Source organism: Triticum aestivum, chromosome 4B, assembly GCF_018294505.1.
Source record: "Triticum aestivum cultivar Chinese Spring chromosome 4B, IWGSC CS RefSeq v2.1, whole genome shotgun sequence".
Classification (NCBI taxonomy): domain Eukaryota; kingdom Viridiplantae; phylum Streptophyta; class Magnoliopsida; order Poales; family Poaceae; genus Triticum; species Triticum aestivum.
This window is the reverse complement of record NC_057804.1, coordinates 552,337,222-552,409,310: the sequence shown is the minus strand read 5'-3', so window position 1 is coordinate 552,409,310 and position 72,089 is coordinate 552,337,222. Positions and strand designations below refer to the sequence as shown.

At 45.1% G+C, this 72,089-nt stretch overlaps 2 protein-coding genes across 2 annotated transcripts; both read right to left on the bottom strand.

Annotated features, from left to right (window-relative positions):
- Positions 1-36,229: 36,229 nt before the first annotated feature.
- Positions 36,230-40,536, bottom strand: LOC123093215 (disease resistance protein PIK6-NP-like). The gene has a single exon (XM_044515128.1). The coding sequence runs from the start codon at positions 39,289-39,291 to the stop codon at positions 36,739-36,741; it is 2,553 nt and encodes an 850-aa protein (XP_044371063.1). The 5' UTR covers positions 39,292-40,536; the 3' UTR covers positions 36,230-36,738.
- Positions 40,537-40,767: 231 nt separating this feature from the next.
- Positions 40,768-48,745, bottom strand: LOC123093216 (fibrous sheath CABYR-binding protein). Its single transcript, XM_044515129.1, has 3 exons — positions 47,941-48,745; positions 42,776-43,083; positions 40,768-41,396 (listed from the first exon to the last, which is right to left on the bottom strand). Exons 1-3 carry the CDS (start codon positions 48,672-48,674, stop codon positions 41,047-41,049), a joined length of 1,392 nt encoding a protein of 463 aa, XP_044371064.1. The 5' UTR covers positions 48,675-48,745; the 3' UTR covers positions 40,768-41,046.
- Between the last annotated feature and the right edge of the window lie 23,344 nt (positions 48,746-72,089).

Below are 72,089 nucleotides of genomic sequence, written 5' to 3'. Positions count from 1 at the left end.
CATCAAGATCATGGAAACCTAGAATATCACATAAAGTTTTTGGAATCGTGGAAACACTAGCACCCAAATCACACAAAGCAAAACACTCATGATCTTTAATTTTAATCTTTATAGTAGGTTCCGACTCATCATTAAGTTTTCTAGATATAGAAACTTCCAAATTAAGTTTTTCATCAAAATAATGCATCAAGGCATCAACGATATGTTTGGTAAAAGCTTTATTTTGACTATAAGCATGTGGAGAATTAACAACGGATTGCAACAAGGAAATACAACTTTCTAAAGAACAATTATCATAATCAAAATCCTAGAAATCCGAGATAGTGGGTTCAATACTATTTAAAGTCATGACCTCTCCAATCCCACTTTTACCAAATTTAGCATCAAGATCTAAAAACTCCGAATTCTTGGGACGCCTTCTAAATAAAGTTGACTCATCTCTAGTCCCATTATTTTCAAGATTCATATTACAAAACAAATATCTAATAGGGGACACATCAATAACTTTAAGATCTTCATCATTATTTTCATCTAACTTTTCTGGTTTGGCAGCCATCTTATTGACTAAGGTGGCTTGCTTATCAGAAATTTAAGCTATAGCCTTCTCAAGCCGGATTATTTGAGAGTTCACACCATAAAATTCTTTATTCATATCATCAAGCTCCTTATTCATAAGACCCAAAAAATCTCTTTGTTCTTTAAACTTTTTTCTGAAGAAATTATTATGCTCAAATTGCATATTCATAAAGTTTCTAATATTTGACTCAATCTCTTCGAACCTCCTAAGAAGGAGGTCGGTACTCTTAGGCAAAGCCATGAGGACAAACAAGCACACAAGCAAACAGAAAATGGCAAACGGAAAAGAGAGGGGATTGGGAAAGAGAGGGCGAATAAAATGGCAAAGGTGAAGTGGGGGAGAGGAAAACGAGAGACAAATGGCAAATAATGTAAATGCGAGGGAGATGAGTTTGTGATGGGTACTTGATATGTCTTGACTTGAGCGAAGACCTCCCCGGCAACGGCGCCAGAAATCCTTCTTGCTACGTCTTGAGCTTGCGTTGGTTTTCCTTGAAGAGGAAAGAGTGATGCAGCACAGTAGCGTAAGTATTTCCTTCAGTTTTTGAGAACCAAGGTATCAATCCAGTAGGAGGCTTCTCAACAAGTCCACGAACCTACACAAACAAACAAAGAACTCACAACCAACGCGACAAAGGGGTTGTCAATCCCTTCACGGCCACTTGCGAAAGTGAGATCTGATAGAGATAATATGATAAGATAAATATATTTTTGGTATTTTATAATATAGATGCAGAAAATAAAGATGCAAATAAAAGTAGATTGAAAGCAAATATGATAAGAGATAGACCCGGGGGCCATAGGTTTCACTAGTGGCTTCTCTCAAGAGCATAAGTATTATGGTGGGTGAACAAATTACTGTCGAGCAATTGATAGAAAAGCGAATAATTATGACGTTATCTAGGCATGATCATGTATATAGGGATCACGTCCGCAACAAATAGACCGACTCCTGCCTGCATCTACTACTATTACTCCACACATCGACCGCTATCCAGCATGCATCTAGAGTATTAAGTTCATAAGAACAGAGTAACGCACTAAGCAAGATGACATGATGTAGAGGGATAAACTCAAGCAATATGATATAAACCCCATCTTTTTATCCTCGATGGAAACAATACAGTACGTGTCTTGCAACCCTTTCTGTCACTGGGTAAGAACACCGCAAGATCGAACCCAAAGCTAAGCACTTCTCCCATGGCAAGAAATATCAATCTAGTAGGCCAAACCAAACCGATAGTTCGAAGAGACTTGCAAAGATAACTCAATCATATAAAAGAATTCAGAGAAGATTCAATTATTATCCATAGATAAACTTGATCATAAACCCACAATTCATCGGATCTCGACAAACACACCGAAAAAAGAGATTACATCGAATAGATTTCCATAAGAGAGGGGGAGAACGTTGTATTGAGATCCAAAAAGAGAAAAGAAGCCAACTAGCTAATAACTAGGGACCTGAAGGTCTGTGGTAAACTACTCACAACTCATCAGAAGGGCTATGGTGTTGATGTAGAAGCCCTCTGTGGTGGATTCCCCCTCCGGCAGAACGCCGGCGACGGCTCCAAGATGGGATCTCGCGGATACATAAGGTTACGATGGTGGAAATTTTGTTTCGGTTGCTCCCTGGATGTTTTCGGGGTATGTAGGCTTATATAGGAGGAAGAAGTACGTCGGTGGCCGCCCGAGGGGCCCACGAGACAAGGGGGCACACCCTATAGGGGGGGCGCGCCCTACCCTCCTGTGGCCGCCTCGGCTGCTTCTTGACTTGCACTCTAAGTCCTATGGATCACGTTCATTCCAAAAATCACGCTTCCGAAGGTTTTATTCCGTTTGGACTCCGTTTGATATTCCTTTCCCTCGAAATACTGAAATAGACAAAAAAAACAGCAATACGGGTTGGGCCTCCGGTTAGTAGGTTTGTCCCAAAAATGATAATAATGTATAAAATAAAGCCCATAAACATCCAAAACAGGTAATATAATAGCATGGAACAATCAAAAATTATAGATACGTTGGAGATGTATCAACTTCATTGCGTGCGAAGATGTAGCTGGTGGTCCCAGCAGTTAGGAGGGCAAATCTTTTTTTTGCCCGGACACACTTCCTTGCGTGCGAAGATGTAGCTGGTGGGTCCCAGTAGTCAGGGGGAAATGTTTTTTTCGTGAAATACGGTGGCCTGTCCGGTGGGTCCCTGCTGTCAGGTGGAGGTATCATTATTTTCCGCGTAATACGGAGGCACTTCCTTGCTACGGCCGTGGACCCAGCTGTCAGCCTCTCCACGTACAGTCCACGTCCGATGGAAGTCATTCCTTGACCACGTTGACCACGCTGTGCCGAGAGCACCAGGGCGGTGGACGATGGCGAGGCCTAGGAAGGGGACGACCCAGAGCCGGGGAAGACGCGGCAGTGGAAGCCCGCGCGGAGAGGAGTACGAGGGTTCACTGGTTCGGCTGCGGTGTGAGGCTGCCGTCGCCGCAGAATAACAGGGGGTGTGGGTGAGTAGAGGGATGCCCTGGCCAGCGGTGGGAGTAGTAGGGGGCACTGAGGCCTGCGCGGCAGCACAGCCGGCCACGGGAGGCGGGAGCAGGCGGTCCCGCCGGTGCTGCTTTGGCGGCTGGAGCAAGAAGATCAGAGATTGAAGAAACACGACGGCCGTTGGATTGACATCCAACGGTTACGTCTGCTAGAATCATTTGTTGACGTATATAATAACTAAAAAAATCTTGCATACGCGTCAACTAAACAGGCCCACAAGTCAGACCACTCCTTCTTTTTTTTAATAATTTAGATATAGCTCATGGCAACTTCTTATGCAATTTATTGCAATCGTTTTTTTTGGTTGGCCAGGGCCAATTTCGTATATTTCTATGGGTTCCAAACTATTTTTAATACCGAAATGTCGAGCCAGATTTAAAGTACTTTGAAGATATATTTAAATTAGCTTAATGCCCAGTGAAATAGGAATCTGAAAATGTGAAAAAATTTATAAAGTAATTGCCAATTGATCATCTGTTTTTATATTTACAACCCATTTCATATTACTTTCAAGATTTGAAGGCGTCTTGAAAGAGTTGCAGTCCATCAGGGTGTAGAAAAATAAGTAGGCCTGGATTGGGTATTCTTCAGAAAAAATAAACTGGGCTCATTTTCACAAAGAAAAAATAGCTGGGCTGGTCACATGGTGAACATAAAATATAAGCCTGGGCTAGACCGGCCACAGCCCAGTTCAAACCCTGCTCTGTCTCAACAAGAACAAAAAAATACTGCTCGAGCAGCTACGTCCCAGGTGTCAGCCGATCTTGTGTTGTTCTCTTGTCTATTGACTATATACGCTCACAATGTCGTGGGTCCCAGATGTTAGGAAAACACTAGGAGGAAGCATTTTATTTTTCCATACGCTGATGTGCTGGGCCCCTACTATCATCCTATCCGCGTACTTCTGCCGATTCCTGTTGTTTGTTGACCATGTTGACAATGCGAGAGGGCGGCGCCGCGGCGAGCGCACCAAACCGCACGGAGTACGTCGGTGTTAACGAGTTAGGAGACGGTGGGCGGCGATGCGTGCGCTGAGGCGCAGCCAGCCGTGGGAGGTGGAAGCAGGCGGCCCCGCCGGCGCTGGTTTAGTTTTGGCGGCTAGAGGAAGACAGGACTGAAGAAACACGACAGACTGTAAAAGCAGCAGGAGTACTTAACAACCTTAACTGAAACCAGCAGGGGCACTTAACAACCAAAGCTGAAAGTAGTATGAGTACTTCTACAGGTTCAACTGTACAAAGCACGCCTCGAACAGTGCTACTTTGCCTACAGTTAACCAAGGGTGAGGCCGCCAAGCCCCAGGACCGCCACCCCGCGCATCCACAACCTTATGAAAGCGGCTTCATCTCGCAATGTGGTCAATAAATAGGATATTTGCTTTAGAGCCATGGAAAAGCATGAACATAATCTTGTGTCCTATTCTCCAAGATGGATGGGCCTTCATTATTTGAGACCACCCATGAATAAGTATCTTTTCACCTCCAAGGAGAATTGAGTAGGTCGACATAAACATCATGTTGTGACCAAGCGCAAGTCTGACCCGACCATGATCAGGCATCTGTATAGGAACAATAGATCTGGGCAGTTCCTGTTTCAAGAATATCACAGCTATAAAACAGTGTACAAGCAATAGTTTATGAACAACATATATAACAGAAAACAGCTTATACCATAATTTTCTCGACACAGTTGGACCTGTTCAACGAGTGCAGCAGTGGCACACATATCCCACGTGGCCTTCCACCATTGAAACACCCCACAAGGACCTCAAGACGATCAATAAAGTGTAGGAACTTGTGGATGTCGATCCAGTCAACTTCAGTGCCATCAGTAACAGCCTAGTTATTATAGAGTAACAAACGAGCAGACTGCTTAACTCTGAAAAACCTACACGTGCCACCAATTATAAGAAAATATTAGTTAGAAGTAGCATCTTCATGAGAGATTCGTTGCTACTTCTAAAGTTAAATTGTGATTAGTTAGACAGAATAGGTGGATTGAGAAGTAATCGAGGCAACAAGCAAGAACCAGATACAAAACTAACATTGATGAACAATTGGAATGACGTCATGGTGGAAGATCATAGTGAAGATGAGACCAGGTTCTGCTATTTCCATCAACATTCGTGCGCCAACTTTCAGTTTGTAACACTTGAGAAAGTTTATCCAAGTTCAGCCATAAAAAAAAGCAACGATCTTCTTGGTTCATGAACCCAACTCGAAACTTATATCCATGGCTTGTCTTCACTGTGACCATTAAACTAGTGTATTCCGTTATGGCAAGGCCAAGCATCTTGAGTACGTGAGTTCTGGCAGAGCAAATAATACACTGCGGGAAAAATAATATGAGAACACAGCATGTTCAAAAAAACCACCCTCCCGGATAGAAAGGAGGATTCTAGGAACATATTGTGTGCGTTTCAAAATCCTGTGTTAGGATGAGAAGGAACAAGTGTGGCGTCTCGCCGAGGGCGCATAAACCTATAGGGTGCTCGCACTTTGGGCACTCCAAATGAAACACACTAGATTCAGTAGGAAGAAAAATGCATCAACGGCGGCGGCTGCCATCCTAGGATTACCTGCGACCAAGGGACTTGGATTTATCGAGGATGGATGAAGAATTCGTACCTGGTACTCCATGATTAAACCCTATGCAATCACCGAGAGGGGTTTTTCTCTGAACAAGCAGACGAGGGAGAAGGGGATTCAGGCCTAGTGAAATATTGTCGCTTCGTCCGTCCAGCTTACTGCTAAAGCCGGAAAGGGGGGGTTGTGATTTGACGGATCATTGGGCATTACTGCGGTGCTACGACCGGGGTGTGTCTACCGTGCAGTTGTGCACTCTAATTTGTGCATATGGCACGTGGACCCCGTTGCCAGTTGCCCCACATATCAGCGAAAGGAAGTAGAAAGATAGGAGTAACCAATTACACATAAATATGTTTTTTGACAGAGAGATACTCCCTGTGTAAAGAAATATACAAATCTTTTATATCACAACTTTATACATAAGAAAAATCAAGGGGAATATATATAACATATATAATTATAAAAAATAGAGTTGTTTTTAACACAGTATAGACGAGTTGGTGATGATGGTGTGCCTGCCATCCTGCAATATAGGTTGTCCGATCTATATCTGACGGATAGGAAGGAAACTATGGCAATTTTGCAAAAAGGTACCCACACACCTCTCCACATTTGCAAATAAGGCCTTCCCTCGTTCATCCTTTTCTCTCACAAGATAAAATACTCATACAAATGCATCTTGATGTTACGTGCAATGCATGGGCATTATGGGAGTTCGACTTTTTCTGTGGGGGTTCAGCTGAGAATATAATACTCAGACAGGCTCACGGTTCTGGATTTTGGGCCGCAGGCCCACCCTGCATGTTTGGGGGCCATGTGTTCTACCTCAACGCTTTTCATATTGCAAGTGATCAGTACGGCGCTGGTTTTAGATGCTGTCGCAAGGCGAATACACAAAATTGAATAACGCACGGCAGCTGTTGGAATGAAATCGAACGACAGTTCCTAACCAGCAATCAGAGTTGCAATTCTATCAATGATATACCATGTGATAAATAATACTGTCGTACTACTTATGCACACTGGACACTTGTTTCACCATGCCATATTATTACATCAAAATCTCTCGGAGGATAGATCAGTTCGGCAGTTGCATGCTGCTACTGAAGAATTTCAAAGTTGATTTGGACCAGCTCTCCTTGCCGAGAAAGTTCGATTTTGACATCATCCCCTACCGCAAGATATGATTTAGATTTGAACCTTGACCATCCTTTAGCATCAATCATCATGCGACCATCCTTTGTACGTACGGTATATTGAGAAGGTTCATTCACACCAAGGTTGCGCATGGTAAGAGAAACTTGGCCGTGATCGCCCAGATTTTTGAACGACTCCCTCGTTGCTCTAGGAATTCTCTGTTTGCAAACAAGAAGACATACCCAAACAGTTAGATCAACACAGTGAATCATGTTAAACAACATGAAAAGAAAAAAGTATGAAGCACTTGGGCGTCCAATGCTTACCAAGAAGGTGGACATGTCGGTTTTTGTAAGGACTTTGGTATATGAAGTGCGAACTACAGCCTAGTCTGTTGCCGGTGCAACTGCACGGGCCGGAGCAGATGCAAGTGCAAGTGTTGGTGCAGGTGCCGAAGCCGCTACTGCTGCCGGAGATGGTGCTCCTTGTAGAGCTGGTGCCGGTGTCGGAGCAGGTGCCGGTGTCGATGCCCGATCCTTCGGTAGATCAGACTGATCCGCTGACGCGGTCGGTGCCCAATCCTCAGCTGGATCAGACTGAGCTATTGCCGCTATCAATGCTAGAGCAACTGCCGGTGCTGATCCATTGCTGAAGGTGGTACCGATGTGCGAGACAGTGGCGATCATGTCTGGTCTGCTATGATCAGCTTTCTAACTTGACTAGGATCCGTGACCGTGATCCAGTTTTTTTCTTCAGTTCTTCTAAACGCGAGAAGGACTAATTGTGGTGTTTTGCTAAACCAAACTGCAGTTCATCATAGGGATTCAGCTTGTACTCAGACAACAGACTGATCCATTTTTTCCAGTAATATAAGTGATGCACAGTGCCTTCGTTACTGACACGACATAAGAAGTCAAACCTACAAAAATAGCCATCGTGGAGCAAACCAAATGGTTTATTCTGTGATGAATGTCACATGGCAAAACCTGCATCGTAAAATTGCAGGAAAAGAAAGAAAACATGACATTAAATCAATAAGATTTATTTGATGTGACATGAGTGAATCCTTACCAGGAAATCACTATGTTGAAGTACTAAACAGAAGATTGATCGTCCAACTACGAGTGGCATGCAGGGGCCCCTCCTACTCCCACAAGCAGGACGGTCCAAAGGTCATGACAAATCGTATGGACCAAACATCCATGGGACTGGAAATCCTGGTGGGTGCGATAAACCCTGCAATGCATACAGATATTGGAGTGTAACCATAATTGATAAACCGTCCTCACAAAAAAGTTGATCTGGATACTTCAAAATATATAGACTGAATTGAGTGGACAGACATTAACATAGACCGTTCTCAAGACTGACCACACACCAAAAGCAGCAGTACTAATAAACAATACAGGGTTCACAAACACAAAACAACTACTGAACAATAGTACTTACTACATACAAGCAAAGTTGCACTAATTAAACTCTGCAGACTATTTCTTGCCATCGACCTATGGGATGAACCCCGCATAACTGACTAGGCCATGGACTTCGTGAGAGATGTCTACATGCACCATCACCATCTTGTCAACCTTGGAGAACCAACAGAGTGGTCTTTCCACTCATAAACATGATGATGAAGACATGCCGCATCATACTTGTTAGGAAGCTTTACAAGAACCACACCCTTCGTAATCGAAGGCACAGCCAGGAAATTGTTGTGGTCAAGTACAGCCTCGAGAACACGCCTGACAACAATGCTACAGGAAAACACTAGTTCACGACATGTGGTGACAAGGACACAATAGCTGGATAATTTAGCAGTAGAACTCATCCCCAGGTCTTCCAGTTCACACGGCATGATTTTGAGAACTTCATCTCCACCGCGGACCTGGTTCTAATTCAAACAGAAACCATATTTTATTACTACCTCCGTTCAGAACTATAAGATGATTTTCGATATTATACTCCATATATGACTACATATACGCATAGAAATGAGTGAATAAAGACACTAGAACATGTCTTCAAAGGCATGAGAGTAGAGAGATTACTTGCAATATCCATAACACAAGTTACTGAGGCAAATATACCCTCTTCAAAGGTAGCATTGATGTTCATAAAGTACTCCCTCCATCCCAAAATTCTTGTCTTAGATTTGTCTAGATACGGATACGGATGTATTAGATACATCCGTATCTAGACAAATCTAAGACAAGAAATTTGGGACAGAGGGAGTAGTTGAAAGTAATCTATAAGAGATAGTGTCAACCTCTCGCATGTTTTGGTCAAAAGAGGAATTTAGAACCGTCATTTGGCACACTAAAATCACATGCAAGATCACCCAGAAAGTTGTACTATCAGTACTAGTACTACATGTTAGATGAAAAAACGCGATCAAGATCGACAAAAAGATCGTCAACAAGAGACATTGCCTGGACTTGCTTAATGAGGGATCCCGGAGAGGGGGGCTTGGACAGGGCGATGGCTTTGAGCTTGTTTGCGGTAGTCTCGGCGGGGTGCTTGCGCTTCTTCGTACTATGAGCCTCGACGATTTTGTCCAGAGCCATAGACATCACGTCGGCCGGTGCTCCGGCGTCCATCCAAGAGAGGAAGCTGAGAGAGAAGAGTGAAAGGAGGAACGATATGAGGGAGAAGCGAAGCGAGTGGGGGTTTCTTTAAGAGAGGAAGCTGAGAGAGAAGAGTGAAATGATGGTTGCTTCGTCCGTCCAACTTACTGCTGGAAAGGAGGGGGTTTTGTGATTTGACGGCTCATTGGGCATTAGTGCGGCGCTTTGATCAGGGTATTCTACCATCACTCTACTATGGAGTAATTTAGTGCATGGCTGGTGGACCCAGGTGCTGGCTGTCCCACACGTCGGCGAAAGTGAGTAATTTAGTGCATGGCTGGAGGAGGATCCGCACTGTAGATCGTGTCCATTGTTTTTCTAAAGAAAAAAATGATTATAGCAAGCGTTTCCACTCTTACGACGGAGGAGTGCGAAACACGGCAGCCACTTGAACATACACAGTGCTCCTACTACTAGGCATGTGCAGTGGTTCATACGTCAGTACTAGACAATCTTGTTGCTAGTGTAGTAAGATATGACGATAACAAATGATGTTGTGCGCATGCCAACTACTCCTATATGTAACATAGTACCGCTTTTTCGACTATCCGGTCGAGAATGAACGGTGAGATCAATGTTAACAGAAGTAGTTCTATAGTGCACGGAGAGTACGGTGCTACAGTACTCCATGAAACATGAACCATATGAAGCACGAATAGTGTTAGACAGGGTGTATGAAGGGTGCACGGGATGGGAGCAAAAGTTCCCTTCTCGACCCATGTTTGGGTGTTTGGAAGAGTACATGAAGCGTGCATGAGTCCACACTAGTAGGTTAACAAAAATACACGAAGAGGAAACAACTATATTGAGATGAGAATGCAACCAAACACACCCTCACGCTTTGTGCTACAGTGACTGATCTGCACTGTCTGAGTTTGATCCAATGGTCATGTAGCGCCGAGACATGGACATGCCCATGCAGAGGGCGCCTAAACACCACCGAAGTCCCTCTGCTTCTCGAGGCGCACGACGCTGGTGATGCAGGGTGCAACCGCCTGCAGAGCCCGCTCCCGGTCGACGAGAGCCAGCTCATCAAAGACGGCGTCCAATGGCATGAATGGATTCTGGTGATGGAGCCCTGAAAGGATTCGCCCGGCAACGGTGACGGCAGCCCGCAACCCCTCCTTGTCCAACTCAGCCCCCACCATCGCACGTAGACGGCTCAGCTCCTCGGAGATATAGGTGAAGAAGGAGACTAGGTCAGGAAGCCGCAGCTCATTGAAGTCGACCGGGTGGTCGAACGGGTTTAGCCCGATGGCCGGCATTGTTGCGCTGGCACAAAGGTAGGCATTGCGTAGCCGCAACACGTGCTTGGAAACTTGGTTCACCAAGTGGCTGAGGCGATCCTGGACCTCGTCACCATCGGCCCGCTCGCGCTCCAGCCGGCTCCCCTGACAGCCTATCATATCTCCCGCTTTCTACAGCAACCCCGCCAACGCCTCGAGCATCTTTGTGGTGGATGCCTGCCACTTTTGAAGATCCGTGAACTCCCGCACATAACGGAGGAGCATGGCAGTCCTCTCCTCCTTGAGCTCACGGAGCTCCACGTCCTTGGCCCTGAGCTCCGGATCCTTGGCATGGAGCTCCTGTGTCAGGCGCCTTACCTCGGACTTCGTGATCTGCTGCGCCGCCATGGCACCAGGTAGAAGCAATGGGGAGAGGAAGCAAAGGGGGTGAAACGGCTGAAAGGCAATGCAATCTACGGGAAGGCGGAGGGAGCTAGCCGAGGAGAGGGGAATCTTTTGGTTTTCACCACGGTAAAACACCAGTCGACGACTTCTCACATTAGGGAGCAGTGGGTTTTACAGGCGGAGTCATCATGACTAATTGCTGCCGCGCTTGCTCTCGTCAATCAAAAAATTAAAAATTCCGTCGTGCCTGCTCTCGTCAGTCAAAAAATTAAAAATTCCGTCGTGCCTGCTCCAAATCAATCAAAAAATTAAAAATCATGCCACACCCAAACACTAGAGCAACACTGCGGTAGATATTTAAATTTACCTGCCGGCAAGTAGATAAAAAAAGGGGTGAAAAAACAAATGTGGCGGCGGCCTAGCTAATCGGTCGAACTAGCCCAACTAGCTAGCCACTGTGCTTCACTGATGTACTCGGCGGGAAAGGTGGTCTTTCATGATTTGACGAATCATTTACTTGCTTCGGTGCTACGACCGAGGAGGACCCAGAAAACGCGCGGTAGGGCGTCCCACGTCAGGAAGAATATATGCGTGTACCACCCGGGAGGACCCCGAAACCGCGCAGTAGGGTTTGCCACGTCTCGGCACGGAGGAAAAATGTGCGTGTAAAAATATACTCCCTCCGTCTAGGTGTGTAAGTCATCTTACGAAAATCAAATAATCCAAAAACACTTAGGCGCGATGCATTAACTTCTATCTCGTTTCTTGTTTCTTGACATATCAACCATAAGAGATGAGGGGCATGCATGCTTTTAATGATTTGAGACTACCAAACACGACATGAAGTGGTTAGTTCATTGCATGCAATGCTATTAATTAGCAAATAAACATTAAGGTCTCTCGTTTTCCCCTCCTCCTTGGTCATGGTGACTTACTCACCTAGACGGAGGGAGTACTGTATCAGACGTCGGCAGTAACTCTAGGAGCTATGGTTCGACCTCGGGACCCAGCCAGTTGGTCGAAAACACCCCACTAGCCACACATCTTCATCATGCAAACGTGGCACGGAGGATATATGTGGTTAGCTTCGTCTCGACCAGCCACAACGTCTCTTGTTCTAGGCGATTCTTCTATTTTCCAAGCTTTTTTTTAGTTTTAATAACACCACGGCAAGCTAGCACCGCTCTTTGTGTGTGCCCGTGCAAAGGTTAGACGATGGAGAGAAGAGAGATTGAGATCGCGGACCTGGGACCCACCAGTAAGTGAGACAACGGTCATGCACGTGTTGACGAGCACTCCCTCTACTCTACTCTACTCAATGTAATACTGTATAAAATCAAGTTATTGGACAAAGCCAATAATTGTTGTTGTTTCAGGCTATCGACTTACGCTTTGTAGTCCAGGTTGCCAGTTCGAATCTCCTCTTTCAGATTTGTTAGTTTTAGGTCCAAATTTGATTAATGACAAGTGGGACCCCCGTGTGTTGTTCCGATATTTCAGTGTAGGATGGTTTTTTTGAACAAACACTTTGCGCGGTTAGACAAGTAACGGCACGAGTTACATGTATTTTGCAAGTTTACAAACAAAAATGACAGTGGCATAGAATATCACATCCACCCTGCAGCTTAGATACTATGGCGATACGAGTTTTTACACCGTTGGAAGTGAGATCCAATGGCTTGGGAGTAGTCTTTGTAATTATGCGCAATTTCCAAACTCTCCAAAGGTTTTTTTTGCAAATAAAACATTCAGGCCTTGTGTGTGCCGCTGCATCTTCGATCCAATGGCTCCCCGTTGCTCATATTAGGTGCTCCCCGTAGCTTAATTACCCGCTACGGTGATATGAGCATCTAGGTCGTCTGATCAGTGATTAGATGGCACATGTGTAGTACTTGTACTTTTTGTGCATTTCCCAAACTCTATCAGCCGTATATTGCAAAAACATGCAAACCTCCTACTGTGGGCCGTTAGATCTCAGTGAACTCGTATCACCATAGAATCTACGGTGCGGGAGCACCTCATATACTCCTGTGCGAGAAAACATAAGGTGCTATCACAGCTTGGATGCTACGGTGATACGAGCTTCGAGGTCGTTTGATCCGAGATCCAATGGCATCTGAGCAGTCTTTGTGCTTGTAAGCAGTGGCCGAACTCTTTTGGGGCTTTTTTGCAAAAAAAACATTCGAACCACCGAGGAGGTGTTGGGTCACAAATCCAATGGCTCCGAAGAGATTGTATCACCAAAGCATCTAAGGTGTGGTAGCACATGATATTCTTACATATAGGAGAATATGATGTCCTCCTTCATCTTAGATGCTACGGTGATACGAGCTTCGAGGTCGTTGGATATGGGATCCAAGGGCATCTGAGTAGTTTTTGTAACAATTGTGTGCAATTCTCAAACTCATCAAGGTTTCTTGTAAAAATATTAAGACATATCATGTGAGCTGCTATATCTCAGATCTACAAGCTCCAAGCAACTCGTATCAGCATATAGCATCTAAGGTATGGGGGCACATGATATTCTCCCGGGGAGGAGGGGTGGGGGGTGCACAACCAATCGGTGGTTGGGAGGGTGGGGACAAATATAATCTAAACAACCCTAAACAGAGTTCCACAATTTTATCTAAGGTCGAGGGGTTGACCCCCGACAATCATAGCTCCGCCTAAACACAACATTTGCATGTATTGTAGTACTAGACTTAATATTCATGTTTCATTCTCATGTTCATTTTAAATATTAAACTGAGGACCATGCATGTCTTACACTTTACTCCCTTCGTTCCTATAAATATTAGTTTTTTTAGAGATTTCAAATGGACTGGCACATACGAATGTATATATACATATTTTAGAGTCTAGATTCACTCATTTTGCTCCGTATGTAGTCACTTGTTGAACTCTCTAAAAGACTAATATTTAGGAATAGGAGTGCTTTTGAATTCGTGTCATACATGCATGGTTTGGAAAAATAGATGCACTATACTTATTGGATTGTTGTTGTGTTCATGCGTGTGTGTGTCTTTGTCTGTGTGTGTGTGGTCATATGCTTGATACATACAAAGTTTTCTCACCTCCATATTGTTCATCTTTTAAATTTGAATTTGCATTGGAAAACTTACTAGGGATACCATGAAATGTGAAATCCACGTTGAGATCACTATATCACAAACTCACTCTAATTCAACAACTCGTCATAAATCAATTACCACGTTAAGATTAGTATTTGCAAGGAAAATACGGGTATTGTAATACACATAGATTCGTTCGGCAATTTAAAAGGTTCCTTTCGTATTCTCGAATGGTAGGACCCAACAACATACCAGCCAGACATTGGCTCCTGTTGATCCTAAAAAAATAAAAAAAAATAAAAAGAACCGGGCTCGTGTCCTTCGGTGGCATGCGTGATACGCACATTAGGCAACCCCAACCAGTCGAGCCTCAGCATTTCAAGTCGAAATATCTGGCGGCCGGAATTCCAGCCCTAGGAAATTCTCTTCATGTCCCCGGTCCATAATGACTACCGATGAACAACGGAGGGATGCTTTAGTAACTAGACAACGTTACCTACCGTGCCGAGCACGGTTCAATTCCCTCGGTCGCCGCTCGTCAAGGTCACCCATCAACTGCATTGCCTAGTACTACTACTACTACTACACCAAGATGAGCACAGAATTGAGCCCGTTTGTTCGTGCCTAGTACTTGAGTTAATATATCAGGCAATGCACTGGTACAGAAGGATTTTCCTTTTACTCTGCATATATAACTTGTCTGAAGTCTAACTAAGCAAAATGTTTGACCAAATCCTTTCTTAAGAAATACAACAGGACAGATGTACGGCTTGAAAATTTATTGCATGATGCAGGTTATGATTTTGTTTCGAATCCTGGATCTTAAATTTCAGAAAATCCAAAAGTGAGCATGAATTCTTGAAACTGGGCATGGTCATGTGATATGGCACAAATATTACTTCGTAAGTTTTTTCTTCAATTTGAGACAAGCTGCTTATGACAAGTTGCACAAATGAAGAGCCAAGGTATTTTGGAACAAAGACCTGTCACGTTAAGGCAAACGCTTTCACTATTGAAACCGTGGGCGTTTCGTGCCGCCATGAGTCCCCGCTTCTCATCGGCAGGTGTCGTCCGAGCAAGCGTGTGATGAGTCGATGGGAGGCCTGCGAGCAGACCACTGCGCCGGCTGACAGGGAGGTGTGCGAGGAGACCGCTGTGCAGGCTCACCGGGAGGTGAGCCCTTTAACCAGGATCCGCCGCCCACCTTCGTCCCAACTGCTCCCACTTTTAATGTCGCCGGGGCCGTAGTTTAAAATCAACCCCGCACTACCCGGTATCGCTACAATCTTCTCTCTTCCTCTCCGATTCTCCTGTCGTCTACCTCCAACTAGCCTGACCTAAACGTACGCCATGCCGCATCACGATGGTCTGCCCTTAGTGTTCCAGTTTCCTGAGGAAGACACCCAGCCGGAGTCTCAAGAACATAAGGCACTTTGGGACGAGCTTGAACTGGCCTTGCGGAAAGACGTCGCGCCTGTCCCTGCTCCCGTTCCGGCTCCCGTCGCCCCGAATGCGCCAGCGCCCATCCCCGTGGCATTGATGGGCTGGGAGCCGCACATTGTCGCCGAGCTTGATCCCACGGGGTTCCACAAGGTCCCCGCCAACTTTCACGCACCCGTGCACCTGCCAGTGCATGCGCCTGCGCGTGAACTGACGCGCACGCCCATGCTGGTGCCCATGCACCTGCCAGCGCATGCGCCTGCACGTGCACTAACGTGCACGCACGTGCCGCTGCCTGTGCACATGAATGTCTCCGCCGCACCGTTGACAGCACATGTCCCCACGCGGGTGTCAGTGCCCTCCTGAGAGGCATGGATGGCCGCCGTCGACCGCTTCCTTGCACAAACGTCAGTCGCCTCCTCCCACCAGTTGACTCGCTCCAAAGTCAAGAACATTTTGGCCTTCCTTGAAGCTAGGCCAACGTCCAAGAGTACGCCAACAACGGTGCAAGACGCCGCCATCGCCGTCGGTCAGTGGCCCGACGACACATAGAGCACGGCAGAGGAGCCGCTTCCCACTGCAAGACGCCCCCGCCGCCGCCGCGTAATCTAAATTTTCCATGAAAAACGTTCGGATTGCCATGCTTAAAATCCGAATGTTATCATTTCCGTTTATTTTATATCAATCGTCGTATAATTTAAAGTCGGAGTCGGACTGAACGAAATCTATGGTTTGATCGATTGAATGTTCTGCTAGAGCCGTAACAAATTAAATATAAAACGTCATCAAGCCACATGTATTCCTTGTCATCCAACGACCTAGACTGCTTCAATGTCGAGCGCTCAACATGTTTAGCGTGCAGTTAATTTCATGCCAAAAATAGTGCTAATCATATAATAACACGCAAATAATATCCTACTTAATATCTGCATGCACTTAATATACTTCCAAATTAACGTGCATTGCACATACACACTGACTAGTGCTGCTAGTACGTGAAACTGGTGCCGTGACTTGTGAACGCGTCCAGATATTGTCAACGGCAACATCGCCCGCGAGTTCTTCGTGTTTGCCCGTGCGTCTAAACGCGAAATGGGAGGAGAGAGAGAGCACACATGGAACCCACCTGTAAGTGAAGGCGAATAGTAACAAAAATAATATTACATGTTATCCATTAAATAGGCAGTGGTAATATAAAAACATTATGTGAACAAAGGGGGGTACAACAAACATTGTTGTTCTACGTATGTTGCCTATTGACGTGCGGCTTGAAGGCCCGGTCGCATGTTCGATCCTCGTCATTTACTTTTTAATTTGTATATGGGTCCAAATTTGTTTCATGACATGTGGGCCCCTCGGTGTGTAGTTTGTAGCACTTTAATTTGTGGGTCAAAATTTGTTCCATTCCAAGTGGACTATCGGTGTGTAGCTTTGTAGCTTATTTATAATAATTAAAGAGAACAACATAGTTTTTTGCAATAATACCATGGTGCGACGTTGAAGGCGAGAAAGGACGTGCGAGAGAGCGATGACCGAGCCAGAGGGAAATCAACTAGGGGAGTTGTGGGGGTTGCAACGGTGTTTGGAGTAGTTGTGGGCCGAATGCTACAAAAATATAATCTAAACCGACCAGAATAAATGCCTACACAAATTAATCCAAGGTTGGAGTGCCCCTCGCAATGTAAATAGCTCCGGCTTTGCGAGGGATGGAGAGGTAGTAGCTCCAATGCGTGGAAGATACGGTGTGAGAAAGCAAGGTCAATCGAGAGACATACAGATAGAGAGACAAAGTGAGTGTGGTCCGACATTCATTGAACAGATATATATGCTCTGGAGAGATATTGTCCGATTGAGCTTTTGGCAAGGGTGAGGGCTGTAAGATAGAGCTTGAGAGATGATCCAGTCACAGACGTGTAGATAAATTTTGTGCGTGGGAGGAAGCAAGGTCAATCGATCACATAGGGTCGTTGTGCGATCGAACGACTGAGACGGGTTGGAGAGAGTGACCTAGATAGACAATGTGCGTGAGAGAGTATACAATGTGAATAGGTCGAATTGGGCTCAAACATGGTGATATATCGTTTTTGTCCGAGAAAGAGCGAGGTCAATCGAGACATACACACACACACACAGAGAGAGAGAGAGAGAGAGATTGAGTGAGCATGGCCCGCCATGAGGTCAAAAGAGTGGCGGCAGCTTGGATGGACTGACCTAGATAGACAATCTGCATGAGAGAGTATAGAGTGTGTCGATCGAGGCCCGAACAGGGAGATATATCATTTGTGTGTGAAAGAAAATAAGGTTAAACGAGACTCAGATAAAGAGAGCAAGATTGAGCGAGTGTGGCCTGCCGTGCGGAAGAAAGAGTGAGACAGTCTCGAGGGAGTGACCTAGATATACAACGTGCGTGTGTGCGCACGAGAGGTTGGGGGGCTAGATAGGCAATGCATGTATTTAGCGCGAGAGGGTGAGAGGGAGAGGGGGAGAGAGAGAGCTCAGCATGGGGTGCAATGGCAGGTGTGTGAGGTAAATACATTTGGTAACAGAGTGGAAAAGGGGGTTGTGTAGTTGAGAGACTTAGAGATCGAAACATGGAGAGAAAGAATGAACGTGTGTTGGAAACTGATAGCTTCCTAAGGTGGTTAGGAGAGGAAGATTGACCGATACAGGAAGTATGTAGCGTGTGTGCGGGGTGTGGGGGTGTGGTTGAATGTACATAGTACGAGACTTAACATCGATGTTTCAATTTGGTGTACATTGCAAGATTTGAACTGAGGACCATACATACGAGTAATTATTTCGAATTCGTGCCATACTAAGTTTCAAAAAGTTGACATTGACTCAATTTGTTGTGCTTTTTTGTAGGTCATATGTTTGAATCCATCCAAAAGTTTTCTCACTACCATGGTGTTCATCATATACATATGAATTTGTATTAAAAAAGTAGCGTGGATACAGTGAAATGCGAAATCCACGTTAGAATTGGAGGTCGCTACGTGACACACACACTAATTCAAATAACTAATTATGTGACACACACTCTAATCCACGTTCGCGTGGATACCATTTCGTTTTTTTTTCAAATAACTCCTCATTAATCAATTTATAGTACTCCATTTGTTCACTTTTATAAGACCTTGAAGACATTTCAGACAATGTGCAAAACAGTTCATTTTAAGTTGTCTGAAATGACTTACAAAAGTGAACAGAGGGAGTATCTCATTTTGAATGACTAATTATTGCAAGGAAAACATAGGCATGGTAATACATACAGATTCGTTTGCAAATGATAGAAGATTAGTTTGCATTCTCAAATGTAGGCGCACCTGCCTTTGGGTCACTGACATGTGGGCCAGCCACCTGTTGGGCCCACATGTCATGGACAAAAAGGCAGGTGCCTTAATGCACCGAAGCATAGTCTTGTCGGGGTGGTCGTGTGTGTTGGACGGACGCGTAGCACCCAGCCACCCCCCCTCCCTCCCCCACTCCCTCCCTCATCCCTCCCTCCCCCACTCCCTCCCTCGTCCCTCCCTCCCCCCCCAAAAGAAGGATGACGACAAAATAAGTTTGCTCTTCCATGTTTCGGATTGAAATATCTGGCGGCCCCAATTCCAGCCCTGCAAAATTTCTCTTCTCCACCGTCCCCTTCCGCGCCCAGATTGCTCAAATCCCTAATTCGCCGCCAACCCAAGCAAAGTTCGAATTGCCCCTCGTCTCGTCTCTTTCCCCACCTCTGTGCCGGACAACAACAACGAAGACGACGGTCGCGCTTCACCACCTCACTGGAGCTACCTCACCTACGCCCTCGTCCACCGCACCGGCTGGTCCACCGACAATGTAGGCCGCTGCAACCGACGTGCCTCATAGACACCGAGTTCCACTGCATCAGGTGTGCTTCACCGATGCCGTCTCCCAGCTCATCGGGGCTACTTCACCGAGCACATCGTCGCACCTCCGCCCCTCGAGGCCGTTGGGGCTTCACCAACGGTCTCGTCCACCGCATGGTAGCGCTCCGCTGCCACTCAAGATCTGCATCCGTGCACAGCCAGCCAACGCCAGCGCATCACCCTCAACGGCTCTGAAGTGACCCGCACTCTAGCTAGGCGAGCATGCCCAAACGCCGGCCCGAACTAGGGATCCACACATCACTCCCTTGTGCACTGTTCCGACGATGTTTGGATATCCTTTCACTGCTCTCTTAGCTTACACGCCTATGCAACTCTGACTTTAACTCTTATTTCTTCTGGAGATATCATCTGAAACAAGCAAATCCATTTTTTAGCGAAGCATGACGGCGCTACGGGATCTGGTACACATCCTGCACACTCGTATAAACTTGTAAGTATCTGTCCTCTGGTACAACATCAAGGTCGATTCCTCTTATTTGATCAACCATTCGCCGTTCAAAAATGTAGAGGGGGATGCAAGGAGCACAAGGCCTGCACATCCAAGCAAGTGGTAACATGGACTTGTACATGGAACATCCCAAGCGCAAGCAGAGCTGCAGTGAGCCTGTACAACGAGCTAGCATAAGTCCCTGCATTTCATTTAATTTGTACTGGCATTTGTGTATGATTTGTGTGTAGTGGCGGATCCACGAATTCAAGTTACTAGGGGCGAACATTTAACTTAAAAAATACGAAGGCACTTGCACTTCGAAAATCAACATAACTTGAGAAATGTGAAGCTACATGCACTTTGAAAACCAGCTAATGATCCAAAGTAGTTCAGATTATAAACACTAAATGATGCAAGCACCAAAAAACACAAAATGCAACATGGTGTACAAGGACTACAAACATGGTTTGTACCTGCTTGAATTATTCGTCTCTGGTTGAAAATATCAAAGTGTAATTGCACCTATAACCAGTGCGCAAACTGCATATCAATATATCTATCCTGCATAAGTATGCCAATAGTTTCAAACAACATATAAGAAAAGTATTTATGCTATGTTGTCATGATACGGGGACTTTCTGGTAGATGGCCTCGATGTTTCCTCAAGCTATGAAAATGCACTATAATTTGCTTGTCATCAATGCCTGCAAATCTTTGTCTCTCTCAACATAGCAAATAATCATTAGACACTAAATCCTTCAATGAGCTTGCAAAATGCTTGCATTAGATCCCTCATTAGACACTATATGTTCATCACTAGGAGCATGTAAAATGTTTGCATCAAATCCTTCATTAGCAGTCTATTCATTAGACACTTCAGGCTCAAGAACAACATGAGCTTGTATGTTTGCATTGGAAACTTGATTAGATACATCAGATTCAGTCAGTTCAGTATTGACTGCGGGAGTTATAAAATAAGTAGAAATTGGTTTCACTTTCTCATAGATTCCCTACATACAACACCGTCAGGTTTAACTATTGGCCAGAAATTGAAGAGTTGAATTAGATATAATCAGGGATGTGATGTACCTACTCGTTGCACATGCTACTCTTGCAAGCTGTGACTGTCCATTTGGGCAAGCTCGATGCCATGCTCGTGTTGCCGCCGCTGCCTCCCACACAGGCTACACCCAGGGTTGGATCTTCATCTTCTTGTCCTTCTGTTCGCTTGAAGCCCGGCGACCGCCCTCCAACGAGGGCGCGAGGAAGTGTTGTGTCGGTCTGTCCAGCGGCGGCTAGGTTAGGAGTGAACCATACTGGAGGTTGGAGCGAATCAATTGGGATTTTTCCTGCTGTCAATCGATATGGGAGGCGCTCGTTTGGGCCGCGAGCCTGCTATAGGGCCTGCCTTGCACTTATGTTATTGGCCCATCCAAATTGAAACATTTTTCTTCATTTTTGACATTGCCTGCTCGTGCGTTGGGACAAACAAAACTAGCATGGGCCAACCTGGATGACTCAAACTAGGTGCACACTTTCCAGCCACCTGAGGCGGCCGCCCATACCAACCCCTATGGTGGCGTCGCCCCTTTTGCGTGTATGATTGGGTAGTGAAAAATATTCTAGTGGCGCTTTTGATTTACCCACAGAATGGTTGAATTGCTTGTTTCTATGAACTGAGTTCGCCAATAATGCGAAGGATGTCAGTCTTTTCATCCTATTATAGATTGCTTAGATCTCGATATGCCAAAAGTAATTGCATGAAATATACAGTAAAAGCTGGTGTGATGTGTGTGGCTACAACTAGTCTGACTACACGTCCTCATATAACATATCAAGGATGCACCATCTTACCAGATTAACCATTCGACTTAGCAATGCAGTGTGGGAAGAAAGAAGTATTGGGACTGCGTATCCAAGCAATTGATGCCATGGACTCCTTCGTACAACCTTGTAAGCGAAAAAGAAGTTGTAGTGTGCCTGTACAAAGAACTAGCGTAAGTTTAGTTACCTGCTTCTCGGAATTTTAGTTAGCCACTTATTGCAAAATTGTTCAATTACGTTACTTGGCTTAATTTAGTTTGCTACTGATTACATAATGCCACATCCTGTTAATCATATTGTAGACTGCACCTAGATATGTGTTTGATACTTACTGTTAAGAATTACCTGTTTGCCTTAACTTAAATATCTACTTGTTTGTTTAACTGCTTTGCTGCTGCAACAGCGGGTTACAATGATGTTAATAACTACTTTTCAGCATCCAATTGAAACTCTTTAGTTCCTTGTTTGTTTAACTGGTTTGCTGTTATAACTCCCAGTTGAGATGTTTTGCTAACTTCAACTTTTCTGAATCCAATCGGAACTTTAATGGCAAAACAGGTTAGCCCAAGATCAAAGAGCGAGGTCACCATGGACGTTGCATCATCCCACAGCAGTGGCACCGACCCAATCGTGCATTATGAATTGCCAACTGCTAATTCTCTAGAGGCTAAACTAGTGGTAGAAAGAGATTCTGCTTCTGCACTTAGAGATGAAGTTGACATGTTGAGGAAGCAAACAGCACAATCACAAGCAGTACTCAAGACAACCATTAAATATTTGGTGGATTTCAAAATGAAGCAAGTTGAGACTGACCAGATTGTTAAGGTCCTGAAGGAAAAAAGGAAATTAAATTCCTACTTGGTAAATCATAGGTGAAATGTTCTTTCCATCGTTGAATAACCTTTGTGTTGTTTGTTCATGTAATCAATCAAACCATTTGTTTTAGAGATCTTGTAATAATTGTTTTTTTGTTTTTTGGTTTGTAATTTTATTTGAGCACAAGTCTGTATTAATTGATAAGACTCGGAGACATTTCATTTGGATTGTTGTGCCAGACCTACAAATATGTCAATCGGGCTGAATGTGCATTCAGCAATAGTAGTAGTATAGATGGACCATAAGTGGCACGCATCGGAAAGGGCCAAGATGCTGGCTAAAAAAGGATATTGTTGTAGCCAAAAAAAAGTACAGCGGCCTGGCTTATGTATGTTAGTTGATATTATTGATCCATATACTCTATAAGTGTTTATATGTCTGTTAGTTCTGTACATTCTTGGTTGATTGACTCGGTATTTGAATCTTGATACATCGCTTGTGTACATATCTAGATGGGAGTACACATTATGTTGCGTGTGACATTTGAGTTGGACATGAAGTGTTCCAAATATTTGAATTCACCTTAAACTGGATTCTAGCTTCTGAATTTGAGTATCACCATTTGTAAACCATATTCATATATGACAGTGGAATACATCTTTGTCGTCCTTTTGAAGATATATAAAAACACGTAGAATGATTTATAAAGATTGATATAGGAATACAAAATGGATTCGAATTTAGTTGCCAGGGTAAACGTGGATGCTTATTGTCCCAAAATTTGAAAGAAGCGGCAAAATGTCCACTCCCATGTCGGCTGCCCGAAGCCAAGTGTCTGGGAGATGGAAATTACTGTCTACCCATTACACGGACAATCCATCGGCCCGATTTCCACTGCTCTAAATAGGGGTATGTTAGTAACTTCAATTAGACGTGACACGACCGCCTCTCAGCCCATTCCGACATGGTGGGCGTCAAACATGGGCGGCAAAACACATTTGATTCAAGCTCATCCGAAAGACCTCTGTTTCTCCCTCCATTCCCCATTCATACACGGTGGGCGACAAAACAAACTCGACTCGACCGAAATCGATGTAGGCAAATATTTTCAATAGGGGCAGGTTTGTAACTTCACTCAGACGTGACACAACCGCCCTACTTGTCAGCCCCATTCATACATCATGGACGCCAACCATGGGCGCCAACCACCCTCTCCTCACTTGAAATCGCTCTGGGCAAATATTGGCGAGATGCAAGATTACCGTCCTATCCCCAACCGACGAGACGTCCAAATTTTGAACGGGGGGCTAAGTTCGTAACTTTTCCATATTTCAGACAGGCGCGTCCCAAAAACATGGTTCCCCGTACCTCTCCCTCCATTTTCCGATTCATACACCGTCCGTGCTAGAACACCCCATCCCCACACCAGCCTCTGTCCGCCACCCCATCCATCGCCGTCGTCCTCCACCACATCCATCACCACCGTCCTCCACCATGCCGAAGCGCCTACCAAGACCGCGTCGTCCACTGCTAGAGATGGACGTTTCTCATCCACGACGACGGACCAATAGCCTTGCATGACATCCTCTCGCTTCATCGCGCCGTCGTCCTCTTTGCCGGGGCCGCTCACACGACCTTCTCTTCCACCGCAACGGGACTTATCCCCCGATGCACCCGTCTACCGTCGCAGATCTGCTTCAACGCCACCGACAGCCATCGCACCCCGGATGCCTACACGACGCCGCAAGAGAGGTGGTACTTCATATCTCCTCAACTTTGTGATCTCAACCAGAAAATAGATCTTAACTTGGTTACTCTACTTTCTTTTCAGCTCTTAGAATTTAGTTCTTAGTTCGAAGCAAACAATGGATGCTAAATATCATTTCTTCGGTTTGCAGCTTCAAATCTGCCATGGCACAGCCATAATAAAGTTTAATTGATCATGCTTAGGGTTTAATTGATCATGTTGGTTCCGTGCTGGTTTCTTTAATAGAAATCGGAGGGGAAACCCTCTTTTGCTAAAAAATATGCTTAGAGTTTCCCCCTTTTATGATCACTATACGATCAGAATACGTGCTTCATGTCATAATAACACTGCTCCACCCATCAAGCTAAACAAGCTTAGTTGTTCAAATATGAATCTGATATTATTAAAACAAAGTTGTTTAATTGGTCGGCTAAATGTTCCTAAATTAGTTTCGAAAATGCATGTTCGCCGCTCGGGTGTGTATCTCTACAGGGTGCCCATGGTGGGCCGGCCCACCCTGGGATTTTGGGTCGTCCCAGGCCCCGATTCCCCTCTGTTCTGTTGCGCGCTTTCGATCTCTACTTGCCCCCAGCCACCTGCCTCGCCGGCGACTTGCCGTCCTCGGACGGCATGACTCTAGGAGGAGACGTCGGACTAACAGGAGGCCAGGAGCCGCTCGCCCAACAGCGTCACCGCTGCCCGGGCGCGCCGCCGTGCCTACCTTCCCAGTCCGTTCAGGGCTCAGGCGTGCAGCACCCACCAAGCCAACCCGATTTATCCTGAGATACGTCCTCAACACTCAGCAGCCACTCCTCATCACCCATTTTCTAATTGATTCATTACTCATTAGGTAGGACTGTCATTAGGGTTTGTTGTGTGCTCAGTGCTACCTATACTTACTGGTTCAGATGTATTTCGGTAATCTTTAGTACCTCTAAAGTTCACAGGGTTTTCAATATTCCGGCCCTCAGAACAGACACTAGTCATTTTAGATTGTTGGTCGTAGTGACATTGACCCAGATTACTACCGCAAGCCAGGTTTGTTGACAATTTTACTTGTCTTTCTTACTCATTCGATATAATATTCAATTATTCACGTCGATTAGTTGCAAACAATAAGTGCTAGACAAACTTCTTCATTCAGATTTTGGACGGTCTCTTACTGCAGTTACAATTCTTCATACTTGTCCTAGTAAGCTCACAAGTAAATGATTGATTCACTACATCTATGCTTGCCTTGTCATATTTGTTGTCAATATTCTTTTAGGGTGGACCACCCTGTTTCTAAATACTGGAACCGTAGACATGAGTGAATAGTATTTCTCTATGTGATCTCTTCCATCATGTGTGGGCAACGAACACTGTATTGTATAGAAAGAAAGTGTCATTTCCCGCTTTTACATAGGTTTTGATCTTTTACATGGAATACAATCTGCCTACTTGCTTTGTGTCGCACTACCAACACTCCACCCTTGAAGTAAACATTATGCCACTCATAATTGCTTAGTTTATTTGTTAAAATACAAATTTCATATGATTCTAATGTTCCTACTTCAGTTTTGAAATGTGTGCCTGCCTGTTATAGAGACATAAGGGGTTTGTATTTCTGTGTGTGGTCTGGTCAGCATGGTTGGGGGTGAACTTTGCATATGCAGGGTTTATAGGGAGACACTCTTCGAGTTGAATCCGCAATGCATTCCATAGATAATCTGACTACTTTTTATGTTTTCATGAATCTCAGATTCTGAACCGCATCATAATGATTATGAGCTTGCATGCATGAGAAGAATAAAGCAGAACAATGCCATGGCTGTCAAACTTGGCATTAAGGGACTGGAATCAAGTCTGGATGCAATGCAATGCAAACGCTCTCCACCTACAGATTCATGCTCAGAATATGATCCTAACAGTGATTCTGAGCTAGAGGGAGACCTAAGTCAATGTAGCTCCCTAGTGGAGGAGTCAGAGGAAGATGCCCTATCTTATTCACCCATCAAGGTACTTGCTCGAACTTTCCAAGGTTACATTGCTCACACATATCTTGCAACTGATGCTTTGCATTGCTTCTACTTTGTTGAACTGCCACTAGCTTAGTTTACACATCGTGTATGTGAATACGCCCTGCCTATCCATTTTCAGTACATATTCCATCTATCATCATACCATAATTTATCCATTCAAATGTTGTTCTTGTGTATCAGACGTTCAAAAGGAAGAGGGAGATTGCTGATCGTGGAGGAGCACAAGCAAAGTATTTGGAAAAGGTAGTGGCACCTGATAAATCAAATAGCCCATTAGGTGTAGTTGCAATATCACCTGACCCACAAAACACCCCAACTCTAGCAGACTCTAGCCCTACTACACTGGTCATTTCTGATGCCCCAACTCAGCAGAGTCCAACTGTAGCAAACAGTATGATTATGCCAGTTGACATAGCACCAGCTCTACGACGCAAAACCCCCATTCCAGCAAAGAGTACACCAAATCCAGTTGCCAAATCCCTTTTCGAACTAGAGAGAGCCCCAATTGCAGCAAATAGGACCCCTGTTCCATTTCTTCCCAGTTTAAAAGACGAAGCTTATGTTGTTGTCAGGAACTTTGTGTGCATCTTTCCTTCATGGAAAGATTATACAGCAGACACAGAACAATTTCCAGTATTCCTCCGCAACTTATGCGTAAGTAATGTACTAATGTTATTCATGGTCATTACTGCATATGTTTCTGCTGACATAAGACACAAGACTTCATTCTTTTAAATAGGCAAGGAGCAAACTGGATTGTGAAGACGAGCAAGGGTTGGTTGCGCTTTTCAAGCACTCGTTGATGAAGTATCGTTCCTTCCTGAGGCAAGCGCACTTCAATGGCAAGCCTCTGAACAAAATTTCTGTAAAGTCTCCGGTGCTACATTTATCCGATGGTGACTGGAATAATCTTGTTACACATTGGTCTCGGCTGCAGCGTAAGGTACTGTCTATGATATCACATCACAATTTGAACTACATTTCTGCATTTGCCTTAATGTCTCACTTGTACGAAAACTATTAGCATAAGAACATTCGTTCTCAAGGGACCACAGAATCTCGTAACTATACTGCACACTACATTGCTCTTGTGAGTACCTCTTGCCCTGTATGACCATACTTACTTTCATAGTTGTTTGATTATGTAGCATCACTGCACATGTTAGCCTTGTAATCGTCCATTTGGTGGACATTATAAGATCCGTATGGACTCTTACATAAATTTAGAATCAACCCAATGCTTTTGAAGAGGTTTAGCTCTGCAGTCCTCTTGTAAGGACTGAACGTGGTCTATCACTGTACTTACATTAACAGCTACTCTCTCCGTCCCATAATATAGGAACGTTTTGTACACTACATCAGTGTTCAAAACACTCTTGTATTATGGGAAGAGGGATTGGTTCATTGTGTAGCATTCTGCATCTTATCTCCCCCGCCCACCATTTACTAAAAAAGATCAGATCTATATTTAATCTTACCAACAAGTAGAATACAGACAATGCCAGTGCAGAAGTGTAGCCCATTGCTCTTGTCAGTATATTTTGTCATGTAAAGCTTGTACTTCTAGGGATTGGTAGTTGATTATGTAGCATCAATCTGCATCTTATCTTCATTATCCTCTATCCCTTTGAGTATTATCATATCTATAATTACTCTCTACAAAATGTAGAGTACAGGCAATGCTTATGAAGAAGATTATGTGCTGAAATTCTTGAGTTATCCTTCCCTTGACATGGAGAAGGGCATTATAAAGCCGGTGTTAAATGTTAATGTAAGTCAATCCTTCTAAAGCCTTTATCCTCAACTGCTGTTTAATTTTCTCACACTCCCTATCGTTTACTATTGTTTACTTTGTTGTTTCTACCAAAATGTGTTCGCAAGAATCGTAAGTTCTAAGTTTTACTTGTAAAACCAAATTCCTTATTCATACCATGCACATTACTTAATACTCCCTATATGTATGCTTTTTTTTGTGGATCCATAATCCAGTGTGTGGTGAAGCAGCCCACGTTTGCACCTTGTCATCTCTTGTTTTATCTTACTGATGTGGCTGATGATATGAACAACATGCCATGCACATTATCCAAAATAGATACAATGATTTTATTTGCCCTTCATCTATGCTTGTTATGTTGACATGGTAATCCAGTAGTGTGGTGAAGCTCCCCGCATTATGAACAATGCCAAATTATGCTATTGATATTTTGAACTTACTCTTTATTTTCTAACTTGAAATTGGATGGAATTGACAGCACATCTATCATCTTTGTTTATACACGTGCAAAACCTGTCATCTCTCTACTTTGTTTCAGGGTGATATGCCTGATGGCATGCACAAGTCTGCTGAAGGCTGTGAGACAAACCCAACATATATTGCAACAAAGAAAGCAAAACATCTTGAAGATAGCGAGACAACCTCAAAGTCTTGTCTTGATGCAGTGTCTAAGTTACTTGAGACTAGCAGTTAGACAAGCTCACAGAATTCGTTGTCTGAATCAGTTCGACTTCTTCACTTCCAAGTTCTAGGAGAAAGGCATTATGCAACTCAACTTCGACTTGAATTCCTATCTCTAAGAAAGATTGCGGAGAACACCAATGAGAACCTCATCGCTAAACAGCTACACCTGGAAGCTATGACCGACATGCTAGGCCGGTCTCATAGCCTTGCTCAGCAGCTTGCGCAGCAGTTCCCCGGCAAGGCTAACCTTTCTTGAACTGTCTTGGAAGTCGTCTCGGTTCAGTATTATTTTGTTACGCTGCAATGGTGCCCAGTTTTTGTAATCTGCTTCTTCGTTGCGCTTTATGATCACTGGTGGCGAACTTCGATGCCCAGTGGATGTAATATACCTTAAATCCTTTATTGTATAGTGTAGGTTTATTCTTAGTTACTATGCCGTAATTTGTTTATTGTATAGAGTAGGTTTGTTCTGAATTCCTACTAGTTACTGCCATCATTCGCTATCTGAAAAAAAAAATCAGATGTAGTCGACCGGGCCGAAACATTCGACTCTAACAGGCCTGGTTTTTAGCGGGCCACAATTGGGTTGGCCTGCGTCTTTCTTGGGCCCGAATGATTGGGGCCTTCACACATTGCGCCAGGCCCAAACTTACACCGACCTATATTTTAGTTGGGCCTTTTGTCCACCTATATTTTAGTTGGGCCATTAACAGGCTGAATATTGTACTAGCCTGTTATGGCCGAGATGAAACCACGGGCCTTTAGTAGGCCAAAATGCATGTTGGGCCTCAATTTTCACTAGTCGTCGATGGGCCTTCAGCAAGCTGAAATGTAGACCGGGCCTTTTTGGGCCCAGTTAGCTCACGGGTCGTTACCAGGCCAAAACATATCTCGGTCCTTAGTTGGCCCACTGATATCATGGGCCTTTAAGAGGCCGAAAGCTTAGTACATGCATCAACGGGCCGAATTACGCGATAGGCCTTTAACAGGCCCAAAGTCACGTTGGGTTTAACTGTTGCCACCTTTAGCACGGGCCGTTAGTGGGCCCGATGTCCCGTCGGACCATATATGGCCCATGGGCAGCACGCGCCATTCCCAGGCCGAAAGTCACACCAGGCTGAAATGGGCCCATGTCTACATCGGGCCTCAAACAGGCCGAAAGTCACACCGGCTGAAATGGGCCCATGTCTACATCAGGCCTCTAACAGGCCGAATGTCAATGGGCCATAGTTGGGCCCAAATATTTAGCGAACAATTAACGGGCCAGATCTGGCTCCGAGCCGCAAATGGGCCCAATTATTGGGCGAACAATTAACGGGCCAGATCTGGCTTCGGGCCATAAATGGGCCCAAATTTTGGCCGAACAATTAACGGGCCAGATCTGTCTTCGGGTTGTAAATGGGCCTTTATTAAGCAGGCCGTTATTGGGCTGGCCCACTAGTACCTGATTAAGTACTACGGGCCTTTGACTGGGCCGGCCTTTTTAACCTATATGAGCCTCTGTTGGGCCCAGCCACGTGTTGACGTATCATAGGCATGTCTCCTCCAATGGACGGGCGACAACTGGCCCACTGACGAGCTGACAGGTGTTCCCTTCGGCCAATCAGAATTTTACACGTGGAAATTTCCCATTGGTCCGGGCTGTTAACGGGTTATCGGATCCAAAACCCAACCTGATAGCTTAATGGTGTTCCGTTATGGTGGATGCCACGTGTCGGTCACCCTTGACGAAAGCACTTCTGTGGTGCGCGATTTATCGTCATGGAAGTGGACACTTCCGTGATGATAATTTTGGTAATGACATGGAACACTTCTACGACAGCACAGGTATGACTATCTTGATTCTGTCATAAAATCGTCATGGATGTACATGCATGACAAAAAACACGACCTACTGTGACAAACACGTATCATCACGGAAGTGTACTTTTTTGTAGTGGTTCATTTCAACAATTAATTGATAGACTTCAAATGAAGGAAGTAGGATTTAAACCTCATTTGTACAATATCAACTTTAATAGATACACTGGATGGCTGCTCGGCCCCTGCCGTGGCCCACTGAGGAAATATGTACAACAAATCTAACAACATATCCAGCACAGAACAGAATCTAAGAACATGCGTCAATCCGGATTCTAATATAAATAACCTAACTAAACATCTAATTAAAAAACCATAACTACTACATCCACTGGATGATTCAATCACAAATTCTACATATAACTTCCTATAAATTAATCCAATACAAAATAACCCTAACTACTACATCTACTGGATGACTCAATCATAGATTCTACATATCAGTGGCTATAATTGAATCCAATACAAAGAAACCCAACTAAACATCTAATTAAAAAACCCTAACTAGTTATCAGAAGGGGATGATTCAATCACAGAATCCAAACTGAATCCAATCATAGATCTACTGGATGATTCAATCATAGATTCTACATATCAGTGGTTATAATTGAATCCAATACAAAAAAAATCAACTAAACATCTAATTAAAAAACCCTAACTAGTTATCAGAAGGGGATGAATCAATCACACAATCCAAACTGAATCCAATCATAGATCTACTGGATGATTCAATCACAGAATCCAAACTTAACCTTCACTATAAATCAATCAAACATCTAAAAACCCTAATTATCAGAAGGGGATCGATGCAGTAACTAGCAACAACAACAAAAACCTAACACCTAAATCTACTGCTTAATGGGGGTAACTAGAAACGGAGGGGACTGTTGGCAAGGATTACCTGCAGGTCCACGTGCTCGCCGCCGGCCTCCGCGGGTCCATGAGACGGGTCGTTCGACGCCGTCACGCCAAGCTCCGGCACGGCGGAGTCCGCCACGGACACCTTCTTCTCCTCCACATCCGCCGCCGCAGCGACCGATCCAGCGCGTGGGGATGCAGCACCTCCTGCACCTGCACCGCCGATGAGGGCCTGCACGGCATTTGCCACGGTCTCCGCGCCCGTCCTCTACAGATCTCCGTCTGCGACGGCGGCTTCGCACGGCCTTGCTCCATCCGAGCCAGAAGCAAGCAGGAGGAGAGAGGGGGCGGTGGTGGTGAGCGAGCAGGTGGGGTGGCCGGTGAGGGAGACGATGAGGCAGAGGAGAGAGGAGGGAGAGGGAGGCGATTTGGGGGAAGTGGGGTGGGCGATGCGGCCGGTGCCAGTTCCCCTCCTCTTATACTAGGGGCCTTTTTGGGAAAATATCCACGCACACGTGCACGCGCACGACCGCGGGGAAACGGAACCGTCAGCGTATAATACATCTACACGTCCGGCATACAATTGTACACGGGCCGGCGCGGGCTCATACAGCGCTCTACGACTTGTCTACGCGCGCGCTACGCCCACCTGAAATGACTATCGTGCCCCTCGTTACGAACCGCCATCGACGCATCTGGACCGTCCTTGTGGTTTTCCCACTCGCGTTCAACCTGGTAGGGGGAGCACCGGAGTAGAAACGCCCCCATGCGGTGTCGGCGCTGAGCTCGAGAACATTAAGACTGGATCGTATGTCGATGAAGGCTGATGTAGGGAGCCTATATATATGTGGCTTTTAAGCCAGAGTGCAAAACAAATAAGCCCAACCAAACAAAGACATGCCACTTTTTATTTCCATACGTACAAACATGTTAGACATCACGGAGCACTGACAACACAACTCCGCCTCGAAGCATCGCCGACGACGACCACCATCAAGTAGGACCCGCAGCCACTTTTCACTCAGTAAAGCAAAAAAAAAACATGCTCTACAAGCACGTGAGCTTCCTTTTTTTTCAGACAAGGGCACGCGAGCTTTCCTCGGCGGTAAATCAAGAGCAAAAACCACAGAATGTGGGATACAAATCTCGTCATGGGATTGGCCAAACCAAACATGATGCCACAGACCCAATGAAAGTGTAAACTGGCTAAACTATGTGCCCCAACATTGACGGCATGACCCTCAAAATTAAAAGTACAATTAAAAGAGCTTGCTAAATTATTAATCTCACGATGATTGCACCGTTCTTGCCTTGACAAACTTTATTGATAGCTCCAACCACTTCCTTTGCGTCCAATGCAATCACTAGGTCATAGAGGTTGAGGTCTTGTGCCAACGTAAGGGCTCCCTGCACGCAATTGTCTCTAGAATCGCAGGATCGTCAACACCTCCGATAACAAGGGCTGAGCTGCCTGGAAACGTCCCAACCGTGTCTCTACTCACAGTATCTGTGGTGCCCACAATTCTTTTGTGACAGGCTGCATCGACGTGATTTTTGTGTGTTACGATGGCGGGGCTTTAGGAGAGCTCCCATGTGCGGCCGGCACACCGTCTGTTTTCTTTTCGTCTTTTACTTTGCGTTTTTTTCTATTTTTTTCAATAATTCAGGATATCAAACGGCTTCTAGATTTCAGTAAAAATTGCTAATTTTGGAGAGAGAAAAACATGATTTCGAAAAAAAACATTATTTCAAAAATATGCTCGGAAATTCAAAAAATGTTCATGAAATTTAAGAAATGTTCACAAATTTAAAAAATGTTCATGATCTCAAAAGGTTCATGCATTCGCGAAATGTTCATGAATTTGCAAAAAATGTCAATGACTACAAAAAATTATCTTGAATTTAAGATAATGTTCATGGTTAAAAAAATGTTCACGTATTTGTAAAAAGTGTTCATGATTCCAAAGAAATGAACTTTTTTTGAATTTGATGAACATATTTTGAACATCGATGAACGAATTTGGCATTTGATGAAAAAAAAATAATTTGAAGAACTAAATTTGTGGTAGACAAAAATTTTGGAAAAAATTATGAACAAAATTTGCATTCGATGAACATTATTTTGAAAAAATGATGAGCAATTTTTTAACTCAGTGAACAAATTTTGAATGTGATGAACATTTCTTGAATCTGATGAACAAAAAATTCAATGGAAAAAATAAACCGGTGACATTTTTTTAGTTTGGTGAACAACTTTTGAATTTTTATGAACATTTTTTAAGTCTGATGAACAAAAAAATTGAATTAGATGGAAATTTTTTTGGATTGTTGAACATTTATTTGCATGGTTGAACATTTTTTGAATTCGATAAACAAAAAAAGTTGTTAACGAATTCGAAATAAAAAATGCCAAAAATAGTCAAAAAGTGAAGAAGAAGAGAACAGAAATAAAGGAAAGAAAAAACAAAAAAGAAAAAGAAAAAACGAAAGAAAAATGGAAAAGAACAGAAAAACGGAAAAAACCAGTATAGAAAACATTAAAAAAAGGTTCTGGGAAGGTTCTAGAACCTTCCCAAAACCGGCAGAACCAGAGAAAGGGAAGCGAACTGGGCCGGCCCGATAACGGAAGGAAAGAGGCAGGGGGTACGCGCTACAGTGGTACGGGGCGACCTATGCGCCATATAGGAACCCCGGGGCTTTAGGGCGTTGGGTGTCAACAGTTGTTGTAGGAACCGAACTCGGCGCCTGCACGTTCCTTCGTTGGGCTGGTTTCAAAGCTGGCCAATTCCACTACACGCAGCATAGCGGAAAATTCATTAATAGCGACCAAACAAACATAAGTGAATCATTAGGGCGCAAACTATATAAGAAGTAAGTATAGCCACGCTATTTACTGCATATAGAAATTAGCAAAACATGATTTTTGAAGAAAAAATGTGAATAATATTTGAAAGTTCGCAGATCTCAAAACAAACCACGAACTCAAAGATTTTTCATGAATTACAAACAAACAACAATTTCAAAAAAGTTCACAAACTTGAAAAAAGTTCACAAAGTTGGAAAAGGTTCATCAATTTTGAAAAATAGTTCATTGACTTTGAAAAACATTCATCGTTTTTGAAAAGATCTAATCAATTTTAAAATAAGTTCATAAGTTTTGAAAAACATTCATCTATTTTCAATAAAAGTTCATCGATTTTGAAAAGGTTCATAGATTTCAAAAAAAGTTCATCAATTTTCAAGAAAAGTTCACAAACTTGAAAAAAAGTTCATCTAATTAGAAAAAGGTTCATCGGAATTGGAAAAGGTTCATGGATTTTGAAAAAAGAAAACTTCGTTGAATTTGAAAAATAAGTTCATGTTTTTTAAAGTTCATCAAAGTTTAGAAGAGTTCACAAAATTTGAAAATAGTTCATGGATTTATTTTTAAACGTTCGTTGATTTTGAAGAAAAAATTCATCAATTTACAATCACGCATTTAAGAAAAATAAAAGAAAAATAAAAAAGAACAGTAAAAAGAAAAAGAAAATGCGAACTGGAGAAAGAGTAAGAAATGTGCAAGAAGTTACCATGCAGAAGCTAGCGATGGTCATAGGTTAGCGCGGTGCGCTGTGAACGTATAGGTCTCAGGTTCGATTCGGCGCAGTGCTCCATTTTTTGCACTTTATAAAGAGTTGAAGCAAAACGCTAAATGGGCCGGCCATCTTGCGGCAGAGGGAGTGCGCTGCAGCGCTAAATAGGAAGTGTCGTAGGAACCATTCGCTGTTTGTGAACCAAAGATCAAAATCACTAATTGAGAAGTACTCGTTGTAAAGATCACTCCCACCTCCTCAAGTTGCGATAAGTGGCGCTTTGCATGTGTCACTTGTCGCAACCTTTGAGTTTTCTCTTTTTTACGTAGATCCGTTTATTCAAAACGTTTTATCTCTTTAACCGTGCATCCAAATCTCGAACCGTTTTCATCGTTGGATTTCTCGTGTTGAGATTTTTAAAACTAGATCTCATGTTGATAGGTTTTGACGAACTTTTTTTCACGAAAAAACTAAACCGAGAACAAGGGTTTTTTCCCTTTACAGAAGAGGCACGCCCGTACCTCTCACAAAATCACAACCGTGCCTCTCGCGGAAGCAAAAACGTGCCTCTCGCACAAGAAAAAATACGTTTTTTTTTTCATTTCCGAGGAGGCATGTCCGTGCCTCTCGTAAAAGCACAACCATGCCTCTCGCAAAAGCAAAACCGTGCCTCTCGCGAAAGAAGAAAAACAAAAAACACGTTTTTTTTCGTTTTTGAGAGGCACGGGTGTGCCTCTCGCGAAAACACAATCGTGCCTCTCAGGGAAGCAAAACATTACCTCTCGCGGAAGGAAAAGAAAAGCAGAAAACATTTTTTTTTCGTTTTCGAGAGGCACGGCCGTGCCTCTTGCGGAATGAAAAAAAATAGAAAAGTTTTTTTTGTTTCTGAAAGGCACGTCCATGACCCTCGAGAAAGCAAAACCGTGACTCTCGCGAAAGAAAGAAAAAACGCATTTTTTCGTGCAAAATTTTTTGTTTTTTGAAAAAAAAATCCAAAAACTAAGGAAGACCGGTGGAAAACCAAAAAAAATATTTAAAAAGCCAAAAACGCGTGCGGAAAAATAAAAAAAATAAAATCCAAAGAGAGCATCTAGAGCGCGACACGTGGTGGACGGCTGAGAGCGCGCCAAGAGGCGTTGATCGTTGCAAGGCTCCCGAAGGAGTGCTCATCAAAGATGGTTTTTTTATCATACCTGATATAAATGGGCCATAGTATTTTTTTTAGTAGAATAAATAGTGTGGCCCATTTATATTTTTCTGGCCTGAGCTGGGCTTCTGGACATCGCTCCCATTTCTCACCTCGACGAAAGCCTTCTCGTTGATGCGGCCCGGGAACAGCCGGTCAACCGCGAAAAAAAACATAAAAGAAAAAGAACTCAGCATAGGCCGGTCAACCGCTGAAGCCACGAGTCCTCCTATTCTCTGCTTCAGCCGCCGGCGCCGTCGCGGCCGTGCCGTCGGAAACTCAAACTCGATCCATCTCCGCCGTTGACGCCGTGGCCAGCGGCATTGGACACCCAGAAAACAGTTTCACACCCAGAGCTCAGCTCGAGCTGTGTGTGCCACCCTGTTCCTTTTGTGCAGATTGTCTCGCGTTAACTTGTTTCAAACAACATGTGCTGCTGTAGTTTCTCTAGTGGGAATCAATGGGAGGCCCCTTGTCTGAGCAATCCAAGGTGAGGCCGATCTTACCACTCTCGCTTTTCGTCTGCTGGTCCATCTGGATTGACAGGGAGCGGAGGCAACCATACAATTTTTCAACCTGCTGGAACAGAAGTTCCAGTTCTTCTTTCTTACCCTGGAGAATCACCCCAAGCTTTCTAAGACGTAGCAGCTTGCCGACGTCAGTCAGATCGTCACTATGGGCAACTTCAACATGGGAGAGCACCTCAAGTTTTTCCATTCTTCGGATGCTCCTGGGAAGGCGCACCACCGCAAACGACTCTTCGAACCTATCAGTATCAGAGTCGTTGCTTGGAGTCGGAGAGTCTCTCTTCCCAGCAAGCAGATGCTTTAGCATTGGAAGCACAACAGATTTTGTGGCAAGTACCCGTACCGCCGTCTGCCGGATATCCAATGTCTGCAGGCACTGCAACTTCTCAATGTCCTTCGGCAGTTCAGCGACATCTGTATTCCTGAGGCTCAAATACTTGAGCAGCAGTATCTTGCAAATACTGTTTAGATGCTTCTTCTTCAACCCTTTGCAGCCTCGAAGATCCAGCACCTTCAGAAACTGCCATTGACCAGATTCGGCCAGAGACTCAATTGTAGTTAAGATGCCATGGCCGGATGGATCGGAATCAGACTCAGAAAGAGATTCTTCCTGTATTGCTACCCCACTGTTGATGGAGAAGCGGTGAGCTAGCTCAGGCCGTGATGATGTATCCACGAAGCCTACATCTGTAACGATGAAATCATGAACAATGGAATTCAATGTAAAGCTCTTAATCTTGCCTGCAGAGCTGATTTCTCCAGGACATATAAAGCCTCGAGTGACCAGTGAGTCAGAGATGCGCTCGGCCTGATCATGCAGCGTGCTCGTCCCAACGCTTCTTTTGGTTATCAGTCCTTCAGAGACCCATCTCCTCAGCAGATCAGCTTTCATGATTATGTGTCCTTGAGGAAAGATTGATAGGCACATCAAGCAGCTCTTGTGATGACCAGGGAGCTCGTTGTAGCAGACCATAAGTATCGTCTTATCAGTATTGTTTCTGCTCTCCTCTAGGACACGGCATAAGGTTTCCAGTTCCGCCGTAGCCCTGCGAGGATTGACATACAGTAGACAAAGGAACAGGTGCGCTGCAAGGGTGCCGTGGTAGCACTTGGTTAAAACTGCCAATACAGCAGAACCTTCACACTTGGCAAGGCCCAATGCTCTGTTTCTGAAAAAATTCGGACGAGTTTCACACCGGAACTTTTTGGCATAATATCCTGTGCGTATGTGGTCATTATAAAAGTGATTTCCGGTCATTATTACATAAACATCTCTCCGACGAAAGTCACTGTATAATCCAGCGGAAAGATGAACACTCAGAGGTACTGCATTGTATGTAAATGCTTCGAGTTCAGAACAACTTAGGGAACTGTAGTCCTTTGGTTGGTCATTGACACCATCAAGAACGATTAGAACGTTTCCATCTGACATATACTCAGAAATTCTTGAGTGCTTGCCAATTTCCCTCAAGCTCTTCATCTTGTGTTGTAGTTGTTCTAGTATCTCCTTACGTACCTCGTGATATTCTCTGTTCAGCCCTCCATTGTTGACCCAAACCCTGTGGCGGATATTTGTCACCACGGAAGGGTGATTGAACACCTTCCGTGCGATATCTGTCTTCCCCACGCTACCCTCTCCTTCAATACAGATCAAGTTCTCTTGGGGGAGACACTCAATGACCTTGTTGATGTCCTCCTCACCACAGAGCAACTCACGTCTTCGCAGATCCTCCTCCTCCTCAGGTCCGCCCGGCTGCGGAGCCGAAGCATCGGGGATGGTGCGAGATGGTGCCGGCGGGACAGTGACGCCATACCTCTCCCGCCTGTCGCCAACGTCACGGGCCCGGACCTTGAGCTCCCGGATCCGCGTCGCGATACGGTGGCGGGCGGACATGGTCCGCACAAAGCGAAGCATCCGAAGCAAGGAGCCCAGGACGCCCTTTCTGGCGCCGGGACCAGCACCTCCGACGTACTGGATGTACAGCTCGACGTTGCCCTCGCAGTCGCGGCTGAGGCCAGCCACTTGCTTCATCCACGCCCGGACCTGGTTGTCGCGGTTGTGGGACTCGGCAAGGTGCATGAGCAGGCCGTTCATGCTTTCCATCTCGTCGCTGATGAACTCAACGTCACCGCGGAGGCCGCCCAGCAGCTGCGCCTCGCTGACAAGGACGGTGGTGAGGCGGCCCAGGAGCGAGTCGATCGCGCCCTGGGCATCCATCTTCCTGCTCGATGTGCTCTTCTTTTCGGTGGAGAATGTAGTGGGCAAGCCAAGGGAGTGAACACGCAGCGGCAGTGGAAGTGAGTGGAATGCTGGATGAACAAGGCGACAGAATGGGTTAATAAAAACTACTCCAGCATAGGTTGGGTAGATCCGAAATGAATGCTGCCGAAAGCTCATTGGACACTTCTGTACCAGATCACGGTAAAAAGTTGTTCGCTTTTCCATTTCGAACCGACAAGGGACGGCCAGCATAGTGTACGTACCATTTACTCAGCTGCCAGCGACCAACCAGAAATAATCAACATAGTACTACACACTAGACTTAATCATCTGTTTCTGTTAGGTCCATGTCGCTAGAACTTGGTCCCCGTTGGTGTTTCTTCCCCAGAATCTGCCGCCAACACATCGGAAAGCAAATGTCACTGCCAGTAGTTCTCTGAAGCCTTAGTCCTGGTGGATGCCAAGAGCTCTCAGGGCCTCTGCCGCCGCTGTGTAGCTGTCAGGAGAGCTGAAGATATCGCCGATCCATGTGTGGTTTCGCTGCGCTCAATCGCCAAGTGGGCCCTCAAGTTAAGTGTGTGGCTTGCTCTCTGATTATTTCGACCTCAACAAAGGAACAACTGAGACATGTCAGCTATCACTGCAACGCCAAAACATCATCGGGTGGATCAGCAACCTGCACTAATGCAGCAGGCAGCAGCATTCCAAGTCCACCCAGCTAAATCACCTTCGATGGCCGGCCACGAGCACAGCCGCCGGGAAATCAATACGCATAAGTACATTCCAGGCAGCACAAGGAGCATAGCTTCGAAAACAAAACAAAACAAAAAGGCAGCAGAAGGAGCACTAAGGACACACAGCAACACTATCTGCACTCCCACCAACAAAAAACAAGCTAAAATCATATTTGGCATCCTGATAAAGAGAAGAGTGAAGATGCACTAGAGTCCAGCTCATTGTTTCTAAGGCAGTAAGGCCACCTAAGGCGAGCACCACCCGCTCTAAGCGCCTAAGGCAGGCATATTTGCAAGGCGCTGCCAAGGCACCTTATCACCTAGGCAGGACGCCTTAAAAACAATGGTGCAGCTATTTATCATTTTATATGATGGTGCTCTATAGACTGCAATATTAATTGACATAACACCGTTTTGATAAGTAACTATAGCATGTGGTACTTCAACTAAGTCTCCCATATAGTACATTCAAATTCGAATACTTATTTACTACTAGTAAGTGTTATAACTTATAAGCACACTATTATTCCTCCACTATCATCTCTGAGCCTTATCTTTTTCAAAACCTAATTATCAAGTAATGGAACCAAAATGACAGCTGCCCCTAATGCAAACACAAATTGAACAAAAATGTACTAAGAAGCACCACATGACATTCAAGTGGTTTTGCCACCATCTTGTGCCATGCAACAGATTGCTGGAAGCAGAACCCGAATGTGAAGACCAATACAAACATGAGGGTCATCCAAAGATTATGGCAGTTCCCTAGAAATAGGCAATATAATAGTACTGACCTAATGCAACGATATATAGACTGGTTAATCCCTAACAAAAAATGTATCCCGTCCTCACTTTCAACATTCAAGCGCCATAGATAACCATCAATTTGGAAGAATAATGAGCCTTCCAGATTACCATGAATTGTGCCGAGAATTTATCTACCAAATGCACTACAGGCAAGATCAATATCACAGTTCATACTGCGGGCAGTTGATAATGCAATAAATAACTACCAATTTTGGAAGAACAATTAGTCTTCCAGATAATCATTCAATCAGTGAGCGATGGATGCCTGGCAGAAAAGACTTATACAAAATAAATCCCAGGAATAATAATAATGACCATAAGCATCCTAAGGGCAGGTATTATATCCATACTAAGATATCCAGAGCACATCAGTAGCATGTATCTAGGAAATCAGAAATGACAGAAGATACAGATGTTTCAGTCTAAATTAAACAAACTGGCGGGGTGGTGGGCCTTTCTGAGGAGACTAGTCAGATGGGTCAAATTCTTTTATGCTCTTGACAGTAGCCCTTTTTCTTGAATCCGAGTCTAATTCATCCAGATCAGAGGAAATTGCAAGGCACCCATAAAGTATTCTCTTTTTCTCACCCCTGCTATCAGTCTCAACCAGCATAGGGTTCGTATCAGGGTCTAAGTTGTGAGTAGCCTGTGCACGTGACCAACCTACACGTCCATGATCTTGCCTCTCAAAAAACTCGGCAAGGCGCTCAGCCTCCTTCAAGCCAGATGGGTTGTTTGCGAACTTGATAAGTGTCAGACCCAAATGCCCTTCCTTTCCATACAAGGACTTCGACTTGCCACCAGCAAACCCTAGTTCTGAAAACAAAGATAGATGACAACACAGCAAATATTACTGTGCTATATATGGTATTACTTCATAAACATGTGCTCAACAGAGCAGTAGTTGCATAAGTGGGAACGGCATTTCTCATATGGTTTTATTTTCTTGGAGTCTAATGTGGCTACATTCAAATCTAAATTGCACACTCGACACCAATAGTAGATTTGATATTCCGTTTTAGCAAAGAATCTGAACCCCAAAGATAATGCTAAAGTCTTCCTCTAACAGAAATATATAGCCAGGCAAAACATTAGGCAGAGATGAGAAAAAGATACCCAGGTCTGACTAAGATACATAGCACACTGGAAGTAAATGTGTGCTTTCCAGACTCAAATATCAGAACTTAACGGAGCTCCTTGAATTTGAAACCAGGATATGCACTTCAGGTATTAAAACAAAGCCAGGGCAAACTAATTTTGCTGGGACAGTGTACTCTGTGCATTAATTCCTTTTCGAGGAATGCATGCTCAACATAACTCATCTAATAGTGTTAGATGCCACTGATCGCTTAAGCCAAATAATGCACCGGAGATACCCCCACTGCTACTGCAGAGATCAACCTTGCAAGAACTCACAGCACTCATGCTACTGCCTCAGCCAAGACAGTTCTGCTCTATGGCCCAACAAAATAGGATAACCTCACAATTCTCACCGCTCCAATCAATCAAGAGAGTTTTGCTCTATAAAGGACAGACCAAGTGCTAGAAGCTCCCACCCCAGGTGGGGTTTGGGGAAGGATTATACGAAGCAAGCCCTACCCCTGCACAGTTCAATGCAGAGAGGCTGTGTCGAACCCAGGACCTCTTGGCACAAGCGGGGAGTACTTCACCACTGTGCCAGGCCTGTTCTTCACAGTTTGCTCTATGACCCAACAAAATAGGATAACCACGCAACCCTCACCGACTCTAAAAGAAGTTAAAAACATGCAAAGCTAATCTCTCAACACAATCAACCGGAGTCAGCCATATCACATGGTAGTAATGTGCCTGAGAGTAGTACACGGACTGAGCTCATAAAAAAATGGGAAATATTCAGTGTTCTCAATCCATCAGTTTGACAAGCTATACAATGGTCTTGTATGTTCAATTCCTATGGGACCACAATGTTCCTAGATCAGTATAATGAATAATGGACCTAACATAAATGCATAGCTTTAATAATGCTTCGGTGAAAAAGGTGAAAGACCAGGGTGAAAGGTCATTAAAGCGTTACCATACAAGTTTTTTAGGTCTCTCGCATAAATGTGACACTGATATCAAGGACACGGTGCGAATAAGAAACTGCTGTGCACTTATCCAACCAAGTATGCAACAACTGTTCACTTTATAAGTTGGAGACTACATTATAGACATACCTGCAATTTTCTTATCCATTTCTTTGTTTCCCAGACCCTCAGAGCGTCCATCTTTCTTCCTCCCAGTGGCAGTGTTACGAATGATAACAGTTGGAGGCCATATAATAAGGTCCTCCCTATTTGCTCGAACAAGGTCAGGAGGTAATGACTGGTATGCCTTAGAGTTATCAGGGACTTTTGTATAATCCCATCCCTTAAGGACACACAATGCCTTGTGTAAACCAAGATGATCAACAAATGAATCTGCATTTGGTGGGTTGTAAGCATGCATGACAAGCCCGTGCACATCAGCAAAGTCCTTAGAAGACCTGGAATTGTGCACATTGACCAGACATAATGCAAACAAATTAAGGCATGTTCAACAAGAGCTGATATCTACTAAAATAATTGTAACCATCAAATCTGTCACATAACATGGTCTACAAATGAAAAAGAATGTCAAATATATTGCACTAGCCCCCAAGCATATCAATTACACATGTGAGACAAGAAAGCATGAAAACAGAATTTCAATGTCGAAGAAGAGCCCACGACAAGAAAACAGTGTAATATTTGTTCACCAGTAAAATAACATGCTTCAGCTGGTACTGCATGAAGTTGTCTAGGCCACACCAGAGCTCTCCTTACCATGCACAGATAATCACAACCACTAAGTCTAAGGCTGATGGCTGATGTTTAGTTTTAGTCCCAGCATGCCATTAACTCGTCCATTTATCCCCTACACTTACCAACCAATAAAAGTTTGCCATACACAGGGAAGCACGTTAAATTTTGACTGCTGATCGGAAACAAGGGGCATCAAAGGAAAGAAGTTCTATTAAAGGGCTTTTTAATGGCACCTGTGTGTATGCCAATCTTTGTAAGCATATGTTAGGAGGTAACCATACTGACAATAGGCTTGTGAAACAAAAAGATGTGTTCTCGACACGAGATGCATTTGGATCAACTACGGAAAGGAAAGAAGATATACCATATGAGGAAAATATAGATATGGTGAGTCTGAATAAACTATAATTGGGACATATCACATAGGGGTGGGCATAAAAACCGTTGACCGAAAAACCAAGCTGAAAAACCCGGACCGAACCCGAAGTCACCGAAACCAAAAAAATCGGCAGTACATTCGGTCAACAACTACAGCGAACCACTTTTGCTTCGGTAAATTCAGTTTCACACACGAGTTGACCAAAAGAACCGAGAAAGCAAGAAAACTAACGAAAGGCTCGTACACTTGCGCAAATTCCCAAGTTGCTTCCTATCCTTATCCCGTCGCAGCCTCAAGAGTCACAAGTCACACCACGCCCTAGCCGCCAACTAGCCCTCCCATCCATCTTGAGTTCGTGACCTCCCCAAGAACTCAAACTCTCCTCCCTAGCAGGACTCCAAGACCACAACTATCCACCCTAGCGGCCAGTGCAGGCGGACATCGGTGTCCTGCAGATCGCATCCCCGGTGAAGCTGGATCCAGCCACCCGCTGGACATGGACCGCCGCCGTCTTTTTCTCCGACTTGTGGCATGCGGCCGTGCTGCACCCCAACTCGACATCTCGCCGGTGTCATTCCAGTCAACAGCAGTGCATCTCGTGATCTGTAAGAAGCACTGCCGCCGCGTCCCCTTTGTCCCGATTAGCGCATCCAACTACATTTCTTATTCCCTTCCCTTCAATTGATAATTTGATATGTTTGCGTTCTCATTGGTGCAGTTGCTCTGTGTTCGTCTTCTTTTGGCTTGATTTAACTCTGTTCGGTTTAGTCGATTAAATCCGAGCACCGAACCGAAATCTCCATGACCAAATGCCTTGGTTAGTGGCTTAGCAATAAACCAATCGGTCATCGTTTTGTGAAAACCGAATTTTGTAATAGATCGATAAACCGAACCGTTCGGTTCGGTGTAACTGAATGCCCAGCCTGAGTATCACACGCGTAAAAGAATGAGGTTATGCAAAAGGAAGTTTGCAATAACAATGACATGCAACAAGCCTTAAGGGGATAGGATGGATGGACAAATATGAAATATCCAATCTAATTAATCTACCATTTTGGTAGCATCTACCTTCTGTACTTTCTCTCGATATTTTTTCCCACGGTAGAGACATACTAGATGTAGTTATCAAGGTGGAGATAAGATGGCATCTATGTAGAATTATGTACTGCCCTAATGCCCTTTGGACAAAGGCAAAATTCAAGTTGCCATATAAAATGGTGACCGACCCTTGTAGCCATCTTCTAGGATCTTATCACTCTCTTGGCAATGTTATTACAACCACCCCTACAAAGGCCTCACGTCACCTGGTCACTCGTGTCCCATGCTTTCCCTAAAACACTAATAATATGTAGATGGAATATGTATCTAAAAGTACAAGAAAACTAATACTCCCCCCATCCGAAAAAACTTGTCCCAAGTTTGTCTCTCAAATGGATGTATCTAGCACTAACTTGGTGTTAGATACATCCATTTGAGGGACAAGTTTTCTCGGGCGGAGGGAGTATGTGTTAATTTTGTCGAATATTATACTATGTTCTTACTTGCAAGTTGATTATAAACCACAAGAGCTTGTACGTTCAAATTTCAGAGGATGATATCGTGGCCCATAGACTGATAGACCTAGATCCAACAAGCTATCAGGTCTACGTTTTCTGCAGTCACGTTAGTCCGGTCTAGGTATGATAAGTAATAACGGCGCCTCTATGAGGGTGATACCTCCAAGTCCCCTTTCGGATGAGAAAATTTTAGAACAATCTTGGGTTGTTCAAATCACAAATGATATTTCGATAGAATAATGCCAGCTATTCTATTGCCTCATCTGCCGCAAAACCACCATGTCACAGGTTACCAAACTATCCATAAATAAACCTAAAAAATACAAGGTAAATATTCCAATACCAAAATTATTGCTAATTGCATCCGAGTTGCCTCTAGGAATAGACCATATAGTACCATCCCATTAGGACTTGCCATTTCAAGATATACAATAGCAATAATACAATTCATTAGCCCATAGCTTTATTACACGCACGTGAGCTCACCCTCACAAACGGACAGACCTCTCCGACATGCATTGTAGCTGTAACATGTGAATCAATAGGCAAGCATTCAAAAACATTGTCACAGGAAGCCCATTCAAATGAGACATACTGGCCCACCAAAGATCAAAGAATAGGTTCCTTTCTTAACTCCAGAAGAAAGGGAGCAAGCCCCTCTGTTGGCCTAAACCTCGATCCATCCCAGAGTAGCCGCAGGCTGGACAGCGGGAAACTCCTCAAAACGAAGTTATACTTTGTCTTTGTCACCCACTCATGTACCCTTTTCTCCCTCACTCACATCTTCCTCACAACCCTCAGAATTCCAAATATTCAGAGATTTGGGTGTTATACACCAAAGTAATCAGGTCTAGTTGCTAAGTGGCGATGAAATTCAGACCTCACTAGGTGAGGTTGTGGTTTCGAACCCCTCCCACACATTACTTTTGGCGGAATATCAAAAGAGGAGTCCGTTGACACACTTGGGTGGTCTTGGGGGGAATATCAAAAGAGGAGTCCCCTGGCGCACTTGGGTGATTTGACTGCTCCTGGTTTCCTCCAAGTTCGGCACTGAAACGGACAGTCAGAGTGGGATTTCTCTGGTTCATGTGCTTAAATGGTAGTCTAACCAAACCAGGCAGGACAGGTCATCGGTTCCATGGTTTTCTAGTCGTACCGCTGGTCTAGTTCATTTTTAAAAACTATGCTCCTGACATGGCACAATCCAGCTCCAGTGCAAGCTGATCTACGAGAGGCATGACGGGGTAACATGAAGCTGTGCATGCTGCAGTGAACCAGTACAAGTTTGGCACAATTCATGCAAAGATGTGAGGCAAGTGCCACATCAGGGTGTAATGTGGACTGGTGCGACAAGGTTCGCTCCTACTTGCGAATCGCTCGAACCATAGTTGACAAGCATGGCTAGAGTCAGACGAATCTGAGGCTAGTAAATAACACAGCCTCCGCAGAGCTTTTTTGGGCAGTGGAATGGTACATTCCAGCTGGTGCAGGATCCAAATCTGTACGATTAATTACATACTCCCGCAGTTCCTAAATATAAGACTTTTTGGAGATTCCAATATGGACTGCATACGGAGCAAAATGAGTGAATCTACACTCTAAAATATGTCTATATACATCCGTATGTGGTTCATATTGAAATCTTTAAAAGGGCTTATATTTGGAAACGGAGGGAGAACAATGTAAATTTCCTCAAACAAATAGTACTATTTATAGCCAACGAAAAAATATGGTAGTAGCATATCTGTCTGAGCAGTATCAGCCAATATGTTAATTACTCAGCTACAAGAAGTGAAACAGAATATGCAGTACATATATTGTTCCAGAATATTGTACTAGAAAGCTGGATCAGAAATATCACACAAAAAGTAGCTCTGAAAAAAAATGCAAGGATAGTTATAACTTGGAAGTTTCGCACTAATAGCCTAATAACAAATTTCAAATAAAAACAGTATTAATTCTAATATTATATGCCAAAGTAGAAAAGAAAGCCTCGCAGTTCTCTCGGTTATCACAAAAGTAATATACCACTTTGCTCCAAGCTTCAGTGGGCGGAAAAGAGACATCATGGATCACATATGATATGCGCTAGCCACAGAGGCAAGCTCACAGAAACAAACAAAGGGCCTGGTAGAATATGATGATACCGTTGTTCTCAGGCAAGGAAATAAAATATTCAATAACAGAAACTAATTTCAGGGACCATAATGGCGCTGCATCAAGTGCAGTTCAATTCCATGCCTGTATCAGATGAAATGAAGCAATAGCAAAGCTACAATTCACCTGAAATTATTCCTATTTAATTACTTATGCCAAGTGACACGACATCTAGAGGAATGAACAGACTTGTCAGACATCGCCAAGTAGACCACATATAGAACCTATGTTGATTGAGCGTGAGCGGCATAAAAACCTAGGGCACAATGTGTGCCTCTCCAGCTAGACATGCACATAGTATTATCAGCTTTGGTTTACGACAATAAGGAAGACATAGTAAAGTCATATGAAGTCAAAACGTAAGAGCAAGCTCCACAATGGAAAGAAGCCAGCACAAAAAACTGAGTACAATCTGTACAAGAATGCTTCCTAGTAAGGAAGTGACAAGCAAGGCGGGATCACCAAACCTGCCGCAGGGGAGACATTGGACGCGTCCACCTTCAAGGTAGATCCGCTTCTGGGCGGGATTCTCGTTGAGCATCTTGGAGTACTTGAGGAACGCCTTCCCGAGCGCTTGCCGGTCCACCGGGGGCTGCTGCATCTGCGACGGTTGGTGCGGCGGCGGCTCGAAGCGGGGCTGCTTCGGGTGCCTCGAGAAGCCCTCCTCGGGGTCGGCGGGGTGCCTGCGCTTGTCGTGCGGCGGGAACTGCTGCGGCGGCGGTGGCTGATGCGGCGGCCAGGCTTCGGGGCCGGCACGCGGGAAGTGCGGGAGCTGGGGCAAGGGGGCGGGCTCGAACGGGTAGTCGGTGGGGAGGGCGAAGTAGGTGCGAACGGTGCCGTCGGCCAGGTGTATGGTGCGGCGGTCGAGGTTGTGGAAGCCGTAGGGCGGCGGGGGAGGCGTCTCCACCCGCGGCTGCTGGTGGGGCGGCGGGCGGGTGGCGGCCGCCGGGGACGCGGGGTTGCGGGCTTGCGGGGCGGGGGCGGGGGCGGGGGCGGTAGGAGCTGGGTGCCGCCTGGCGTTGGAGGAACGGGTGGGGGTCGGGGTGCGGCGGGAGGTGGACGCGGCCTTGTCTCCGGCGGGGCCGGGGGCGGCGCCCGCCGGCGGAGGGGCCCAGCGGGACTTGCGCGGCGCCATGCCGGCGGGGGGCTTGGCGGAGGTGGAGGCGGAGGGCTTGGAGAGGGGAGGGTTAGGTTTCTTCATCGCTCGCTAGGGATCGCGGCGGAATTTGGAATTGGGGGGATGGGATTCGATTCGGGGCGTCGGAGAAGAAAGTGTTCTCTTTTTATTTTCCCTTTCTCTACAGTTTCAGTCCGAGGGAAACAAGGGAAATTAACTCTTCTTTTTAGGGGTTCATGGAAAATTAGCTTGCCTGCAAAATGCAAGGCACGCGCTGAGGGCCGGCCGGCCGGCCCAAATTTAGACCGGTAGCGGCGCGTACGTTCGATACATCCTTTTCTTTTCTTTCAGGACAACTTCCGCTCTACTATCTCCATCCTGGGTTATTGGTCATTTTTGTATTTTATATGCTAAAATTTAATCATAGATTTAACTGAAAAATATTAATACATGCCATTAAAAATTATATCGTCGGATTCATAATTGAAAATACTCCCTCTGTATCGTCGGTCATAATTGAAGTTTAGCTACTCCAGCGACATGTATTTCGGTACAGAGAGAGTAGTTTTTAATAATACTATATTTTTTGATATGCACTAACATTTTGTTAATTAAATTCATAGTCAAAATTTAACATAAAATACTAAGGGGATCAATAAATCAGGATGGAGGTAGTACTTCGTTAAGGTAATACAAAGAACATCGAGGTGACAGAGGCAATAAAGAATGGAGGTCGGTCTATCGGCAACAGTTTTTGTGATATATATCACCTAGCATGTGATTTTTCGCATATTGTTTTTTAGCATGCTCCTTGAAAGACTAATCGTGTTGCACATGATTTAGCCAAACTAGCTAGAAGTAAGGTGCCTGCATGATGGATGAAAGATCCGGCCGTAGAGATAGTTGACACTCTTGTAAATGATAATATGGTGGTCACCTTGTAATAATGAGTACTTTGATGTCAAAAAAAAAAGTAGTGCAAAGAGTACCAGAAATAAAAATTGCATCTAGGTTCATAGACCACCTACCAATGGCTACTAACACTAGAGCGAGTCGAAGGCGCGCCGTTGTCTAAACCCCTCCCTCATCAGAGTCAGGCAAACCTTATTGTACTATACAGTCGGAAAATCGTCGTGCTAAAGCCCATAGGACCAGCGCACCAGAACGGCAACCACCACCGATGAAGGGAAGCATTGATCGGAATGATCCAACCTATAGACACACGTACACAGATGAACGAAGACAAGATCCACGTGGATCCATCGAAGACAAACGTCGACCGAATCCCGCGACATCCGCCGAAGGAAAACCTTCACATGCTCAGTGGCGAAGCCAGAAAGTTTCTTTAGCCTAGGCAAACTTGATCCTAAGTGTCTGGTCTGAAAATCATAATTGAGCGCTTCGATAAACAACATATAAAATAGTCCCAAACTTTTGAACCATAAATCTATATTAATAATAAGTAAAAAACAAATATAATTTTAGAGTGAACTAATATAGCATATATCAATATATTGGACCCTTCAATATATATATACTCGCCTCACTTGGTCTTGAGTATCAAGATGATGCTCAGTTTTCTCTTTTCCGTATCACACTCAATCTCATTTGAATTAAACTCATTGGCATTGTTAGCTGGTGGCAGTGGCTCTACTTCTATTTCTGTTGTTCACCATTCCATTTTCATTGGTTGCTCTATTGGCAAACAACCTCGTCTATACAAGTTAGTGATTCGAATTTTAGAGTTAACACCCAGCTATTAGGAAAAAAATCTATAAAAAGGCTAGGTTCACAAAGTCGTTATCATTCCAATGGATAACTTCCACCTATGAATTGCAAAAATGTCCTACATTTTAGTACGGAGGAGTACATTGATAACTCACAAGTATAAGGGATCACAATAATTTCCGAGGGTAGAGTATTCAATCCAAATTTATTGATTCGACACACAAGGAGCCAAAGAATATTCACGAGTATTAGCAGTTGAGTTGTCAATTCAACCACACCTGAAAAACTTAATATCTGCTGCAAAGTATTTAGTAGTAAAGTAGTATAGAAGTAACGGTAACAGTAGCAAAAGTAACATAAGCAGTTTTGTAGTGATTGTGAGAGCAGCATGGCAAAAGTAACTTAGCGATCAATATGTGAAAAGCTTGTAGGTAATGGATCAACAATGATAATTGTGTTGGATGATATTCATCATGTAGCAGTTATAACCTAGGGTGACACAGAACTAGCTCCAATTCATCAATATAATGTAAGCATGTATTACATATATAGTCATACGTGCTTATGGAAAAGAACTTGTATGACATCTTTTGTCCTACCCTCCCGTCATAGCGGGGTCCTAATGGAAACCAAGGGATATTAAGGCCTCCTTTTAATATAGAACCGAAACAAAGCATTATCACTTAGTGAATATATGAACTCCTCAAACTACGGTAATTAACGGAAAGAATCCTAATTATTGTCACCTTGGGGTATGCAGATCATAACTCGTAATAGGTGTCTACAACTTGCAAGATAGGATCAAGAACACAAATATATTCATGAAAACATAATAGGTTCAGATATGAAATCATGGCACTCGGGCCCTATGACAAGCATTAAGCATAGCAAAGTCATAGCAACATCAATCTCAGAACATAGTTGTAACGCCCTCGATGCGGCTATATCTCCCACGTGTCGAAGCACGACTTAGAGGCATAACCGCATTGAAAGCAATGTCGCAAGTGAGGTAATCTTCACACAACCCATGTAATACATAAGGGAAAGAGATACATAGTTGGCTTACAATCGCCACTTCACACAATTACATGAATAAAGCATTACATCATCCAGATACAATTAAGGTCCGACTACGGAACCAAAATAAAAGAAGAACCCCAAATGCGACAAAGGTCCCTGATCGACCCCAACTGGGCTCCACTACTGATCAACTAGAACGAAGCAACACAAAGGGCAAGATCTTCATCGAGCTCCTCCTTGAGCTGGGTTGCGTCACCTGCTCGGTAACATAGGCGCCTGCAAACTGGTTTTGGAAGTATCTGTGAGCCACGGGGACTCAGCAATCTCGCACCCGCGAGATCAAGACTATTTAAGCTTATAGGAAGGATGGAGTAATGAGGTGGAGCTGCAGCAAGCGACTAGCATATATGGTGGCTAACATACGCAAATGAGAGCGAGAAGAGAAGGCAAAGCATGGTCGATAAAAGTATGATCAAGAAGTGATCCTATAGCAACCTACGTCAAGCATAACTCCAACACCGTGTTCACTTCCCGGACTCCGCCGGAAAGAGACCATCACGGTTACACACACGGTTGATGTATTTTAATTAAGGTCAACTTCGGGTTTTCTACAACCGGACGTTAACAAATTCCCATCTGCCCATAACCGCGGGCACGGCTTTCGAAAGTTCAATACCCTGCAGGGGTGTCCCAACTTAGCCCATGACAAGCTCTCACGGTCAACGAAGGAATAGACCTCCACCCGAGACATTCCGATCAGACTCGGTATCCCGGTACAACAAGACATTTCGACAGGGTAAAACTAAACCAGCAACACCGCCCGAATGTGCCGACAAATCCCGATAGGAGCTGCACATATCTCTTTCTCAGGGCACACTCAGATGAGCAATCCGTACAACTAAAACCAAACCTCGAGTTTCCCCGAGGGGGCGCTGCACAGGGCTCTAGTTCGGACCAACACTCAGAGGAGCACTGGCCCGGGGGGGTTAGAATAAAGATGACCCTTGAGTCTGCAGAACCCAAGGGAAGGTGGTAGGTTGTTAGTGCAAATGGTAAAACCAATGTTGGGCATTGCTGGAGAGCTTTACTTAAGGCGAACTGTCAAGGGGTTCCCATTATAGCCCAACCGTGTAAGGAACGCAAAATCCGGGAACATAACACCGATATGACGGAAACTAGGGCGGCAAGAGTGGAACAAAACACCAGGCATAAGGCCGAGCCTTCCACCCTTTACCAAGTATATAGATGCATTAATTAAGTAAGATATATTGTGATATCCCAACAAGTAAACATGTTCCAACAAGGAACAACATCTCCATGTTCCAACAAGGAACAAACTTCAATCTTCACCTGCAACTAACAACGCTATAAGAGGGGCTAAGCAAAGCGGTAACATAGCCAATCAACGGTTTGCTAGGACATGGTGGGTTAGAGGTTTGTCATGGCAATTTAGGAGGCTGACAAGCAAATGGTAGGCATCGTAGCATTGGCATAGCAAAAGAGCGAGCAAACTAGCATAGCAAAGATAGTAGTGATTTCGAGGGTATGATCATCTTGCCTGAGATCCCGCAAGGAAGAAGAACGAGTCCAAGAAGAAGACAAACGGTCGTAGACGAACGAATCCTCACAACTCCGGAACGAAACCGAAGCTAACGAGAGAAGCAAACCGGAAAGAAACAAACAACATAGTAAACACACAAGCATAAACAAGTCATGATGCACAAACAAGTATGATGCATGTCCGGTTTAATGAGGCATGGCATGGCAAAGTGCAACAAACAATACTACAAGTTAAGTGGAGCTCAATATGCAACGAGTTGCATATTGACAAAACACCACATCAATTATTTAGTTCTCTCTCGTTAAGGAACACAACAATATTAACTGTTGTTAAACATGGCAAGAGGTGAAGCATAATATAAACTATACCATCTAAACAATTTAAATGGGGCCGGATATAAAAACAACAAATCCGGTAAATCCCCATATGCATTTAGCAATTTAATGCAACAACAAGTTTAAACATTTTAAATATTGTTATCATGATGCGGATGACATATGCAAGTTTTATGCAATTTTATGAAAATGTTGACATGAGCATGTTATGAAGCATTTGGTCACCATGGCGGAACAAAAAGGGTGCCACGGCGGCGAAACAAAAATGGTGCCACGGCAACATTCCGGTCCCGGTAACTCATGGAGATACCGGTGCAAAAGGAGGCGTGCGGATGTGCGGAACATGCTAGAGATGGTGGGGTGATCCCGGTTACCGGGTTCCCACGGTTCATCGGCATGGCGGACGAGGAGGAACGTGCATGAAGCAAACGGGCACGGTGCAAACATAGGGTGCATCTCATACAACACATGCATTCGGTCCACGGACGGCGTCTCGGGGTTATACCTTCGAGGCGTGCGTTTTCGGAGCGGAACGCGTTCGTAGTGGAAGTAGTCGTTCACGGAGCGGTCGTCGTTGGAAGTAGAGGAAGTAGTCGTTCAAGCGTCCGATGGTAATAGTACTCGGTCGTTTCGAAGAGGTACTTGGGGTCATTCGAACTTGCCGATCTCGTCATCTCGAAGGGGTACTTGACGTTCTTAGCGATTCCGAAGACGAGGTAGAGGTACACTTGTTGTAGGGGTACTTGTCGGATCCACGGCGACGGTAGAGGTACAAATGTTCTCGCGGTACTTGTGGTCCAGTCTTGGTGTAGATGTACATCGCAAACGTAGTGGTACTCGCGGACTTCGGCGCCGGTAGTCGTACACGGTTCGTAGGGGTACTTGGCGTTCTTGGTGATTCCGAAGAAGGCGGTAGATGTACTCGGCGAATCCACAAGGCGTGCACGGGTCGAAGTGGAACTCTTGACAAAATCCACGGGACTGACTTGGCATGCAACAAGCACGGCGCGATGGGCATGAAGGGCGGCGCTGGTTCTCTGCTCCAACGAAGCAGAACGACGGGCGAGCGGGCGGCCGACCTGGTGTCTTAGAGCAGCGTGGAAAGGCGGTGGTGAGCGACCGGATCGGAGGCAGAGGAGGTCACGGGAAGCTGGTCCGGCGGGATCCGGGCGAAGGAGGGCCGACCTGGGCGCAGGTCGCCGGATCGGGAGGCGATGGGCCTCGGCAGACCCGAGCAGAGCCAGGAGGAGGAGGTCGCGGGCGACGAGAGGGTGCAGTAGTTGCTGTTGCTGTCGGTGGCGACGAACTTGGAGGCGGGGCGGCGTGCAGAGCTGCGCGAAGGAGAGGCGGGGCCATGGTAGGCCTCGTTGGCGGCGGAGCTAGGCTTCACCGGAGCAGGGGGGCCTCGGGCGTCATGGGGCGGCGCTTGGAGCTCGGGGCAGAGGAGGTGGAGAGGCGCGGGACGAGGACGAGGCAGGAGGTCGCGCGAGGTGGAGGAGGAAGGGCGAGGCCGCGGCGCTGAGGAGGTGGTGGTGCTCGCGGGCGGACGAAGCAGGGAGGCGCGATGGAGGTCGTCGACGCGGAGAAGTAGCAGGCGAGGCGCGGCCATGGCAGGACCCGACGGATCCGGGCGGGGCGGCGTTGGAGGGTGACGCGAGGCAGAGAGTGGAGGGAGGAAGAGACGAGGGGACCGAGCGGGACTGCGAGCGAGAGAGGTGGGGATCGGGCGATGGGTGCGAGCGATGCGGCGCTGGAGGGAGGACGAGGGGAGAGATGAGGGTCGTGCTAGGGGGGCTAGGGTTCGGTCGGTGGGGCTGGGCCTGAGAGGCCGGTTGGTTCGGCCCAGGTGGAGAGGAAATGGCCAGAGGCCTGGCTGGGCTTACCTCTCTCTTCTCTCTCTCTTATATTTACTTTAGCAGAAAAGCAAAAAGAGAGAAGAAAAGAAAAGGAGGGTTAAGGAAAGAAAATGCGCAAGGGGATAATTTCCTTGGACTCACAAAAATATGCTCGTACCAAGAAAAATAGAAAGAGGCATGATTGAAAGATTAAATTCAAACTCATTTGATTTAAATTCAAATGATTTGAATAGGAAGTGAGGTTTGGGAAGGTCCAAAAATGTTCGGATTTTTGGTGGAGCTCCGGAAAATGATGAAATAAATATTGGCAAGGTTGGAGACCAAACTTGAAGCAGAAAAGGAACGAAATTATTTTGTAAGTGTGTTTTGGTGATTCCAAAATAGTGGAATATTTAATATAGCTCCCTAATATTGGAGGATATGTTATAAAGAGAAGTCACCCTGTGAGTTCCCTCGGTTTAAATAGATCAAAAGATCTATGCAATTTATTTAGATGAGTATTAAAAATTAAATGGCATGATGGCATGATGACATGATGCAATGCAAAAATAAAAGAGCAAGCACAAAAGAAACACATGGCAAAACTCGGAATAGCTGGAAGTCTTCTGGAGCGTCGGTCTCGGGGCGTTACAACACTCCACCACTACAAGAGGATCTCGTCCCGAGATCTAGGATGGCACCGGAGAGAAATGGAAGAGGAAGAGAAAAGGTAAAACTAAGTTGCTTCTTTGACCAATGAGTGAAACCAAAGAACCTTGAGAGGTTGAACAAATTGAAAGAAAGAATACAACGGAGATGAACGAGATTGCAAACAATCCGTTAGAAAAGAGGAACAAGGAACATTACGAGAACTTGAAGGTTGCAAAGACATGAATCAAGAGTTTAATGGACAAGATAGAATTCGAAACCACTCCGGTTAAAACAAGATGAGAGGGGAAGAATTCGGGCAGTACTCCGGTTGAACATGGAAGGAATAGAACATGAACTTGAGAAGATGGGATGTTACTTGATGAAATCAACAACACACTGCCTCCGGAACTATTGAAAGAATGGCACAATGGGTAAGAAGGATTTCAGACAGCTCTCCAGTTGAGGAAGGAGGGAAAACTTGATAAGATTAGAGAACTCGAATGAAAACACGACACTCCGGTTAAATGGATAAGCAAGAAAAGAACACGATCCTCACGAATCGAGATGGTGAGTGAAAAGAGCAACGTCACAATGCCTCCGAAAGAAATAATAGAAGATATATCATTGGAATAACAGAATGGAGAAGAAAATGCCAACTTCTGCCACAAATGAGTTTGGAAAGCATCCTTGCAAAGAAGAATTGAACGGAGTTGTTGGAAAATCAACAACGAAAAGCACAAGCTTGTAGTGGGCTTATGGAAAACATCTCAAAATTATGAGGTGACAACCGGCCACTAACGGAAACAATTGCTTGCTTGAGATCAACGAAGAGATGAAAACTTCTTCCACCAAGATGATAAAGAGATAACTTGGATCATTGGCAAGCACCACAAATAGCAACATTCCCAATGGAAGGCTTTTAGGTGAAATATGACACAAGATAACTCCAACAACGAGGTTGATGGATTTAAAAATAACTCATTCTTAACAACATGTGAATCATGGAACATGAACTCAAATTATCAAGAATGACATAATACCACCTCCAAAATATGGTAGAAAGAATTGCACTCCGGATTACCATATGAAGAAAGCTTGAGCTCCTTAGGAAAGAATCTCGATGAAAACTTTGAGAAGGGAATTAAATCCTTGATGAACCATCATGTAGAACCTCCATGAAGAACTCCGGTAAACAAAAGGAATGAAAAGAAAGAGAAATTGAAAACACAAGGTGAATCCTTGCAATGATTTAGATGGATCTCCGTGATAATTAGAGCTTGGAACTCCGGGAAAAAGAGAAGATGAAACAAATGAAACCGAGAATTTTAAGGGCCTCCGGAATAAAGAATTAATCACTTGGATGAACAAGAATAAGAATTATGTTATGCTTATCCTTCACCAATTAAATTGACGACAATCAACGGATTTGGCATACTACTTATTCTCGTAGAAAGGATTAAAAGAGATATATCAAAACTTGAGAAGGTCTTCAACGAACCACCGGTAGGATTGGAACAACAAATGAATTGATATGATGAACAAGGAAGAGAGATCTTGAAAGAACCACCGTAAGAATTGAAAATGATCGAAGTAGGGGTGCATCACCGGTAAGAATTAGCAAATGAACGAAGGTGCTTGAGACAAACTAGATACATGAGAACAAAGAGATCAAGAACTGATTAGAGGATATTCGATAGATGCACCGGCAAGATAGGAGAATGATAACTGACGGCTGAGAATGAATAAACCTGAATTGATGGACTCCGGATGACAAACTGAGAAGACTCTTGAATATCTCCTGATGGGTGAAAAAGATTCTCACAATCGAAAACAATTATGAGAGGATGGCAACAAGCTAGCACCATGAATCTTGAAGAGAATAGAGCAAGATTAAAGAGAAACTCTTCTTCGGTCTTCAAATGATGAGAATGACAACGAGAAACACCACCAAGAATTATTGAGGCACACCGGAAGAATCAAAAGCGAAGAGGTTGAGCCAACTATGAAAAGAATTTGAAAGATCTTGGAGAAAAGCATTTGACTAATGATAACTCATTCTTACGTCAAACTTGGAGAAGAATTTAGGATAGCTCTGGGAAAATAGAAGAGTCAGGTAAGATCCTGGGAAAAGACCTGTGGGTTAGGGCCCACTCAAAAGAACACCGTTGAAAAGATTTAAAAGAGATGTTGCACCGGTTGAATTAAATGACTTGAATGAGATACCAATCTCGAAAGAGCTTGAACGAATGCAGAGTGGAAACACGAATCTTCGAGATATCTTGAGCACTCCGGAACAATTTAATAGCGAGAGATGGATGATTAAGAGGTGCACCGGCATAAGAAAAGCATTGGAAAAAAAGAAAAGGAGTATGCTTAATACCAAAGCTTGAATTAAATCCACCGGAGAAGAAAAGAACGAGGAATGACGAACTTGAAGCTCCATTAGAATCTTCATGAGAATCACCGGATAAGAACATTGACGGAAAAGAATGGAGAAACTTCCCATCAATAAAATGGATACTTGAAGAAGAAATCTTAGTCCTTGAAGAAAAACAAAAGGGAGGGAGGGTGGGAAAAACAAAGGCAACTTGGAGACGGATGAAACAAACACCGTTGAGAAGAAGTGATAAATGATCTTGCAAATGTTGACGTGAACGGATCCACTTGAGGAGAGACACACCGGTTAAAAAAAGGATTGACAAGACAGACTCGATGATCAAGAAGGATTAGTATTCACATAGGAATATGAGAACACCATTTGGAAAAGGTATGGAATCAACATTTGACTTCGAAGCAACTCGAATACCACAACTCAAAACAAAACAAAGGATTGGCTTGCAAAATAAGCCAGAACAAACATATGATAGAGATTTCGTCCGAAGTTTTCGTGGTGGGGCCTACACGGGCTCGATCGTACAGCACCATCATGTACAAGGCAGTGCACATGACATACGAAGCGTCCCCGAGTCGGCATAGCCAAGGACTCTTTAAGACACAACGAGACCACTGTAAAACCAACCGTGAATAGGCGGACCACTAGACGTCGAACCCCAATTTCATATCATACATCCGTCGGAAAGATATCCTAAGAGCTACTTGAATTCCCACCTATGAAACTCCCGAAATTTTCAGGTTATGCAATCAGGTGTTGGGGATACAGGGGAAGCATAATATCTCACCCAAACTAACAAATCCTACATCCAGCTGTATCCATCCTTCAACACATAACCAAGAAACCTTCGGAAATCGTCTACCTCAACCTTCGAAAAGCATCCGTTATACAAGTCATGGCAATACTCCCGTACTCACCTCAGTACTGGGTTATCGGGGTTATCTCACCAACAACTGCATAAAAGAGATTTTCGATGTCGGCGTACTAAACTCAGGTATTCCAGAACTGCAACGATAAAATTATGACGACAACACCTCAGAGCTCAACTCCCCGGGACACTTCCACTAAACCCCTGACAGGAGGCACCAAGACAATGTTCTCATCATAAAACCATCGGAACGATTCCAAGATACCCGCGTGATCCTAAAAATTTTTAGTGAAATTTGAGAAGAGAAGAGTCAAAACTCTACGTCAGGATGCCTTACCAGAGCGATGAAGAGACTGGGGAGTAAAAAGAATTCCTAACTCTCCGATATATAATTCCTAAATGACTCAAAACATTTTTCTAGACACAACTCGGCCGCTAAAAACGATCAAGCAGTGGGGCTCCTAAGGTCGGGGAAGGCTCTGATTACCAACTTGTAACGCCCTCGATGCGGCTATATCTCCCACGTGTCGAAGCACGACTTAGAGGCATAACCGCATTGAAAGCAATGTCGCAAGTGAGGTAATCTTCACACAACCCATGTAATACATAAGGGAAAGAGATACATAGTTGGCTTACAATCGCCACTTCACACAATTACATGAATAAAGCATTACATCATCCAGATACAATCAAGGTCCGACTACGGAACCAAAATAAAAGAAGAACCCCAAATGCGACAAAGGTCCCCGATCGACCCCAACTGGGCTCCACTACTGATCAACTAGAACGAAACAACACAAAGGGCAAGATCTTCATCGAGCTCCTCCTTGAGCTTGGTTGCGTCATCTGCACGGTAACATAGGCACCTGCAAACTGGTTTTGGAAGTATCTGTGAGCCACGGGGACTCAGCAATCTCGCACCCGCGAGATCAAGACTATTTAAGCTTATAGGAAGGATGGAGTAATGAGGTGGAGCTGCAGCAAGCGACTAGCATATATGGTGGCTAACATACGCAAATGAGAGCGAGAAGAGAAGGCAAAGCACGGTCGATAAAAGTATGATCAAGAAGTGATCCTATAGCAACCTACGTCAAGCATAACTCCAACACCGTGTTCACTTCCCGGACTCCGCCGGAAAGAGACCATCACGGTTACACACGCGGTTGATGTATTTTAATTAAGGTCAACTTCGGGTTTTCTACAACCGGACGTTAACAAATTCCCATCTGCCCATAACCGCGGGCACGGCTTTCGAAAGTTCAATACCCTGCAGGGGTGTCCCAACTTAGCCCATGACAAGCTCTCACGGTCAACGAAGGAATAGACCTCCACCCGAGACATTCCGATCAGACTCGGTATCCCGGTACAACAAGACATTTCGACAGGGTAAAACTAAACCAGCAACACCGCCCGAATGTGCCGACAAATCCCGATAGGAGCTGCACATATCTCTTTCTCAGGGCACACTCAGATGAGCATCCGTACAACTAAAACCAAACCTCGAGTTTCCCCGAGGGGGCGCTGCACAGGCTCTAGTTCGGACCAACACTCAGAGGAGCACTGGCCCGGGGGGGTTAGAATAAAGATGACCCTTGAGTCTGCAGAACCCAAGGGAAAGAAGGCTAGGTTGGCAAATGGTAAAACCAATGTTGGGCATTGCTGGAAGAGCTTTACTTAAGGCGAACTGTCAAGGGGTTCCCATTATAGCCCAACCGTGTAAGGAACGCAAAATCCGGGAACATAACACCGATATGACGGAAACTAGGGCGGCAAGAGTGGAACAAAACACCAGGCATAAGGCCGAGCCTTCCACCCTTTACCAAGTATATAGATGCATTAATTAAATAAGATATATTGTGATATCCCAACAAGTAAACATGTTCCAACAAGGAACAACATCTCCATGTTCCAACAAGGAACAAACTTCAATCTTCACCTGCAACTAACAACGCTATAAGAGGGGCTGAGCAAAGCGGTAACATAGCCAATCAACGGTTTGCTAGGACATGGTGGGTTAGAGGTTTGACATGGCAATTTGGGAGGCTGACAAGCAAATGGTAGGCATCGTAGCATTGGCATAGCAAAAGAGCGAGCAAACTAGCATAGCAAAGATAGTAGTGATTTCGAGGGTATGATCATCTTGCCTGAGATCCCGCAAGGAAGAAGAACGAATCCAAGAAGAAGACAAACGGTCGTAGACGAACGAATCCTCACAACTCCGGAACGAAACCGAAGCTAACGAGAGAAGCAAACCGGAAAGAAACAAACAACATAGTAAACACACAAGCATAAACAAGTCATGATGCACAAACAAGTATGATGCATGTCCGGTTTAATGAGGCATGGCATGGCAAAGTGCAACAAACAATACTACAAGTTAAGTGGAGCTCAATATGCAACGAGGTGCATATTGACGAAACACCACATCAATTATTTAGTTCTCTCTCGTTTAAGTACCCAACAATATTAACTGTTGTTAAACATGGCAAGAGGTGAAGCATAATATAAACTATACCATCTAAACAATTTAAATGGGGCCGGATATAAAAACAACAAATCCGGTAAATCCCCATATGCATTTAGCAATTTAATGCAACAACAAGTTTAAACATTTTAAATGTTGTTATCATGATGCGGATGACATATACAAGTTTTATGCAATTTTATGAAAATGTTGACATGAGCATGTTATGAAGCATTTGGTCACCATGGCGGAACAAAAAGGGTGCCACGGCGGCGAAACAAAAATGGTGCCACGGCAACATTCCGGTCCCGGTAACTCATGGAGATACCGGTGCAAAAGGAGGCGTGCGGATGTGCGGAACATGCTAGAGATGGTGGGGTGCTCCCGACTACCGGGTTCCCACGGGTTAGTGGCATGGAAAGAGGAACGTGCATGAAGCAATCGACACGGTGCAAACGGTGCATCTCATACATGCAAGGGCATCTCATCGCGGTCGTCGTCTCGGGGTTATACCTTGAAGCGTGCATTCGGGGCGGAACGCGTTCGTAGTGGAAGTAGTCGTTCACGGAGCGGTCGTCGTCGGAAGTAGAGGAAGTAGTCGTTCAAGCGTCCGATGGTAATAGTACTCGGTCGTTTCGAAGAGGTACTTGGGGTCATTCGAACTTGCCGATCTCGTCATCTCGAAGGGGTACTTGACGTTCTTAGCGATTCCGAAGACGAGGTAGAGGTACACTTGTTGTAGGGGTACTTGTCGGATCCACGGCGACGGTAGAGGTACAAATGTTCTCGCGGTACTTGTCGGTCCAGTCTTGGTGTAGATGTACATCGCAAACGTAGTGGTACTCGCGGACTTCGGCGCCGGTAGTCGTACACGGTTCGTAGGGGTACTTGGCGTTCTTGGTGATTCCGAAGAAGGCGGTAGATGTACTCGGCGAATCCACAAGGCGTGCACGGGTCGAAGTGGAACTCTTGACAAAATCCACGGGACTGACTTGGCATGCAACAAGCACGGCGCGATGGGCATGAAGGGCGGCGCTGGTTCTCTGCTCCAACGAAGCAGAACGACGGGCGAGCGGGCGGCCGACCTGGTGTCTTAGAGCAGCGTGGAAAGGCGGTGGTGAGCGACCGGATCGGAGGCAGAGGAGGTCACGGGAAGCTGGTCCGGCGGGATCCGGGCGAAGGAGGGCCGACCTGGGCGCAGGTCGCCGGATCGGGAGGCGATGGGCCTCGGCAGACCCGAGCAGAGCCAGGAGGATGAGGTCGCGGGCGACGAGAGGGTGCAGTAGTTGTTGTTGCTGTCGGTGGCGACGAACTTGGAGGCGGGGCGGCGTGCAGAGCTGCGTGAAGGAGAGGCGGGGCCATGGTAGGCCTCGTTGGCGGCGGAGCTAGGCTTCACCGGAGCAGGGGGGCCTCGGGCGTCATGGGGCGGCGCTTGGAGCTCGGGGCAGAGGAGGTGGAGAGGCGCGGGACGAGGACGAGGCAGGAGGTCGCGCGAGGTGGAGGAGGAAGGGCGAGGCCGCGACGCTGAGGAGGTGGTGGTGCTCGCGGGCGGACGAAGCAGGGAGGCGCGATGGAGGTCGTCGACGCGGAGAAGTAGCAGGCGAGGCGCGGCCATGGCAGGACCCGACGGATCCGGGCGGGGCGGCGCTGGAGGGCGACGCGAGGCAGAGAGTGGAGGGAGGAAGAGACGAGGGGACCGAGCGGGACTGCGAGCGAGAGAGGTGGGGATCGGGCGATGGGTGCGAGCGATGCGGCGCTGGAGGGAGGACGAGGGGAGAGATGAGGGTCGTGCTAGGGGGGCTAGGGTTCGGTCGGTGGGGCTGGGCCTGAGAGGCCGGTTGGTTCGGCCCAGGTGGAGAGGAAATGGCCAGAGGCCTGGCTGGGCTTACCTCTCTCTTCTCTCTCTCTTATATTTACTTTAGCAGAAAAGCAAAAAGAGAGAAGAAAAGAAAAGGAGGGTTAAGGAAAGGATTTGCGCATGGAGACAATTTTCCTGGACTCACAAAAATATGCTCGTTCCAAGAAAAATAGAAAGAGGCCATGATTGAAAGATTAAATTCAAACTCATTTGAATTTAATTCAAATGGGTTTGAAAGGAAGTGAGGTTTGGGAAGGTCCAAAAATGTTCGGATTTTTGGTGGAGCTCCGGAAAATGATGAAATAAATATTGGCAAGGTTGGAGACCAAACTTGAAGCAGAAAAGGAACGAAATTATTTTGTAAGTGTGTTTTGGTGATTCCAAAATAGTGGAATATTTAATATAGCTCCCTAATATTGGAGGATATGTTATAAAGAGAAGTCACCCTGTGATTCCCTCGATTTAAATAGATCAAAGATCTATGCAATTTATTTAGATGAGTTTTAAAAATTAAATGACATGATGGCATGATGACATGATGCAATGCAAAAATAAAAGAGCAAGCACAAAAGAAACACATGGCAAAACTCGGAATAGCTGGAAGTCTTCTGGAGCGTCGGTCTCGGGGCGTTACAATAGTGGATACTAGGGATCAAACCCTAACAAAAATAACTCAATTACATGATAAATCTCATCCAACCGATCACTGTCCAACAAGCCTATGATGGAATTACTCACGCACGGCGGTGAGCATCATAAAATTGGTGATGGAGAAAGGTTGGTGATGATGATGGCCATGAATCCCCCTCTCCGTAGCCCCAAACGAACTCCAGATCAGCCCTCCCAATGGAGAACAAGAGGCGGTGGTGGCTCTGTATCGTAAAATGCGATGAATCATTCTCTCCGATTTTTCCCCACGAATAGGTATTTATAGAGTTGGAATTAAGGTCCGAGGAGGTCTAGGGGGCCCACAAGCTTATAGGGCACGCCCCCAGGGCTTGTGGCCTCTGGGTGGCCATCCTCTGGTAACTTCTTGCGCCAATATTTTTCATATATTCCACAAAAAATCTCCGTAATTTTTCAGGTCAATCTGAGAACTTTTATTTCTGCACAAAAATAACACCATGGCAATTCTGGTGGAAATAGCGTCAGTCCGTGTTAGTTCCATTCAAATCATGCAAATTAGAAACCAAAACAAGGGCAAAAGAGTTTGGAAAAGTAGATACGATGGAGACGTATCGACTCCCCCAAGCTTAACCCATTGCTTGTCCTCAAGCAATTCAGTTGACAAATTGAAAGTGACAAAGTAAAACTTCTACAAACTCTGTTTGATCTTATTATTGCAAATATGTCTAGCCAGTGTTCAGGTTTTCAGCAAAGATTGTGAACTAACCATACTCACAAAAATATTTAGGTCTCACATTTACTCATGTCAATAGCATAATTGTTGGGGAACGTTGCAGAAAATTAAATTTTTTCCTACGGTTTCACCAAGATCCATCTATGAGTTCATCTAAGCAACGAGTCTAGGGAGAGAGTTTGCATCTACATACCACTTGTAGATCGCGTGCGGAAGCTTGCAAGGTGATGATGTAGTCGTACTCGACGTGATCCAAATCACCGATGACCAGCGCCGAACGGACGGCACCTCCGCGTTCAACACACGTACGGGACGGGAGACGTCTCCTCCTTCTTGATCCAGCAAGGGGGAAGGAGAGGTTGATGAAGATCCAGCAGCACGACGGCGTGGTGGTGGATGCAGGGCATCACAGCAGCAGGGCTTCGCCGAGACTACGAGGGAGAGACGTAACGGGGGGAGGTGGAGGCGCCAGGGGCTGGTGTATCAAGTCCCTCCTCTCCCCCACTATATATAGGGGTGCCAGGGGGGGCGCCGGCCCTAGTAGATGAGATCTACTAGGGGGGCGGCGGCCTAGGGGAGGTTTCCCTCCCCCCCAAGGCACCTAGGGGTGCCTTCCACCACTAGGACTCCTCCTAGGGGGAAACCCTAGGCGCATGGGCCTATAGGGGCTGGTGCCCTTGGCCCATGATGGCCAAGGCGCACTCCCTACAGCCCATGTGGCCCCCGGGGACAGGTGGCCCCACCCGGTGGACCCCCGGGACCCTTCCGGTGGTCCCGGTACAATACCGATAACCCCGAAACTTGTCCCGATGCCCGAAATAGCACTTCCTATATATAATTCTTTACCTCCGGACCATTCCGGAACTCCTCGTGACGTCCGGGATCTCATCCGGGACTCCGAACAACATTCGGGTTTCTGCATATACATATCTTCATAACCCTAGCGTCACCGAACCTTAAGTGTGTAGACCCTACGGGTTCGGGAGACATGCAGACATGACCGAGACGCTCTCAGTCAATAACCATCAGCGGGATCTGGATATCCATGATGGCTCCCACATGCTCCTTGATGTTGTCATCGGATGAACCACTATGTCGAGGATTTGATCAAACCCTGTATGCAATTCCCTTTGTCAATCGGTACGTTACTTGCCCGAGACTCGATCGTCGGTATCCCAATACCTTGTTCAGTCTCGTTACCGGCAAGTCACTTTACTCGTACCGCAATGCATGATCCCGTGTCCAACACCTTGGTCACATTGAGCTCAATATGATGATGCATTACCGAGTGGGCCCAGAGATACCTCTCCGTCATACGGAGTGACAAATCCCAGTCTCGATCCGTGTCAACCCAACAGTTACTTTCGGAGATACCTGTAATGCACCTTTATAGTCACCCAGTTACGTTGTGACGTTTGGTATACCCAAGGCACTCTTACGGTATCCGGGAGTTACACGATCTCATGGTCGAAGGAAGAGATACTTGACACTTGCAAAGCTCTAGCAAAACGAACTACACGATCTTTTATGCTATGCTTAGGATTGGGTCTTGTCCATCACATCATTCTCCTAATGATGTGATCCCGTTATCAATGACATCCAATGTCCATAGTCAGGAAACCATGACTATCTGTTGATCACAACGAGCTGGTCAACTAGAGGCTTACCAGGGACATAGTGTGGTCTAAGTATTCACACGTGTATTACGATTTCCGGATAATACAGTTATAGCATGAATAAAAGACAATTATCATGAACAATGAAATATAATAATACTTTTATTATTGCCTCTAGGGCATATTTCCAACAGTCTCCCACTTGCACTAGAGTCACCAATCTAGTTACATTGTGATGAATCGAACACCCATAGAGTTCTGGTGTTGATCATGTTTTGCACGCGAGAGAGGTTTAGTCAGCGGATCTGCGACATTCAGATCCGTGTGCACTTTGCAAATCTCTATGTCTCCATCTTGAACATTTTCACGGATGGAGTTGAAACGACGCTTGATGTGCCTGGTCTTCTTGTGAAACTTGGGCTCCTTGCGAGGGCAATAGCTCCAGTGTTGTCACAGAAGAGTTTGATCGGCCCCGACACATTGGGTATGACTCCTAGGTCGGTGATGAACTCCTTCACCCAAATCGCTTCATGTGCTGCCTCCGAGGCTGCCATGTACTCCGCTTCACACGTAGATCCCGCCACGACGCTCTGCTTGCAGCTGCACCAGCTTACTGCTCCACCATTCAACATATACACGTATCCGGTTTGTGACTTAGAGTCATCCAGATCTGAGTCGAAGCTAGCGTCGACGTAACCCTTTACGACGAGCTCTTCGTCACCTCCATAAACGAGAAACATGTCCTTTGTCCTTTTCAGGTACTTCAGGATATTCTTGACCGCTGTCCAGTGTTCCTTGCCGGATTACTTTGGTATCTAGCTACCAAACTTACGGCAAGGTTTACATCAGGTCTGGTACACAGCATGGCATACATAATAGATCCTATGGCTGAAGCATAGGGGATGACACTCATCTCTTCTTTATCTTTTGCCGTGGTCGGGCACTGAGCTGAGCTCAATCTCATACCTTGTAACATAGGCAAGAACCCCTTCTTGGACTGATCCATTCTGAATCTCTTCAAAATCTTATCAAGGTATGTGCTTTGTGAAAGACCTATGAGGCGTCTCGATCTATCTCTATAGATCTTGATGCCTAATATATAAGCAGCTTCTCCAAGGTCCTTCATTGAAAAACACTTATTCAAGTAGGCCTTAATGCTGTCCAGAAATTCTATATTATTTCCCATCAAGAGTATGTCATCTACATACAATATGAGAAATGCTACAGAGCTCCCACTCACTTTCTTGTAAACGCATGCTTCTCCATAAGTCTGCATAAACCCAAACGCTTTGATCATCTCATCAAAGCGAATGTTCCAACTCCGAGATGCTTGCACCAGTCCATAAATGGATCGCTGGAGCTTGCATACTTTGTTAGCGTTCTTAGGATCGACAAAACCTTCCGGCTGCATCATATACAGTTCTTCCTTAAGATGCCCATTAAGGAATGCTGTTTTGACGTCCATCTGCCATATCTCATAATCATAGTATGCGGCAATTGCTAACATGATTCGGACGGACTTAGCTTCGCTACGGGAGAGAATGTCTCGTCGTAGTCAATCCCTTGAACCTGTCGATAACCCTTAGCGACAAGTCGAGCTTTATAGATGGTAACATTACCATCCGCGTCCGTCTTCTTCTTAAAGATCCATTTGTTTTCTATCGCTCGCCGATCATCGGGCAAGTTTGTCAAAGTCCATACTTTGTTTTCATACATGGATTCTATCTCGGATTTCATGGCTTCAAGCCATTTGTTGGAATCCGGGCCCGCCATTGCTTCTTCATAGTTCGAAGGTTCATTGTTGTCTAACAACATGATTTCCAGGACAGGGTTGCCGTACCACTCTGGTGCGGAACGTGTCCTTGTGGACCTACGAAGTTCAGCAGTAACTTGATCCGAAGTACCTTGATCATTATCATGGTTTTCCTCTTCAGTTGGTGTGGGCATCACAGGAACGGTTTCCTGTGCTGCGTCACTATCCCGCTCAAGAGGTAGTACTTCATCGAGTTCTACTTTCCTCCCACTTACTTCTTTCGAGAGAAACTCTTTTTCCAGAAAGCATCCGTTCTTGGCAATAAAGATCTTGCCTTCGGATCTTAAGTAGAAGGTATACCCTACAGTTTCCTTAGGGTATCCTATGAATACGCATTTTTCCGACTTGGGTTCGAGCTTTTCAGGTTGAAGTTTCTTGACATAAGCTTTGCATCCCCAAACTTTTAGAAACGACAGCTTAGGTTTCTTTCCAAACCATAATTCATACGGTGTCGTCTCAACGGATTTAGACGGTGCCCTATTTAAAGTGAATGTAGCTGTCTCTAGAGCGTATCCCCAAAATGATAGCGGTAAGTCGGTAAGAGACATCATAGATCGCACCATATCCAATAGAGTGCGATTACGATGTTCGGACACACCGTTCGCTGAGGTGTTCCAGGCGGCGTGAGTTGTGAAACGATTCCACATTTCTTTAAGTGTGTACCAAATTCGTGACTTAAGTATTCTCCTCCACGATCTGATCGAAAGAATTTTATCTTTCGGTCACGTTGATTCTCCACCTCATTCTGAAATTCCTTGAACTTTTCAAAGGTCTCAGACTTGTGTTTCATTAAGTAGACATACCCATATCTACTCAAGTCATCTGTGAGAGTGAGAACATAACGATATCCTCCGCGAGCCTCAACGCTCATTGGACCGCACACATCGGTATGTATGATTTCCAACAAGTTGGTTGCTCGCTCCATTGTTCCGGAGAACGGAGTCTTGGTCATTTTGCCCAAGAGGCATGGTTCGCACGTGTCAAACGATTCATAATCAAGAGACTCTAAAAGTCCATCGGTATGGAGCTTCTTCATGCGCTTGACACCAATGTGACCAAGGCGGCAGTGCCACAAGTATGTGGGACTATCGTTATCAACTTTAAATCTTTTGGTATCTACACTATGAACATGTGTAATATTACGCTCGAGATTCATTAAGAATAAACCATTGACCATCGGAGCATGACCATAAAACATATCTCTCATATAAATCGAACAACCATTATTCTCAGACTTAAATGAGTAGCCATCTCGTATTAAACGAGATCCAGATACAATGTTCATGCTCAAACTTGGCACTAAATAACAATTATTGAGGTTCAAAACTAATCCCGTAGGTAAATGTAGAGGCAGCGTGCCGACGGCGATCACATCGACTCTGGAACCATTCCCGACGCGCATCGTCACCTCGTCCTTTGGTGTTGCCGGCCTTCTTATCCACTAAGTACTTGGGGCAGTTCCGCTTCCAGTGACCCTTCCCCTTGCAATAAAAGCACTCAGTCTCAGGCTTGGGTCCATTCTTTGACTTCTTCCCGGTAACTGGCTTACCAGGCGCAGCAACATCTTTGCCGTCCTTCTTGAAGTTCTTCTTACCCTTGCCCTTCTTGAACTTAGTGGTCTTATTGACCATCAACACTTGATGTTCTTTCTTGATTTCAGCCTCTGCTGACTTCAGCATCGAGAACACTTCAGGAATGGTCTTTTCCATTCCCTGCATGTTGTAGTTCATCACAAAGCTCTTGTAGCTTGGTGGGAGCGACTGGAGGATTCTGTCAATGACCGCCTCATCTGGGAGGTTAATGTTCAGCTGGGTCATACGGTTGTGCAACCCAGACATCTTCAGGATGTGCTCACTAACAGAACTGTTTTCCTCCATCTTACAACTGTAGAACTTGTCGGAGACATCATATCTCTCGACCCGGGCATGAGCTTGGAAAACTAGTTTCAGCTCTTCGAACATCTCATATGCTCCGTGATGCTCAAAACGCTTTTGGAGCCCCGGTTCTAAGCTGTAAAGCATGCCGCACTGAACGAGGGAGTAATCATCAGCGTGAGACTGCCAAGCATTAATAATGTCTTGGTTCTCTGGGACGGGAGCGTCACCTAGCGGTCCTTCTAGGACATATTGTTTCCTGGCAGCTATGAGGATGATCCTCAGGTTCCGGACCCAGTCCGTATAGTTGCTGCCATCATCTTTCAGCTTGGTTTTCTCTAGGAACGCGTTGAAGTTCATGTTGACATTAGCGTTGGCCATTGATCTACAAGACATATTTGCAAAGGTTTTAGACTAAGTTCATGATAATAAAGTTCTAATCAAATTATGAACTCCCACTTAGATTAGACATCCCTTTAGTCATCTAAGTGTTACACGATCCGAGTCGACTAGCCCATGTCCGATCATCACGTGAGACGGACTAGTCATCGTCGGTGAACATTTGCATGTTGATCGTATCTTCCATACGACTCGTGTTCGACCTTTCGGTCTCCGTGTTCCGAGGCCATGTCTGCACATGCTAGGCTCGTCAAGTTAACCCTAAGTGTTTTCGCTGTGTAAAACTGTCTTACACCCGTTGTATGTGAACGTAAGAATCCATCACACCCGATCATCACGTGGTGCTTAGAAACGACGAACTGTAGCAACGGTGCACAGTTAGGGGAGAACACTTCTTGAAATTTTATAAGGGATCATCTTATTTACTACCGTCGTCCTAAGTAAACAAGATGCATAATACATAATAAACATCACATGCAATTATATAGTTGTGACATGATATGGCCAATATCATATAGCTCCATTGATCTTCATCTTCGGGGCTCCATGATCATCTTGTCACCGGCTTGACACCATGATCTCCATCATCATGATCTCCATCATCGTGTCTTCATGAAGTTGTCACGCCAATGACTACTTCTACTTCTATGACTAACGTTTAGCAATAAAGTAAAGTAGTTTACATGGCGTTATTCAATGACACGCAGGTCATACAAAAAATAATGACAACTCCTATGGCTCCTGCCGGTTGTCATACTCATCGACATGCAAGTCGTGAATCCTATTACAAAGAACATGATCTCATACATCACAATTCATTATTCATCACAACTTCTGGCCATATCACATCACATGATCAATCACTGCAAAAACAAGTTAGACGTCCTCTAATTGTTGTTGCATCTTTTACGTGGCTGCAATTGGGTTCTAGCAAGAACGTTTTCTTACCTACGAATCACCACAACGTGATTTTGTCAACTTCTATTTACCCTTCATAAGGGCCCTGTTCATCGATTCCGCTCCAACTAAGGTGGGAGAGACAGACACCCGCCAGCCACCTTATGCAACTTGTGCATGTTAGTCGGTGGAACCGGTCTCACGTAAGAGTACGTGTAAGGTTGGTCTGGGCCGCTTCGTCCCACAATATCGTTGAGCAAGAAAAGACTAGTAGAGGCAAGTAAGATGACAAAATCCACGCCCACAACAAAGTTGTGTTCTACTCGTGCAAAGAGAACTACGCATAGACCTAGCTCATGATGCCACTGTTGGGGAACGTTGCAGAAAATTAAAATTTTTCCTACGGTTTCACCAAGATCCATCTATGAGTTCATCTAAGCAACGAGTCTAGGGAGAGAGTTTGCATCTACATACCACTTGTAGATCGCGTGCGGAAGCTTGCAAGGTGATGATGTAGTCGTACTCGACGTGATCCAAATCACCGATGACCAGCGCCGAACGGACGGCACCTCCGCGTTCAACACACGTACGGGACGGGAGACGTCTCCTCCTTCTTGATCCAGCAAGGGGGAAGGAGAGGTTGATGAAGATCCAGCAGCACGACGGCGTGGTGGTGGATGCAGGGCGTCACAGCAGCAGGGCTTCGCCGAGACTACGAGGGAGAGACGTAACGGGGGGAGGTGGAGGCGCCAGGGCTGGTGTATCAAGTCCCTCCTCTCCCCCACTATATATAGGGGTGCCAGGGGGGCGCCGGCCCTAGTAGATGAG

Coding starts and splice junctions, on each gene's coding strand:
- LOC123093216 (XM_044515129.1), bottom strand. CDS start 48,674: ATGAAGAAACCTAACCCTCCCCTCTCCAAGCCCTCCGCCTCCACCTCC. Junction 43,084..47,940: donor CAATGTCTCCCCTGCGGCAG/GTTTGGTGATCC, acceptor GCACAATTCCAG/GTCTTCTAAGGACTTTGCTG. Junction 41,397..42,775: donor AATGGATAAGAAAATTGCAG/GTATGTCTATAA, acceptor CTTTGTTTTCAG/AACTAGGGTTTGCTGGTGGC.
- LOC123093215 (XM_044515128.1), bottom strand. CDS start 39,291: ATGCTGGCCGTCCCTTGTCGGTTCGAAATGGAAAAGCGAACAACTTTT.